Source organism: Henckelia pumila, chromosome 1 (assembly GCF_033568475.1).
Source record: "Henckelia pumila isolate YLH828 chromosome 1, ASM3356847v2, whole genome shotgun sequence".
Taxonomy (NCBI): domain Eukaryota; kingdom Viridiplantae; phylum Streptophyta; class Magnoliopsida; order Lamiales; family Gesneriaceae; genus Henckelia; species Henckelia pumila.
Genome location: NC_133120.1, coordinates 59,536,666 through 59,608,754, shown reverse-complemented (window position 1 = coordinate 59,608,754; position 72,089 = coordinate 59,536,666). Strand labels below are relative to the sequence as shown.

Sequence of the window (72,089 nt, the reverse complement as noted above, 5' to 3'; positions counted from 1 at the left end):
GTTAAATAGCCACGATTTTTTAAAAACCATGGCTAACACTAACCACAGTTTTGAACACCGTGATTAACTCAAAACCGTGGCTAAATAACCACGATTTTGTAAACCGTGGCTAAATTTAACCACGGTTTTTAATAAACCGTTGCAAACTAACCACGGTTTTATTTAGCCACGGTTTATCATAAACTGTGCCTAAATTTAGCCACGGTTGTAAAACGTGGCTAAATTTCATACTCACTACTGTTTTAAAACCAAGACTATATCTACGTCCATCGTCAGTCCTTTATTATCGAAAAATCCAAAAATCAAGCACAACTTTGCTACAACCTCGAAGCGCTTAGCTATTGTCCGTCCCTCGATTATACGGCTAAAAATTCTCAATTTTTTATAGACTAAATTCGAGAGGAGAACACACAAATTCCCATTGAAAATGAAATATGCATGACTATTTATAGGTGATGATTGGAAGATCTGGTCTTGCGTTCGGAAGAACCGATCTGCTACGTGTTCTTGTACTTTTGACACCTCATTAATCTGACTGGACATGCAACTTCAGAAGGTCCGATACGAGTTTAGATGATCCGATCTTTTCGGTGTTTTCGAACTCTCTTCGGTGGTTCTGAACATGTTGAATTGTTGATTACCTAATTACTTTGATTTACTTCATTAATGACCCATTTAATCATATACTAATATTAAAAAGAAACTTGGGTCACTACACAATTATATATGTGCTATCTTTCCTTATCTTTTTATTGTTTTTCATTCTATTTCAACCGAGCTATTTGTCCAGTCCGCATTTATTTTTAGTTCACTAGCGTTCAATGCACTTGTTTATCACTTCTTTTAGTCTTTACTTTCTATTTGTTTATTGAACCCAACCTACGAAGAAAATAGCTCGAGTTGCGTGAGAAGAAATTCCCCAGCATTGTGGGTTTGATATTCGTGTAGAGCATATTCCCTGCTGAAATATTGTGGGGTATGCTTTGGGGGTTGACCATGTTGCTCTCCCCCTCAGGTCTCTGCCGCTCGTGCATATCCCTTGATTTAACCCCCGCATGAGCCAATGAGCCTCTGACTCATGTGAAAAATGGGTCCCCTTTGGGGTCAATCCTTTTAAAAGAAAGTAGCTCGAGTTGACTGCTTCAAATCTAGTAACTTTTTCTTGAAAAAAATCGAGAAAATCTACAATGTTTATTCATTTCCTCTGAAGACATTTCTGAGGTGACGTGGGAAAAAATTTTCCACGGGTTCGATCATCGTGTGGAGCATATTTCCTAATGAAATATTGTGGGGCATGCTTTGGAGGCTGGCCATGTTACTCCCTCCCTCAGATCCCTGCCGCTCATGTACATCCCTCGATTTAACCCCCGCATGAACCAATGAGTCTCTGACTCATATGAAAAATGGGTCTCCTTCGGGTTCAACCCTTTTAAAAAAAAAATAGCTCGAGTTGTGTAGTAACCCAGATTCCATTTTAAGATAATAATATGTTAAACATGATTAAGGGTTGGTGATTAACCAATTCCGAGGTTTAATCAGACTTCAGAATCAAGAATTGAATTTTCATTTTTCTGAGCCAGTTCGGATGGTCCAAAGAGAACTTCGGACGGCCCGAACTCAGCAACTCGGGGGCTCCGAAGATGGCTTGTTGACTTCGGAGTTAAGGCAAGTTTGGACGATCCGAACTAAGGATCGGACGGCCCGAACTCCCTCATGCCATGCAAGCAGGATTACTCAGCCATGGATTTTGACAAGTGTCGGACGAAGAGAAGTTCGGATGATCCGAACCTGAGTTCGAAGGCTCTGAACCCGACGTGGCTTGCATGCATGCATTAAGCTGGAACGGATGATCCGAACCCCAGTTCGGAGGGCCCGAACTCGACCAAAAATTTTCCTATAAATAGGACTCATTCGATTTCAATTTAAATTACAAATTTTTGAGTTTCCTTCCCCAGTTATATAGTGTGAGTTATACACTTGAGGGCCCTATCGGTTATAATCGAGGTTCTGGAATAACCAAGGTGTGGTTATAGTCATCTGGGACCAGCGACTCCAAAGGGCTATCTACGGACGAAGGTATAGTCCGGGAATCTATTTAAGTTTTGGGATTACTTATTAGCTTAGTTAAGGCTTATAGAACTTGTGTAGTGATACGGTGAACTTTTGAATATAGGTTTGGAACCTAGGATCTATTATACTTGAACTAGCCTAGAGGTACGTACATATTGACTGAGATTGCCAGCGAGTATACATGTTTATATGTTGCATTTATTTGGAATTATTATATGGAATGATATATGATTTACCGTTTTCCATATTCATATGTCATGTGCATATACACATTGAGCCTATACCTTGTTATACCTGATTATAGAGCCGCTCAGCTCTATACTCGATAGTCTGTCACTGAGAGTACCGCGACGGTGGGGACATGTATGTCTGACTACTCTGGTGTACTAGACGAGTGTGGTTGCACCCAGAGGTTGATCCGTGCGATGGCAGCACTCATGTGGCGCCGGTACTGAGCATGACGTTTCAGATGACCTTTTACCAGTCATCATGTTGCATGCATTATATACATATGTTTACTCATGTTTATGTACTGAGCGTTAGCGCTCACGTCCTAGTTGTTATCTTGGACACCCTATTCCACGGGGTAGGTCGCAGGATGGACGGAGCTGGTAGTTCAAGGCAGGACTAGGGAGCAGGAGCCTTGAGGAGATAATTATACAGCAGGATTCGATATAGTTGTATAATGTTTAATTTTAAGTTTTTCGATATGGTTGTATCATTACAGTATTAAGCCTGGATATATTTTATTAAGCTGATATGTAATTTATGGATTATGTTTCCGCACGTTTTACTCTGTTAAATATTTTGCTGTATTAAGTTTAATGCATGCTATTAGTTGTCATTTAGTAGGTGATTCCATGCAGGGTCACTACATTTTTGGTATCAGAGCATGCATAGATTTTGGGAATTAGTACTTGGGATTTAGTTTAGTCTTGAGTAATTCTTGCGCATTTGGGATTTTAATGTGCAATTCTTTTCAGGATATGGCTGACGAGAGTCACGGTAGTGTTGGCCAGGGAGGTGGTCATCATCGTCATCATCGCCATCATGATGATCGATATCGTCCTCATGAGGGTAGACGTCGTTACTCTATCAATAAGTTCATGCAAGTAGGACCGAAACCCTTGGTGGGAGGCGAGAATCCTGAACAGGCAAGAGGTTGGATGTCTAAACTCGAGAGTGCGTTTCGAGCTTTCAATTGCACTGAGGAGCAGAAACTGGAAGTTCTAGAATTTGTTCTAGAGGATCGAGCACGCTTATGGTGGGATGCCAAAGCTACTCAAGCACGTACGGAGAAAGGACATGTGACTTGGGGGGATTTCTGTCTGCAGTTTCAGAAACTGTATTTTCCTCCAGCAGTTCGACAGGCACGATCTATGGTGTTGCTGACTCTGAGGCAAGGATCAATGACTATTGATCAATATCAGCAACGATTTCTTGATCTGCTACCTTTTAGTCCTCATATCAATGACAGTGATACGTCCAAGTATGATATCTTTCTGCGAGGCCTAAATCAAGATATCTACTCACAAGTTGTCTTATGTGATAATCCGACATCTTATGAGACTTTGGTGAACCGTTGCCGTCAAGTGGAGAACAGCAATAGGCAGGCACTGTTGATGATGCCAGAACAGCCTAGTGGATCTCTTGGGCCTAGGGCTCAATCTGTTGTGCAATCTAGACCTATGTCTTCTTCTACTCCTACTTTATCTGGTTCTCGTGGCTCACGAGGTACATTCCACTTTGGGAAGAAGAAGAAGGAGGAGGAATTTTGAAGCCACTGTGGTGGGAAGCATCCTGCAGCTTCGTGTCGGAAGGCTACTGGTGCTTGTTATATTTGTGGTGAGCAGGGACATCTGCGAAGAGATTGTCCTCAGTGCATGGGTTCTGCTAGTGGATTGGGATCACAGGTTGGATCTCAAGCTTCTACTTTTCCACGTCAGCAGCCCACACCACAGAGTTCTTCTGGTTACCGTCCACAGACTCAAGGGCAGATGTTTGCTCTGTCTCAGGAGCAGGCTACTGAGGGAAGCGATCGCATGTTGGTAGGTACCTTTTTGTTATGTGGTATTCCTGCATTTGTCCTAATTGCATCGCATTCCTTTATTTCTAGTAGCTTTGTTAAGAGACATAGATTACCTTATGTATCATTAGATATGGATTTAGTTGTATCTACTCCGCTGGAGCAGGAGGTAGTAACTAAGCGTCTAGTGATGGGTTGCCTTCTAGAGTTTGAGGGTCATGTGTTATCGGCTAATTTGATGATATTAGCGATGACAGATTTTGATTGTATTTTGGGAATAAATATGCTGACTTTGTATTACGCTACTGTGGATTGTTATCAACGTCTGGTACAGTTTCATCCGGATGAGGGTGATAGCTGGTACTTTTATGGTGAAGGTGCACGACCTCCAATGCCACTTGTATCGGCTCTGAAGGCATGTCATGTCTTGGAGTCAGGTGGGGAGGGCTACCTCATTTATGCAGTTGATATGTCCACGAGTAGTTCGAGTATTGATCAGCTACCAATTATCAGCGAGTTTCCTGATATATTCCCTGATGAGATTCCTGGTTTTCCTCCGGTTCGAGAGGTTGAATTTGGTATTGTTTCTAGTACCAGGAACGATGCCTATATCCCAAGCACCTTATCGTCTAGCACCGTCAGAGATGAGGGAATTGAAACAGCAGTTGCAGGATCTGCTTGATAAAGGATATATTCGTACGAGTTCTTCTCCGTGGGGAGCACCTTTTTTATTTGTCAAGAAGAAGGATGGATCGATGCGATTATGTATTGACTACAGGCAGTTGAATCGTGTCACCATAAAAAATAAGTATCCTTTGCCGCGGATTGATGATATGTTCGATCAATTACAGGGTACTTCTGTTTACTCGAAGATAGATCTGAGATCTGGATACCACCAGATGCGGGTACGAGTATAATGCCCGGAAATTCGTTTACGTAAACCCGCATGCATAATTAGGACAATTAATTATTTTAAAATTTATAAAATAGGTTTAATGACTTTATGTGAAATATGTGAATTTATTTGCATGATTTAAATATTATTTTTATCATTTAACCTGCATTTATGCTATTTATGAGATTTTTAGAATTTGTGTTTTTCAATCGCGTAGGCGGGACCGTGGATGAACGAGATATATGAATTTTATTCCAAATATTTTTATGATAATTTTATGAGCCTTAAAATATTTTTTTTAAAGTATCATTTTCAAAAAAATAATAGTTTTTATATATATAGATATATATGGAATCAATTTTCACTAAAATAAGTTATTTTAAAGGCTTTTGAGGGACTTTTAAATCTATATAAATATATATTAAAAAATATATCATAATTTACTTAACTTTTAAGAGTTATATATTTTTCTTTATTAAATATGATATATTATCTTCCCAAAATTCTAAATAATTGTGATAATCACCAAATAATATTTTAGCCTATATTTTCATTCCTTCTTCACGTTGAATACCCTAGCCGCCATCTATCCCCCTCCCCTCACACTCATCAGATTTCATACACTATCACACACGATTTTTTAAGATTATATCCAAGGGTTTGTAGCCGTTCGTCCCGTGTTCGTCGTACGCGTTGCGATCACGTTTTTGGCTTCGAAAATCAACCAAGGCACATTTGAATTCTCTTTCTGGCCACCATTTAAGTTTTATATTCTGATTCTTGCATGAAAACCATTGATATTGCATGTGTGCTAGATTTTTATAAAGAATATGCAACCATGTTGAACCGTATATGTTCTTTTCCCATATTTTCTCACGTTTTTCTTTGCTTTTCTGATATGGTTCGGATCAGGCTGTTGGAAGGGGGTTAGGGACGTGTCTTAGGGTCCTTATGGTTGAGTGGTGTAGTCGGTTTGGGGCTGGAATGGTCAGACATGAAGCTGTTGGTTTCTGGTGCATGGTTCATGCAGGTTCAGGGTTATGAGGAAAGGGGGTTCGTTCTCCTTCCGCAGACCATGGATTTGTGCGTGGTTTGTTGGGTTAGAACCGTATGGATGTTATCTAGGTATAGGAAGTGGTTTCATGGTCATTGGTGGTCTGAGCAAGCCGCACGATGGAAAATGCCGCAACTGCTCGCATCTGCGCGTGAGCTGTAGATGGGCAAGATTCCAGAGCTTCGTTCTCACTCCATAGTCAATGGTTTGGTCTGGTTTTTGGCTTGTTTGAAACATCTGGGAGTGGGCTAGACTTGGGTGGTGGTACTCCGGTCATTGGTGGCCGGAGTTGGCTGGCCGAACGCCGGAATTAGGTGCTGCACGCAGCAGCAGCTTGGGAAGAAAGGGGGGATCGGGTTCTAGGTTTTAGGGCAGATCTGGGTCGGGTCGGGTCTGTGTCCTGGGTTGGGTCAGTAGGGTCATGGGTCATGTCTGGTTGGTCCGGGTCCGGGTTAGGTGGTCCGGGCTTGGGTATTTTTATTTTTAAGTATTTAATGATTTATTGTGTTTTTTTGGCTAAATTAATTAGTTATAAAATTATTTGGGCCTCAAAATAATTTTATTTGGGACTCAAATATTTTATTTAATTTAGCCCAATGATTTTTATGTGCTCGTGGGCCCATAGGAATTTTTGGGTCAGTCTGTGAATTTTTGGGTCAGTCTAAAAGTTAATGGGCTTAAGTCTAAGGAGTCAACAGCCTGAACGAATCCATGAAAATTATGCATGGTCCGTAAATATATATTTAATTATTGCATGAATATTTTAAGTATGAAAAAATATTTTTTTTACATTTATTATTAAATAATTAAATATATATTTACGGACAATATTTTATGAAAATAAGATCATGAAAAATTTTATGTATGTGCATGATGCTATATGTATATGTGTGATGCTGAGCAATGAAAAATATTTTAAGGGATTTGAAGTGGGTGTGTGACAACCTACGGGATTGGAGATGAGATGCCTAGGTCTGGAGACCTTTCCATATGACACGGGACTGTGGGTCGGGATACTGGGGCCCAATTGCCTTTTCATACGATTATGATTATGTTGCCTACAGATCCGGGGTCATCCTGGTGATGGGGCCAAGAGATGGGGATCCCACCGCCACGTACGCTGGTTTTAGATTGATCAATCGACATGACACGTCACACAGCATTGATATAACCTTCAGATTTTTAAATGATGATATGCCCTTATTATGATGCATGATGATTATGTATGAGTATGTATGTTATGTTATGTGATGATTATGATACATTTCTTAATAAGACATGCATGAATATATATGTATTATTTATTATGTATCTTGCATGTATTATATGGTGCATCACTTTTATTCATGTTGTTATTATGAGATAGAGCGTACTGAGCCTCTAGGCTCACTAGACTTAAATGGTGCAGGTGAGCAGGTAGACACTGATGTAGAGCATTTTGCCCCGACTGGCGGTGAGGACGTATGAGATCCCGACAGTTGGCTAGCCCGTGACCATCGCTCTAGTCATGTTTTCAGTGAATTGAATATTATTATGTTTTTCGCACATGTTTTATGATTTGATTATGGGTTTATGGATTTTAGGTGAGAATTTTTAATGAGAGGTTGATGATGATTTTATTGCATGGGTTATACTTATTTTATTTGCATGCAAATTCTTATTATGGTTTAGTTGGAATATTTTTATGGAAAATTGTTTATATTTATAATTATTTTAGAAAATAATTATTTAATATATATATTTACACGTTTCAAGTATATATATATTATATTAAGTATTAGTTATTTATTTATGCATTTATTGATGCATAGTTTTTAAATATATTTTATATTAAATATTTAGTTATTTATTTGTAAAAAAAAAATTAGTAGTAGTAGGATCGAGTCGTTTTATTTGGTATCAGAGCGCGGTCCTTGGAGGGTACTAGCCTGTTACGTGGAGCTCAAAAGTCGCACTACCAGTCAGTAAGTTTTAATGTTTTTTTAAAAATAATTATGTTTATGGGGCTTATGATTTATGCTTTAATGATTTATGTTATGGAAAATTTTAAATTAAAATACTTAGCTATGCATAACGGTTACCTAAGGAATTTATAAAAATTACAGTATGCCTCGAGTCGTGTTACAAGCGAGGATGACCTTAACATTATATTTTTGGAAACTAAGTTTGATAAATTATGAGATGTAAGTTTGACATATGGACTTTTGTAGTAACTTATTGATTTTAAGTTAGAATGATTTAATTAGTGAATCATTGGTTAAATCGATTGTGAGATTAGCACTTATAATATATTATAATGTAATTATTTAACTCGTGAATTTGGGATTTATGAGAAATTATCTGAGAACTATGGTTTGCACGTATAACATTAGAATTGTTGCTTGAGGCGAGAGTAGGATTCCTCGCAAGAAAGATTAATCGAGGGTTGTACCATTTTTCTGCTTTGATGAATTTAAAAACGTTCCTTTATAGAGGCTAGTATATATTTTTGGGAATTAAGTCCACATTGTGTCAAATTATTAGTTGGGTTCAAAGATATCTTATTGTCATTCATTTAACTATTAAGGTTTTTCCTTTGACGAAGAAGTCATGATTTTCTTGGAGATGACACCTGTACCATAAGGTTATAGTATGATGATTTGTGGTTTTAAGTGTGTACTTTTAATTATATGAGTCATAAATTGATGATATGTATGTCTTGCGTTAGGTTTTTGAATCTCTAGGAATAAGAATAATTGTGGAATTAGTTTGATAAAGACTTGGATAATATTTGATAATATTTAAGGGTTAGTATGGTTGGTGTTACCAAGAAGGTTGTATTGGGTTTGACGTTCAAGTCACTACGTTTAAAAAAAATGATTTGGGAACTTGTCAGCCTGACTCATAAATGTTGTGATGACTGAATGATGAATGTGTAAATTTTTATAGGCTTGTGTAATTGGTCAGATTTGGCATAACACAATTGTTATAAATTTAGATTTCGATGTCAAGTATAATATAAGCTTTAGATATGACCTAAGAGTTGACTATATATATATATATATATATATATTTGGAGTGATTTTTTTTTTTTTTTGTTAAGAGTTGAATCGTTTGAGAATTTGGGTTGTTGGTTCTACGCACGTATTGGTATTTGAGGCACTTGGGAATAATCACGAGTCAGCGTAATGACTTGATATTATAATCGTTATCACGATACTTTCGTTTTACGTTGGGGTTAATTGTATGTAAGTATTTGTATTGATGTTCTTTAAGTATCCTTGGGTTGTATAAATTTGAATTACGGGGTCATGATATAGGAGTGTCTTCACCAAGATTTTTTGATGCATGAGCAAAAAGGTACTAGTTGTGTTTTGACTGTATATGAGACCAACATGTGTTACTTGTGAGCGAATTATTCAGTTTATTAGGTAATTGATTTTGTATTTTGATTTTGAGGAGTTTGGATTCCATGGACTATAAGTAGAGGCAACTAGGAAATGATATGGAATTAACTACTGGATGCTATATGATTACGATGACAACGATGACATGTAAATACTGTTCGGTGAATTTCACTCTTTCAATGGGAGAATCTAAGTGTCTTAAGCCTACACTAATCACAAAATTAGAATTTATATATTTTAAGCATATTCCTGACGTTAGAAGAATTTATGTTGTATGTGAAGTTTGAAACTAAATTCACTTTTTGGATTTTATGGGTTTATAGCACTTGAGATTTAAGACTTTCAAGTGTTCAATAGTTGGAAATGTAGTTGTAAATGAATAAGTTGATGAAAATTGCGATGAATGGCAGATTTTCGACTCAAAGATGTTAAACTTGTTATAGAAGGCTAGTATGTGGATAAGCTTTACAAGTTGAATTTATTGGAGTTGATATTGTAATTCTATGCTTTAATAAGTAAATTTGGGAACAAAAGTTCGGCTCACGAATGTTGGTGGATTGATAAATTGAGTGTATAAGCATATGTAATCAGTCAAGTTTTGGCATAGTGCGATTGTTGTGTTTAGTAGAGTTAATATTTGAGTTTTACGTATAAGTTGAGGTAAGTATGTGGTTGTACTTTCATTATAGTACTAAGATTTGTATAAAATGTCAAATTTTGTTTACAGTGAAATTTAAGTAAATTGTAATGATTCTCTTTACGAGGTGTTTCAGCAGCGGAAGTTTATAAATAGGTTTGATGGGAATGAAGAGGACACCTAGGAAGGATAAAATATTTTGTTTATCAGAGTGCGCAGCGGAAGCATGACTTTTGGGATACTGAAACTCGGGAACTAGATAGGTAATCGTGGATTTAGTAAATTGGATTTTTGAGAGACTCCATTATTATATTTTGATCAGTCGAATTTCGAGGACGAAATTCATCTGGGGGGGGGGGGGGGAGAGAAAATTGTAACGCCCAAAAATTCGTTTACGTAAATCCGCATGCATAATTAGGACAATTAATTATTTTAAAATTTATAAAATGGGTTAAATGAATTTATGTGAAATATGTGAATTTATTTGCATGATTTAAATATTATTTTTATCATTTAACTTTATGCTATTTATGAGATTTTTAGAATTTGTGTTTTTCGATCGCGTAGGCGGGACCGTGGATGAACGAGATATATGAATTTTATTTCAAATATTTTTATGATAATTTTATGAGCCTTAAAATATTTTTTTAAAGTATCATTTTCAAAAAAATAATAGTTTTTATATATATAGATATATTTGGAATCAATTTTCACTAAAATAAGTTATTTTAAAGGCTTTTGAGTGACTTTTAAAATTATATAAATATATATTACGAAAATATATCATAATTTATTTAACTTTTAAGAGTTATATATTTTTCTTTATTAAATATGATATATTATCTTCCCAAAATTCTAGATAATTGTGATAATCACCAAATAATATTTTAGCCTATATTTTCATTCCTTCTTCACGTTGAATACCCTAGCCGCCATCTATCCCCCTCCCCTCACACTCATCAGATTTCATACACTATCACACACGATTTTTGAATATTATATTCAAGGGTTTGTAGTCGTTCGTCCCGTGTTCGTCGTACGCGTTGTGATCACATTTTTGGCTTCGAAAATCAACCAAGGCACGTTTGAATTCTCTTTTTGGCCACCATTTAAGTTTTATATTCTGATTCTTGCATGAAAACCATTGATATTGCATGTGTGCTAGATTTTTATAAAGAATATGCAACCATGTTGAACCGTATATGTTCTTTTCCCATATTTTCTCACGTTTTTCTTTGCTTTTCTGATATGGTTAGGATCAGGCTGTTGGCAGGGGGTTAGGGACGTGTCTTAGGGTCCTTAGGGTTGAGTGGTGTAGTCGGTTTGGGGCTGGAATGGTCAGACATGAAGCTGTTGGTTTCTGGTGCATGGTTCGCGTAGGTTCAGGGTTATGAGGAAAGGGGGTTCGTTCTCCTTCCGCAGACCATGGATTTGTGCGTGGTTTGTTGGGTTAGAACCGTATGGATGTTAGCTAGGTCTAGGAAGTTGTTTCATGGTCATTGGTGGTCTGAGAAAGCCGCACGATGGAAAACGCCGCAACTGCTCGCATCTGCGCGTGAGCTGCAGATGGGCAAGATTCCAGAGCTTCGTTCTCACTCCATAGTCGATGGTTTGGTCTGGTTTTTGGCTTGTTAGAAACATCTAGGAGTTGGCTAGACTTGGGTGGTGGTACTCCGGTCATTGGTGGCCGGAGTTGGCCGACCGAACGCCGGAATTAGGTGCTGCACATGGCAGCAACTTGGGAAGAAAGGGGGATCGGGTTCTAGGTTTTAGGGAAGATCCGGGTCGGGTCTGGGTCCTGGGTCGGGTCAGTAGGGTCATGGGTCATGTCAGGTTGGTCCGAGTCCGGGTTAGGTGGTCCGGGCTCGGGTATTTTTATTTTTAAGTATTTAATGATTTATTGTGTTTTTTGGCTAAATTAATTAGTTATAAAATTATTTGGGCCTCCAAATAATTTTATTTGGGCCTCAAATATTTTATTTAAGTTAGCTCAATGATTTTTATGGGCTCGTGGGCCCATAGGAATTTTTGGGTCAGTCTGTGAATTTTTGGGTCAGTCTAAAAGTTAATGGGCTTAAGTCTAAAGAGTCAGCAGCCTGAACGAATCCATGAAAATTATGCATGGTCCGTAAATATATATTTAATTATTGCATGAATATTTTAAGTATGAAAAAATATTGTTTTTATATTTATTATTAAATAATTAAATATATATTTACGGACAATATTTTATGAAAATAAGATCATGAAAAATTTTATGTATGTGCATGATGCTATATGTATATGTGTGATGCTGAGCAATGAAAAATATTTTAAGGGAGTTGAAGTGGGTGTGTGACAACCTACGGGATTGGAGATGGGATGCCTAGGTCTGGAGACCTTTCCATATGACACGGGACTATGGGTCGGGATACTGGGGCCCGATTGCCTTTCCATACGATTATGATTATGTTGCCTACAGATCCGGGGTCAGCCTGGTAAAGGGGCCAAGAGGTGGGGATCTCACCGCCACGTACGCTGGTTTTATATTGATCAATCGACATGACACGTCACACAGCATGGATATAACCTTCATATTTTTAAATGATGATATGCCCTTATTATGATGCATAATGATTATGTATGAGTATGTATGTTATGTTATGTGATGATTATGATACATGTCTTAATAAGACATGCATGAATATATATGTATTATTTATTATTTATCTTCCATGTATTATATGGTGCATCACTTTTATTCATGTTGTTATTATGAGATAGAGCGTGCTGAGCCTCTAGGCTCACTAGAATTAAATGGTGCAGGTGAGCAGGTAGACACTGATGTAGAGCATTTTGCCCCGACTGGCGGTGAGGACGTATGAGATCCCGACAGTTGGCTAGCCCGTGACCATCGCTCTAGTCATGTTTTCAGTGAATTGAATATTATATGTTTTCCGCACATGTTTTATGATTTGATTATGAGTTTATGGATTTTAGGTGAGAATTTTTAATGAGAGGTTGATGATGATTTTATTGCATGAGTTATACTTATTTTATTTGCATGCAAATTCTTATTATGGTTTTTTTTAGTTGGAATATTTTTATGGAAAATTGTTTATATTTATAATTATTTTAGAAAGTAATTATTTAATATATATATTTACACGTTTCAAGTATATATATATATATTATATTAAGAATTAGTTATTTATTTATTCATTTATGGATGCATAGTTTTTAAATATATTTTATATTAAATATTTAGTTATTTATTTGTAAAAAAAAAAATTAGTAGTAGTAGGATCGAGTCGTTTCAACGAGACTCAGATATTTCTATGACTGCTTTCAGGACCAGATACAGGCATTATGAATTTCTGGTGATGCCATTCGGTTTGACGAATGCACCGGCAGTTTTTATTAATCTGATGAATCAGGTATTTCGAGAATATCTGGATAGATTTGTCATCGTATTCATTGATGATATTCTTGTCTATTCTCATGACAAGGATGAGCATGCACAGCATCTGAGAATTGTTTTAGAGACGTTACGAGATAAGCAGTTGTATGCGAAATTGAGCAAGTGTGAATTCTGGCTTGATCGGGTAGTGTTTCTCGGTCATGTGATTTCCAGTGAAGGAATATCTGTTGATCCAAGTAAGATAGAGGCAGTGCTGAACTGGTCTCGTCCGACAACGGTTGCTGAGATTCGAAGTTTCTTGGGTCTAGCGGGTTATTACCGTCGGTTCATCGAGAATTTTGCACAGTTGGCCAGGACTTTGACACAGTTTACACGGAAAGATGTTGCCTTCATATGGTCCTCGGATTGTGAGGAGTCGTTTCACGAGCTGCGTAGACGTCTTACTACTGCACCTGTGTTAGCTCTACCTTCTGGTTCAGGAGGTTATGTTGTCTATACTGATGCCCTGGTCAGGGGTTAGGATGTGTTCTTACACAACATGTACATGTTATTGCCTATGCTTCTCGACAGTTGAAGGCGCATGAGAATAATTATCCAGTACATGATCTCGAGTTAGCCGCCATTGTATTTGCACTCAAGATTTGGAGGCATTATCTTTATGGCGAGAAATTTGAGATATTCACAGATCACAAGAGTTTGAAGTATTTATTCACTCAGGCGGAGTTGAATATGCGACATAGACGCTGAATGGATCTTTTGAAGGATTATGATTGTGAAATCAAATATCATCCAGGTTCTGCTAATCTTACTGATGATGCCTTGAGTCGGAAGGTGAGACTTTCTGCACTTCAGACTAGGGAAATATCTCATTTGGTTCAAGAGTGTTGTTCATTGAGTTTTACACTCAAGCACAAGAAAGGAAGAAATGGAATTCGTTTGTATACTATATTATCTGAGCCAGCATTGTATTCTCGGATCAGAAATGCTCAGATATCTGCTGTTAAGACTCAGCGTTTGGCACGTCTAGCCAATGGCGGTAATACATCTGGATTCCATTTTTAGGCAGATGGTTTATTGTGCTTATCGAATAGAGTGGTTGTACCTGATGTTACGGAGCTCAGGAATGATATTCTATCTCAAGCTCACAGGAGTCGATTGTCTGTTCATCCTGGAAGCATAAAAATGTATAAGGACTTGCGAACTAGATTCTGGTGGAAAGGGATGAAGCGGAGTGTATATCAGTTTGTTTCAAGATGTTTGGTTTGTCAACAGGTCAAGGCTGAACACCGACGACCAGGTGGATTACTGCAGAATCTTGAGATTCCCAAATGGAAGTGGGAGCACGTGACTATGGATTTTGTCACACACTTGCCTATGACTTCTCGTCAGTGTGATGCTATCTGGGTCATTGTTGACCGTTTGACGAAATCAGCATACTTTATTCCTTACAACCGAGAGTATTCTTATGATCGCATGACACGCTTATATATCCAGGAGATAGTGCGATTACATGGAATTCTAGTGAGCATAGTTAGTGATAGAGATCCGCGATTTACCTCACGTTTTTGGGGTAGTTTTTAGCAGACGTTGGGTACCACTCTGAGTTTGAGCACTGCATATAATCCGGAGACTGACGGGCAGTCATAGCGAACTATTCGTACGCTGGAGGATATGCTACGTTCTTCTGTCATGAATTTTCTTATCTTGGTAGGATCAGTTACCTTTGATCGAATTTGCCTACAATAACAGTTATCATCGTAGTATTGATATGGCACCTTTCGAGGCATTGTATGGTCGACGGTGTCGTACTCCGTTATTCTGGGATGAAGTCAGGGAACGACAAGTCGAGGGTCCTGTGTTGGAAAAACTGGCGTTCAGATCAATCACGATTGATACCCGGTGCAGCGGAAGTTTAAAAATTTTATTATGGAACAATTCCATATTGTGGGTATCAACCGTTCAACGATTAAATTATAAGTGTGTGTAAAATTTAAATAACAATTATTAAATTTTACCTTCAATCTCGAATCGAGATTATTGGACTCCAACAGATTTCTCTGCTCTTGTTGTCTCTCCCTGGAACCGATGAACTCCTTCAATCAGGTCCACGAATGGAGGTTTAATCCCTCTGATAGATTGCACTAGAAAATCTATCAGAAGTTTTCTGCGAAGAGAATAACGAATTTGATTCGCTTATTCCAGACTGCAATTCAAAATCACAGACCGGAATTTCTCTGACAGAGAGAGGGAGGGGTCGGCCGAAATATTCTTGAGAGGAGGCTAGGGTTTCGAAATTTTGCTCTCAAAATTATGACCAGTTGTGTCTAATTTCTGTACTGCAATAACTTATTTATAATGCAGGCCACTAACACCTTAGGGCCCATTAGTCATAAGTTGAGGCCCGACAAGCAAAGCCCGCATGTTCAGAAATTAATATAAAATTTATCGTGACTCCGATTGATAAACCGATTTTACCAATGTGCACATAAACCATTTATGCACATTTTAAAGTCAAGATAAATTTTCCTGAATCCGAATTCAGTGTTTTCCAAAAATGTACATCCCTATGTCATTTTAGGAAATCCTACTCCCTTACTCTTATTTAAGAAGTCCAACTTCTTTATTCATTAAATTTAACTCTTTAAATTTAACTATCTCAACGGGGATTAAAAAACTCCATTACACTGTGTGACCCTCAATGGTTCAGGGATACAGCTAGCCGTGGGCTCACAACTCCTTGTGACTCGGAACAACGATTTCCGACTTGCCCAACGAATCATGGTAAAGCGCCTAGCAACATCGCCCCATGATTCCCTAGGTATCACTGATAGTGCCTACAAGAACCAGTAGATTTTGGTTCGCGTACAGTACGGTCCCTTCATCCATATATCCCGATCGAATCAACAACCATTGGTATATCGAGAGTCGCTCAAGATTCGATAACTATGCAATACATCTTGAAGATCAAATTAGTGACATCGCATGTGCTACTAAGAAACCATTTCTTAAATCACATCAAGTACTCTGGCCAGAGATTCGTCACACTAATATCTCCTCAGATCGCATAGGATATCCACACTCGCAAGTATGTGGTGAATCCTTGACAACAATGCATCGACTCCTATATGTGTTGTAACTGTACCCAATCCCGACACCTGATGACCCCCATAGAGTCGGTAAACGAGTCAAAGCACAGTACTAGCATATAGAGTCTCCATGATGTTTCAAGTAGTAAGGACTAATGGTGTACAACCAAAACCGTGGAATTTATCCACTCAATAAGTGATAACCACTTGGAAAGTTCGGATAGGGTAGTTCGATTATTCATCCTATGAATATCCATTTGCATGCTTCGAACATCTCCATGTTCCCTACCAATGAAACGTGGTACTCCGCATCGCAAATGCTAGTCTCAAACTCGAGCGATCCTTATCCTTATTATCGGACGGCTCAATTGACTAGGAACAGTTTAGAATATACAGTGACTATAAGATGTATTTCATGATAGACATCCCCATGTTCTACCACATCTTACATACACTATAGTATATTCAAGGTCTTTATCAAAACAACAATAGTATATCACAATATAACAATATGAAGAAAGATAAAGTCATTGCCATTAATAAAAGTGTAAATTACATTAAACAAAAGATCGTTTGTACAAAGAGTCATCAAAGCCCATAGCCACAAGTTGGCTCACTGGGCACCCACTCTTTCAATCTCCCACTTGCCCTATAGCCAACTAGTCATACTACGTAGACCCATTGCTTCGCGATGTTTGTCAAACAATGGTCCTGGCAAGGGCTTAGTAAGCGGATCAGCGATATTGTCTGCAGAGGCCACTAGTTCGACAGTGATGTCTCCTCTTTCCACAATCTCCCGGATGATGTGGTATTTCCTCAGTACGTGTTTGGATCTTTGATGAGACCTTGGTTCCTTTGCTTGAGCAACGGCACCCGTGTTGTCACAGTACACCGGGACTGGACCAACAAATTCAGGAATGACGCCCAACTCTTGGACGAACTTCCTCATCCAAACGGCCTCTTTAGCAGCAGCTGATGCTGCAATGTATTCAGCCTCAGTGGTGGAATCCGCTGTGGTGTCCTGCTTGGAACTCTTCCAAGAGACAGCACCGCCATTGAGCATGAACACAAATCCAGAGGTTGACTTCGAGTCATCCACGTCACTTTGGAAGCTAGAGTCGGTATAGCCTTCCAATTTCAGATCTCGTCCTCCATATACCATGAACATATTCTTAGTCCTTCGTAAGTACTTAAGAATGTCCTTCACGGCTTTCCAATGCATTTGACCGGGATTAGCTTGATATCTGCTCGTGACACTCAGAGCAAATGCTACATCCGGTCTGGTAGATATCATCCCATACATGATACTACCTATAGCTGACGCATATGGTACATGTGTCATATTCTCTATCTCTTCATCAGTCTTGGGACACATAGACTTGGATAGAGAAACTCCATGACACATGGGTAGATGTCCTCTCTTGGACCCATCCATTGAAAACCGTTTCAATATGGTGTCGATGTAGGTTGATTGAGTGAGTCCTATCATTCTCTTAGATCTATCTCTATAGATCTGTATCCCAAGAATGTAGGATGCCTCACCCAAATCCTTCATCGAGAATCTACCTGATAACCATATCTTTGTTGACTGTAACATCCCTACATCATTCCCAATGAGTAGGATGTCATCAACATAAAGTACTAAGAATGTCACAGCATCCTTAACTACTTTCTTGTACACGCACGGTTCCTCCGGGTTCTTGATGAAACCAAAATCTTTTATTGTTTCATCAAATTTCTGGTTCCAACTTCTTGATGCTTGTTTTAGACCATAAATTGATCTCTGAAGCTTGCATACCTTATGCTCGCTTCCCATGGATGTGAACCCCTCTGGCTGCTTCATATAGATTTCTTCCTTAATGTCTCCATTAAGAAAAGCAGTCTTCACATCCATTTGCCATATCTCATAGTCATACCATGCAGCTATGGCAATAAGGATTCTTATGGACTTGAACAATGCAACTGGTGAAAAGGTTTCATCATAGTCAACTCCTTGTCTTTGAGTGTAACCTTTCGCCACCAATCGCGCCTTGTAGGTCAATACCTTGCCATCAGGCCCAAGCTTTCTCTTGTAGATCCATTTACACCCTATTGGAACAATTCCATCAGGAGAATCTACTAAAGACCAAACTTGGTTTGTATGCATTGAATCCAATTCAGACTGCATAGCTTCAAGCCATAAATTTGATCCGCATCAGAAATTGCTTCCTTGAAGTTTCTTGGATCACATCCAATGTCGGGTTCATCTTGATCCCCTTCAAGAAGAAGACCATATCGAACAGGAGGTCTAGAAGTCCTCTCGGATCTTCTAGGTTCAGGCGTGTCCAGTAATGGTTCCTGAGGCGTAGGATCGTTATTTTGTATTTCGGGTTCTTCTCGAACTTCTTCGAGTTCCATCATCTCGCCTTTCTTATCCAATAAGAACTCCTTCTCCAAGAAGGTGGCATTCCTAGAAACAAACACCTTTGTTTCAGCAGGATAATAGAAATAATATCCGATTGAATTCTTCGGATACCCTACAAAATAACATAAGCTGGATCGACTATCCAACTTATCTCCCACTGTCCGCTTCACGTAAGCAGGACATCCCCAAATCCTCAAGTACGAATACTTAGGAGCTTTGCCATTCCATAACTCGTATGGTGTTTTGTCCACTGCTTTAGTGTGGACGTTGTTCAACAACAATACCGCCGTTTCAAGCGCATAGCCCCAAAACGAAGGTGGAAGCTCAGTGAAGCTCATCATAGATCGAACCATGTCCAACAAAGTTCGATTACGACGCTCCGATACACCATTCAGCTGTGGTGTCATAGGAGGAGTCCACTGAGAGAGAATCCCATTCTCTTTTAGATAGTCCAAAAACTCGGTACTTAAGTATTCTCCACCTCGATCCGATCGAAGTGCTTTAATACTTTTACCTAGCTTGTTTTCTACTTCAGCCTTGAATTCTTTGAACTTTTCAAATGCTTCAGACTTATATTTCATTAAATAAATACCCATACCTTGAATAATCGTCAGTAAAGGTAATGAAGTAGGTGTGGCCATATTGAGTCCCAACTCTAAATGGTCCACAAACATCTGTATGGATCAAATCCAACAGATTTTGACTACGCTCAGGCTTCCCCTTAAAAGGAGATTTAGTCATTTTCCCTTTTAGACAGGATTCACAAGTAGGTAGAGAGTTAATATCAGACATATCAAACATGCCCTCTCCCACTAGCTTGTTCATCCTCCTTGAGGAAATATGACCTAGCCTAGCATGCCAAAGGTTCGCCGGGTTTTGACTATTGATTTTTCTTTTGTTTGTTGTTGCCGGTTTATCAATATAATTTATTGGAACGTCTTTCAGTTTTAAGTTGTATAGATCGTTTTCAAGTTGTCCATTTCCAATCAAACATTCATTCTTGTAAATATTGCAAATCCCATTCACAAAATTGCAAGAATAACCATCTCTATCTAGCATAGAAATAGAAATAATGTTTTTAATTAAATCCGGAACAAATAAAACATCTCTTAAAAATAACTTAAAACCGTTCTGCAAAATTAAACAAACATCTCCAATGGCTGTAGCTTCAACTCTGGAACCATTCCCGAGCCTCAGCTGGGTCTCACCCATTCTAAGCCTGCGACTTCTTGTCATCACCTGCAAATCATTGCAAATGTGAGATCCACATCCGGTATCCAATACCCAAGAAGTAGTATTAAGTGAAATGTTTATTTCAATATAGAACATACCCTTTGCAGTTCCCAACTGCTCTAGATATTCCTTGCAGTTGCGCTTCCAATGACCGGGCTTCTTGCAGTAATGGCAAACATCCTTGGATTTTCCATTGTTTGAAGCCTTTGTCTTGTGCTTCTTCTCGGGCTCGACTTTCTTGGGTGGGGCAGAACGTTTCTTGCCCTTCATACTTGGCACCTTCTTAGCAGAAGATGAGGAGCCCACCAAGAAAGCTGGCTTATCCTTCTTAAGTGTGGATTCATATGTCACAAGCATATTGACCATCTCTTCAAGGGTGGCCTCTATCTTGTTCATATTAAAATTTACCACAAATCCGTCAAACGAAGAAGGAAGAGACAGAAGCAGTAAATCCACGTTGAGTTCATGCTCCAACACCAAATCAAGGGTCGCTAACTTTTGTATGAGCCAAATCAATCGTACCCCATGATCACGGACCGAAGTCCCTTCACGCATGCGACACGTCATCAGCTCCTTAACAGTAGCGAACCTTTCAGCCCTCGATTGAGCCCCAAAAAGTTCCTTGAGTTGAGCGTGAATGTCAGCAGCATTCACGGTGTCCTCAAATCGCCTCTGGAGTTCATCAGACATCGAGGCTTGCATATAGCATTTGGTCTTGATGTCATGGTCCCACCATGCATCAAGTTTGGCCAATTCCTCCGGACTTACATCAGCTGGTGCTTCCTTCGGAGGTGATTTCTCTAACACGTAGAGCATCTTCTCCGAAGTCAAGACAATCTTCAACTTCCGGAACCATTCCGTATAGTTTGCGCCAGTTAACTTGTTTTGTTCGAGGATCGAGAATAAAGGATTACGCGAATTCATCGTATGAAATACTGAAAAGAAAAACAGACATATATCAATGATTGTTTAGGCGAATTTAATTTTATGAATCTCACTCCCACTATTTTAACGATTTCACTACCCTCTAGTGAAAACGAGAAACTTTTTCCTTAGTGAGAACATGGAGTCCAATTGACAAACTTATGGTCCCGAATAATATCAGCCAACCATAATTCTCAAAAGGTAGAGTCCAATTGCTTCCAAAGCAACCCCCATGTGTTTACCTCATGTCCAATAAGGGCCCAATAATATGGCGCCGTTTAAAGTGACATGTCAAGATGACCCATCAATATTAAGTTGTGATGGACGGTCGCCATGTGGATCCCCCAATAATATGAGCCGATCCCATGGGAGTTTCACCCAACTTACAACATTTGTCGATCCAATGTACATCTTTCCGACGAACGGGCCCCCCCCCCCCCCCCCAATAATATGAGCCGGACCGTATCCGCGGGTAGCATCTCATACATTGACCGTTGATGGAAGGTAGGAATATTTAAACAAATTTAAATTTCCTTTATTTATCTTGATATCAATTTTAAATCATATTTAAAATGAGGGATTTTTAATTATAAAAATTTGTCTCATCAATTTCAAATTATTGTATGCTTGCCGGATTCACGCAATTATGTCTAAAACATGCATACAATCATAATATCATATATTATATAGGATGATCGATTCCATTTCTAATTGACCCGTGGTTGCCAATCACGAGTCTTAGTCCAATCCTAAGTAATATGCAGTATGCAATGCAATCCTATTACATGTGCTTCCAATTTACATTTCTTCTGTCTTTATTGTCTGCTGGGCCCACCATCTTCAAATCTTGATCTCCCACTAAATCTAATGTATTTACAATAAATAACAATGACAAGTAGGGGATACATTTTTAGGGGTGGGAACGGGCCATAAACCAAGCCCACTTTTATTACATATGACATTCATACTGGGCCATAAACCAGGCCCATTAATAAAACCAACAACAATAAAAACAAATGTAAATTCCTAACATACACCTACAAAATTGGTCATGGCAATCGATCATCCTTATCCAATAACATTTAATTCAAAATTAATTTATCGGATAACATGCAGTGGCAATTCAAATTTAAACAGGATAAAATCATATTTTATATATAAAATCTCATTTTACATATAAAATCATATTTTATCTCTTCATCAAATAAAATCATATTTTATCTACAAAATCCAATTTTATGGATAAAATCATATTTTACTCAATATATTCATAAGATCAAATCTTATCATCAATTGTACCAAAAATAATTGATTTCAAAATTCAATTTAAGGATAAAATATTAAAATTTTCCAAAAATTCAAATTTATCCAAAAATCAATTTTAAAGTTTACGGACTCGAACAATTCGATCCGAAATCTCGTGAACCAATCAAAAACAATTTTTGACCGGACCAAAAATAAAATTTTAACACATTAAAATTAATTTTAAATAAAAATTTAATTTTTCCCGCGGGCCGCCCGGGACACTCCCGGGCCGGCCCGCACCCGTGGGCGCGGGCCGGGGCAGCCCGGCTGCCCCTTTAGGGCAGCAACAGTTGCTGCCCTGGCGGCGCCCAGCGCTGCCCTGCGCAGCGCCGAGCGCTGCGCTGGGCAGCGCCGAGCGCTGCCCTGGCGGCGCTGAGAGCCGCCCCTGGGCGACGCCGTGCGCCGCCCGGGGCAGCAACAATTGCTGCCCCACCGGGCAGCGATCCAATCGCTGCCCGGGCTTTGCCCCGAAATTTTTTTTATTTTTATTTTTATTTAAAAATATTTATTTTGTTTCAAAAACCGAGACTCAAAAATTTTTGTACAATCGATTAATTTAATCGTTTGATCTGAGCAACCTGGCTCTAATACCACTGTTGGAAAAACTGGCGTTCAGATCAATCACGATTGATACCCGGTGCAGCGGAAGTTTAAAAATTTTATTATGGAACAATTCCATATTGTGGGTATCAACCGTTCAACGATTAAATTATAAGTGTGTGTAAAATTTAAATAACAATTATTAAATTTTACCTTCAATCTCGAATCGAGATTATTGGACTCCAACAGATTTCTCTGCTCTTGTTGTCTCTCCCTGGAACCGATGAACTCCTTCAATCAGGTCCACGAATGGAGGTTTAATCCCTCTGATAGATTGCACTAGAAAATCTATCAGAAGTTTTCTGCGAAGAGAATAACGAATTTGATTCGCTTATTCCAGACTGCAATTCAAAATCACAGACCGGAATTTCTCTGACAGAGAGAGGGAGGGGTCGGCCGAAATATTCTTGAGAGGAGGCTAGGGTTTCGAAATTTTGCTCTCAAAATTATGACCAGTTGTGTCTAATTTCTGTACTGCAATAACTTATTTATAATGCAGGCCACTAACACCTTAGGGCCCATTAGTCATAAGTTGAGGCCCGACAAGCAAAGCCCGCATGTTCAAAAATTAATATAAAATTCATCGTGACTCCGATTGATAAACCGATTTTACCAATGTGCACATAAACCATTTATGCACATTTTAAAGTCAAGATAAATTTTCCTGAATCCGAATTCAGTGGTTTCCAAAAATGTACATCCCTATGTCATTTTAGAAAATCCTACTCCCTTACTCTTATTTAAGAAGTCCAACTTCTTTATTCATTAAATTTAACTCTTTAAATTTAACTATCTCAACGGGGATTAAAAAACTCCATTACACTGTGTGACCCTCAATGGTTCAGGGATACAGCTAGCCGTGGGCTCACAACTCCTTGTGACTCGGAACAACGATTTCCGACTTGCCCAACGAATCATGGTAAAGCGCCTAGCAACATCGCCCCATGATTCCCTAGGTATCACTGATAGTGCCTACAAGAACCAGTAGATTTTGGTTCGCGTACAGTACGGTCCCTTCATCCATATATCCCGATCGAATCAACAACCATTGGTATATCGAGAGTCGCTCAAGATTCGATAACTATGCAATACATCTTGAAGATCAAATTAGTGACATCGCATGTGCTACTAAGAAACCATTTCTTAAATCACATCAAGTACTCTGGCCAGAGATTCGTCACACTAATATCTCCTTAGATCGCATAGGATATCCACACTCGCAAGTATGTGGTGAATCCTTGACAACAATGCATCGACTCCTATATGTGTTGTAACTGTACCCAATCCCGACATCTGATGACCCCCATAGAGTCGGTAAACGAGTCAAAGCACAGTACTAGCATATAGAGTCTCCATGATGTTTCAAGTAGTAAGGACTAATGGTGTACAACCAAAACCGCGGACTTTATCCACTTGATAAGTGATAACCACTTGGAAAGTCCGGATAGGGTAGTTCGATTATTCATCCTATGAATATCCATTTGCATGCTTCGAACATCTCCATGTTCCCTACCAATGAAACGTGGTACTCCGCATCGCAAATGCTAGTCTCAAACTCGAGCGATCCTTATCCTTATTATCGGACGGCTCAATTGACTAGGAACAGTTTAGAATATACAGTGACTATAAGATGTATTTCATGATAGACATCCCCATGTTCTACCACATCTTACATACACTATAGTATATTCAAGGTCTTTATCAAAACAACAATAGTATATCACAATATAACAATATGAAGAAAGATAAAGTCATTGCCATTAATAAAAGTGTAAATTACATTAAACAAAAGATCGTTTGTACAAAGAGTCATCAAAGCCCATAGCCACAAGTTGGCTCACTGGGCACCCACTCTTTCATCCTGAATTGGTGCAACAGATTGTAGACAAGGTAAATTTGATCAAGTAGAGGATCAAAGCTGCTCAAGATCGACAAGCCAGTTATGCTAATATTTACCGCAGGCCACTTCAGTTTGAGCTTGGTGAATATGTGTTCCTAAGAGTGTCACCTTTTAGGAAGGTGATGAGGTTTGGTGTGAAAGGCAAGTTTTCACCTCGTTTCATTGGGCCTTTCCAGATACTGGAGAAAATTGGAGATGTTACATATCATTTGGCGTTACCGCCATCTCTTTCCAGTATACATAATATTTTTCATGTGTCGTTACTTCGACAGTACATAGCTGATGAATATCATATTATCCAGCATACTGATATTCAGCTAGAACCAAATCTGTCTTTTGTTGAACGACCACTCCGTATCCTAGACAGGAAGGAGAAAATTCTTCGGAACAAGACTATACCACTTGTGATGGTACAGTGGCAGCGCCGAGGTATTGAAGAAGCAATTTGGGAAACCGAGAGCTATATGCGGGCTGAATATCCTGAGTTGTTTGCTTTGTACTTTTGATTACTATGTAAAGATGTAATTATAGTTGTTGTAATAAAACATGGTTTGATGTTTCATATTGTTATCTTGATTTGTCTTTAGATTTTATTTCGCGGACAAAATATCTAAAGGTGGGGAGAATGTAGTAACCCAGATTCCATTTTAAGATAATAATATATTAAACATGATTAAGGGTTGGTGATTAACCAATTTCGGGGTTTAATCAGACTTCAGAATCAAGAATTGGATTTTCATTTTTCTGAGCCAGTTCGGATGGTCCGAAGAGAACTTCGGACGGCCCGAACTCAGCAACTCGGGGGCTCCGAAGATGGCTTGTTGACTTCGGAGTTAAGGCAAGTTCGGACGATCCAAACTAAGGATCGGACGGCCCGAACTCCCTCATGGCATGCAAGCAGGATTACCCAGCCATGGATTTTGACAAGTGTCGGACGAAGAGAAGTTCGGACGATCCGAACCTGACGTGTCTTGCATGCATGCATTAAGCTGGAATGGACGATCCGAACCCCAGTTCGGAGGGCCCGAACTCGACCAGAAATTTTCCTATAAATAGGACTCATTCGATTTCAATTTGAATTACAAATTTTCGAGTTTTCTTCTCCAGTTATATAGTGTGAGTTATACACTTAGTTCTGGAATAACCAAGGTGTGGTTATAGTCATCCGGGACCAGCGACTCCAAAGGGCTATCTACGGATGAAGGTATGGTCCGGGAATCTATTTAAGTTTTGGGAGTACTTATTAGCTTAGTTAAGGCTTATAGAACTTGTGTAGTGATACGGTGAACTTTTGAATATAGGCTTGGAACCTAGGATCTATTATACTTGAACTAGCCTAGAGGTACGTACACATTGACTGAGATTGCCAGCGAGTATACATGTTTATATGTTGCATTTATTTGGCATTATTATATGGCATGATATATGATTTATCGTTTTCCATATTCATATGTCATGTGCATATACACGTTGAGCCTATACCTTGTTATATCTGATTATAGAGCCGCTCAGCTCTATACTCGATAGCCTATCACTGAGAGTACCGCGACGACGGAGACATGTATGTCTGACTACTCTTGTGTACTAGACGAGTGTGGTTGCACCCAGAGGTTGAACCGTGCGGTGGCAGCACTCATGTGGCGCCGGTACTGAGCATGACTTTTCAGATGACCTTTTACCAGTCATCATGTTGCATGCATTATATACATATGTTTACTCATGTTTATGTACTGAGCGTTAGCGCTCACGTCCTAGTTGTTATCTTGGACACCCTATTCCACGGGGCAGGTCGCAGGATGGACGGAGCTGGTAGTTCAAGGCAGGACTAGGGAGCAGGAGCCTTGAGGAGTTAATTATACAGCAGGATTCGATATAGCTGTATAATGTTTACTTTTAAGTTTTTCGATATGGTTGTATCACTACAATATTAAGTCTGGATATATTTTATTCTGATATGTAATTTATGGATTATGTTTCCGCACGTTTTACTCTGTTAAGTATTTTGTTGTATTAAGTTTAATGTATGCTATCAGTTGCCAGTTAGTAGGTGATTCCATGCAGGGTCACTACAAGTTGACTGCTTCAACTCCAATAACTTTTGCTTGAAAAAAATGGAGAAAATCTACAGTGTTTATTCATTTCCTCTGAAGACATTTCTAATTAAAGCAACATATATTAATAAAGTATGAACACAATTAAAATATATTTTAATATATTGATGAAAATATAACAAAATAAATATATTTTTTACTACATATTTTGAAAATAAAATAAAATGTCTTGAAACTACGAAATTTATGAGAAATTTCTAAATCAAGTATAGAAACTTTTGCTCATCGAAATCATATAAAGTGAGACGATGAGTGAGTTTTTTCATGCGCAACCGTATTGGTTCTTTAACAGCCATACACTGTTGTTTTTAGGAGATACAATTTTTTTATAATCTACAACCGCAATATTGAATATTTTTTTGGAATTCTCAACAAATCAATCATATTTTGAAATAATGAAATGATGATTATGATTGAAAATAATATCTTCGGAGTACGGGACATATATATATATATATTATATCTTTATCAATGTAAAAATATTTTTTAATTGTATATATTATTTATTGAGTTTTTATTTTATTAACATATAATTATAATATATACCGAGAGAAAATTATTATTTCATTATATATTTAGAATAATTTGTAATTATTAACATATAATTATAATATATACCGAGAAAAAATTATTATTTCATTATATATTTAGAATAATTTGTAATATATTATATTTGAGCATATATTTTATCTATTCAATATATTTTTATTAATGAATAAGTATAATTTAACACAAAGAATATAATATGATATTTATCAAGCATAATAATTTTTTTTTTTAAAATACAATTTTTCCAAAAACATTTAATCAATAAAATAATATTTAAATAAAAATATATATGTAATTGAATTTAATAAGAGTAACAAGGAAAAAAAACAGTGTAAGTTAGGTAAACATATTGTTTAGTTGAATTATCAATTGAGTAGTTGACAGTAATTTATGCACCAATGACCAATTTATGGCTTTCTAGATACTTTTGTATCAAATCCTATTTTACTCTATATTTCATTTCGCTATCACTGAATTCTGTAAAAGAATGGCTTTCTAGATACTTTTGTATCAAATCCTATTTTACTCTATATTTCATTTCGCTATCACTGAATTCTGTAAAAGAACCGAACAGTATTCAACCGAATCAAAAGCTCCGGAAATTTCAATGTTTCCATTGTTCCTACCAATGAAGATTACAAGCTCTATTGTGTTTTCAGATTTCCAGTTATTTGTACTCTTGCACTGAAAATTCTTGATTTCGCGCTCGCTAATATACTTGTTCTATGTAAAAATAGTTAAAACCCCTTTCTCAATTCTCACGTCTGACCATATCATGATGATGAATCTGAATTCTAGCTTAATCTGGAGACCACGTGATCCAACGCATGGTTTGAAGCCGTTGTTGTGCGAGCAGACCACATTGATCAACTACAAGTTACCCCACAGAAGATTTTCATTTGTTCTTACAAGAAATCGAAATTTCCGAGTTTACTGCGAAGCGGAGGTCTTTCTTGAGCGCCCGCTTAATGTTTTTCTGTGTTGGCTTGGAAATTCTTTTTCGTGAAATGCTCATCTGTGATTAACTGCATTGTTTGTGAATTTAGTGTTTTTTGCATTTGGAAATTTTATCTCCGTCTTGAGTGGCTGCTGGAGGTGATAACTCACTGGGATTGTTTTTTTGCTTTTTAACTAATGAGTATTCTCAACTGTCCATTTGTTGGAAGGTTTTGGGCGTGTGTGTGAATATTTTTTCGTTTGTTTTTCGTTTGATCAATGATAGTTTGGTGAACCTCGTTTGCGATTTCGGTTTATTTTTTTGAATTTTCAAATCATAAGTAAATCTGAAAATTTGGAAGAAGTTTGTCACTGAATGTTGATACTGTGTGAAAACCTTGCGTTTGAATCTATTAGTTGTTCTTGGAAAGTTTAAATGTACCTCTTTTCGATTTGAAAATTGATGATATTCATGACTCAAATGTAGATTTGCTGCTTGATGTGTGTAACTTGTCGGAGTTAAAAACTAGGTAGTCTCTAGAAGACGAAGTTGAGAGGGTAGTTATAGCCATGAATCAGAAAACTGTCTCAGCGAGTTTCATGATAACAGGCCTGAAGGAATACTCATGTAGAAAAGCTCGTCTGGTTACCGTGTTACATGACATAAAATTTTATGAATTATATCCTTTTTAAACTGATTTTTAAACCGCAAAAGCAGAAGAAATTTTACACTTGAGTGGTGCAAAATTGAATTTCGTTATTATATTTCAAAAGGAAGATGAGACAGAAGAATAAAAGCTGTATTTTCTGGTTTATAACTTTTTAGGCTCTTATTTTTAAAGACGTTGTTTATCAAAGCTTTCTTTCTTTCCTTTTTCGTTATAATGCGTTGGCATCATCAAATTTGTGAAGGAATTGATGTTGAATTATGAACTTGAAAACTGGAGATAATTGTAAAAATATATTATAGGCAGTGATTGTTTTCTCTCGGTATGCACGATGACATTGGTTTCTGTTTTTTTTAGTTCATAATTATTTCTGGAAAAATATAACTTTGTTTTTATTCCTTCTTCTCTTGGTTATCTCATTATGGATGATATCGTGATGTAGAAATTATGATGAAAAGGTATTAAAGATAGAAGGGTTAAAAAATCTGTTTCTTTTTATTTTTCAGACAAAGGAAATTCAAGTTAGAAAGTTCTCTCCCATTTTAGAAAGTAAGTTGATATCTGGAAACGGGGTATTACCCTCTAAAGAATGGACAACAGTTCCTGATATTTGGAGAATTTGTGCTGAAAAATTTGCTGAACGTGTGGCACTAAATGATCCATACCACGACCCACCTACAAATATGACTTATGGACAGGTCAGTTTTGTTGTTTCTTTGCTGCATGTTCTATCAAATTTTAAGGCTTATAATGACTTGGTTCAAATTTGATTTCAGATATTATGTAATATATGTTGATGCTTTGTAGTTCAAATTAGGTGTTTTAATGTGTGAAATGGTTATAATTTTTCCCCATAAAATGCACAACTCATTTGATCAAACCTAATACATCAGCTATTTAAAGAATGATTATAGGTGCAAAATTATTTGGTTCAAATTGATCTATCAACAATCTTTCTGCCAAAATATCAAAATCGCTCGTAACAATCCAATGTTGTTGACATCCTTTAGTGCAGACTTTGACCTCCTAGAATGGGAAATGGCTCAAATTTTACTAGTCAACAGGGCCAAAATATTTACTTTGGCATGCATGCATACCTCGCATGGCTATTTAAACTCAGTGGGTAATACGGGAGCCGGAGTTAACTAATTGCCTTGCCAATATCCCATTTTGGTGAGAGGAACAACGCAAGGTCTTACATTGCAGACAGGCAACTCTTGTGTACCTGATGTGCAGTGGGAATTCCATTCACGAGTTAAGAAATCATTTTTACCACTTCCATGGAACTTCGAACATGGATAGGAATCACAAAGGAATGCACGGGATAAAAATCAGATTGCACGACTCAAAAAAAAATTTATTTTATGTTTGGACATGTCGAAAATATATACTAATAGATGTTATGGTGGAACATGCACAATGCAGCCAAATATATTTGCTTTATTGGTTTTTATATTGTTATTCACATGCTTTCTATTTGGTTAGAAGTTCTAGAAAAATAATTGATTGCCATATAATTTTTTTACCTCTGTTCTCTCTATTCTCTTGACGGTCAGAAATTTGACCTCCGAAATTTCAGCTAGAGCAAGAAATTTTGAATTTCTGTGAAGGCGTAAGAGTTATAGGATTAAAGCCAGATGAAAAGATTGCCCTTTTTGCCGATAATTCATGCAGGTGGCTTATTGCGGACCAAGGTATGGTAGTTCTCCTTTTCTTTTAGGATTTGAAAATAATGTGGTATTTTTAGCTTACATGCATACCTATGCGATGAGTGGAAAAATAAAATCCTCGCAAAAGCTGCAAAACCGGGTCTGCTGTCTATATCTGTTCCTAGAATGCAAATCCAACTCTAATATTATAGTTAAGATCATTTTAGCATCTGGAATTATATGTAAACTCTAACCGTGCGCGTTCATTTGCTGGTACTTCTGCTATTGCAAATATCTAGATCTGCAATGTGAGGCTTATGTTCCTTTCCAAGTCAGCACTGTTCCACGTATAATTACTGCAACTTCATGATATCTTCTTCTCCCTTGGATTAACAATAACTATTTACTTTATGAATCATGTATGATGTATTACTATGCATCTAATTGAAAGGCTATAATGAACTACTTCTTCCCTTCTTGGACAATACTTTGATGCCATCTTGGAAGATTGACTGATGTTAGACATCTGTCTTAGAGCCAGCTTGTTGCCAAAAAAATTTCGTCAAACATTGATGTAGTGAAGGGTACTGGAATAATACTTCTGCAAGGTTCGTTGCGTGTTTCTTTTCATTCATAAGATATCACTCCACTATTCTTATTAGTTTATAAGGGCACATGAATGAAATTTCTTGATATTGTGATGATCTTTTAGATGTCTGCCGTCAGAAATTATGATCTTCTTTCATTCGAAACTGGATATGTGAATGTCTATTTTGTTGTCTGTTAAATAGCTGCATGACCTCATATTTATTTGGTATGTTGTCCTTAGGAATTATGGCCACCGGAGCAATCAATGTTGTGCGAGGTACAAGGTCATCTGCCGAAGAGCTATTGCAGATTTACCACCACTCCGAAAGGTTAGATGAAATGTTGAATTTCAGATTTGCATTTATCTTATTGGAATTGGAGGTAAAAAGAGTTTTGCATAACATATGTCTTACGAAGATCTATCATAGTCTGCCATTGATTGTGATCTATGAACCACACAGTTAAATCAAACGCGAGTGGAATCATTACACTTGTATCTATCAAATTTTAAACAATAGGAATATGCTGGGATATAATTTTTTAAAAAATAATTATGTTAGGATTTGCGTTGTTTGGTCATGAAGGGTACATCTACAGTACTTACTATGTGAGCTATTATTTTGTTAATCCTATTATTATATTAATTGGACATAACCTAACAAACTACACAGGTACATGAATATCCAATCTGTAGAACTTACAAATCACCTTACAATATAAGAAAATTGGATATGTAGTGTAACATATGCTCTCACAATGCCATTTCCAGCGTTGAAATTTTAGCTTGTGCAACCAACGAGATAGATCCCTACTTCTCTATGAACTCGGATAAATGGTATCCATAATCTTGCAAGCTGGACTTGTTTTAGTTCATTACTTGTATTTTTTGCTACATAATTGATGAAGTAAACTTAGATGGTTAACAGTTCTCTGTTCTGCATTTAAATGTACATTGAGGTTTCTATTTGAAGTGTATACATGAACATGTGATCTTTGTCAAAGTGAATATTGCTATTTAAATGTTTGAACTGATGATTTTTGGATCTGGAATGGTGTTGGCTTATTGGACATTAGATAAGCTAGTTGAATAATAAACTTATTACCTAAGATTTATAAAATTATTGGTTTATCCCATTGGAATGTCCCACGTTCCCCACGACTAATTCATACAGGGATTTTGGTCTGTATCAGAAGTAAGCAGCCATATATACAGATTATTGATGAACAAATAAAGTTTGCATTAGCGGAAGCATTCTTGGATGACCTATGAATCAAACCCTACTGTTTAACTAATAACACACAACCAACTCGAAATTACACAACTATTTGACCCGAAGTGTCAATATAGCATAAAATTAAGTCTGTCACCTTGGTATGAGTATGGCAGTTACAGTATTTTGCTTCCTAATCCAATCTTGTAATCTCACTCCTGAAAATTACTTCGATGGAAGAAAATAAAAGATTGACTTCTTAAGGACCTGGCGAGGATTTAGACATACGAGTTGGTTAAGTTTCAAATAAATGAATGAAATCTATGAGCATAAAAATTGAGTAAAATAGAGTAGTGATACATTCATTTGGTAATATGGAACAATATATTATAAGGATGACAAGTATAGACTCCCTATTAGCATAAGAACAGTATTAAATTTGGTATTGTGTCCACCTGGATACAATTCTATGCAAAATTTATTTTGAATCAATCATATAGGGATTCCAATGCCAAATGCCAAAAGCCCATTAGAAATCCGGCAGCATTTCCTCACATACTAGACTTAAAGTATCAATTTCTATTGGCAAACCAGTTAGAGACTCTATTAGCATGATAACAGTATTATTCTATGACTTACCAAGAGCAAATTGTGTTTTTCGTATAGAATTGTATCCAGGTGGACACAATACCAAATTTAAAATTCAGAATAAATAAGAAAAAATGTCCAAATATCAGGAAACTTTACAAACAGTCTGGAAACATTGGACATTTGTCAGAAAATTAGAAACTGGCATTTCGGACACACGCATCCATGGAGGCGCGTCGGCTGCTTCTAGCCACCACACATGGTTGACCTTCTTCCGTTATATGCTTTTTTTTATGATACATGACTTTTATATTGAACACTTCTTAAAATTCCAAGACGGAAAGCACCGGATTTGAGAATTTTAAAACGGTTCTTAAAGTAAATTTGCTTCCGGAAAATGTTATTGCTGATGACATTTCAAACCGCATGTTAGGATCCCAAATGATTAGCTGAAATTATAATGCAATTAAGAAATGTTCCCAGAGATATACTCTGTTACAAACCCTAGCTAAAAGCTAGTATTTCCTTAGCATAAAGCTAGTTACAGAATGAGAATAATGATCGAATGTGTAACTGCCATTTCCTCCCACACGTTTTAACACCTCTCTTCGTAACTTCTCGATTCTTCTAAGGTCTTGGGACTATTGGGCCTAGTACAAGTACAATACATTAAAGCCCATGACAATATTAAAGTTCCTAACAATACCGCCCTCTTGAAATCAGCCTTGTCCTCAAAGCTGGGAATTGAAGTTTGGTCAAGGTTGGGAATTGAAGTTTGATCTTCTATGAGTTCTGCATCCTTCCAACCAGTGTCGAAGACAATTAACTCAAACTCGAGGTCGCACTATGCATCTCCAAAATAAAGAAAACCAAGTGTATACTCTTCAATCAATAACCCTATCGATTGAATTTCTTCATCTTCTGCCCTTTTAGCCCCCAAATGATTAGCTGAAATTATAATGCAATTAAGAAATGTTCCCAGAGATATACTCTGTTACAAACCCTAGCTAAAAGATAGTATTTCCCTAGCACAAAGCTAGTTACAGAATGAGAATAATGATCGAATGAACAACTGCCATTTCCTCCCTCACGTTTTAACACCTCGCTTCCTAACTTCTCGATTCTTCTAAGGCCTTGGGACTATTGGGCCTAGTACAAGTCAATACATTAAAGCCCATGAGAATATTAAAGTCCCTAATACCGCTGGTTGACATATACTATGCTAGTGTACTAAAAATTGATAGGCAGCCGCCTAGACGGCACCTATGCCGCTAGGCGGTTTTTTCTTTAGCATATATATGTCTGATCCTTTTTCTTGTTCATCTCCATATTTCTTCAACATTTCTTCTGTATAGGATTCAAATTCAAAACCCATTACATGCTCCTCTTCATCCGATACAAATTCTTCTTCTTGAAGTTCACTTCCATCTTCAACATTTATCTCAGCAATTTTGTCACCAACATCAACAATCCATCCTCGTGTCATACTTGTTTCACTAGCAAGTGTCACATCCATTATTTTCTCTTTTTGTCTTTGTTCTTTTTGAATATCTTGACATTAAATTGAATATGGACTAAACTGTTTAATTTTTCTTTTATTTTTGAATCCGATTTTAATATGTATGTGCATGTGTGTGTGTATATATATATATATAGACTAATCCTCCCGCGCGAATCTCAAGCCGCCTAGGCGGCCCATTTATGCGGCAGCACCCAGAGGGACGCGCCTTTGAAAAAATCAGGGTGGTGGGTGACCACCCACGGTCTGGGCTGTCTCTACGCTGCGCCTTTTAGAACATTGTACTATACTACAGTACCTTTTTTAGAAAATGTCTGGTAACCATGGCTGAAAATATTAAGTTCAAAAACAGTACCTGAATACTGATTTTCCGGCAATGCCCTTTCACGGCTTTGGCTCCAAAATAAGTTTTTGGCATGATCGTTTTTTAGAATCTCCTTTTGTAAATATTCTCTGGGTAAAAGGAGAATATTCTACAAATTTCAAGAATTCCAAATTTTATCTATTTTCCCCTAATTTTCCTCCCTTTCCCCCCTTATTTTCTCTCTACTTTTCCCTACTTTTCTCACCCTCCAAACCCACGAGTTTGGCACTTCAAACCTGTTGAAACATCTCAAGTCAAGGGTATGTAGGGGCAAAAATATATAGCTTAAGGTCTATGCGTGGTGGATGCTTATCCAAGTTGGAAGGTCTGGTGAAAGGGTTGGGTGTTTAAGAAGGTGCCTATATTACGTGCACGCACACACATATGCTATAATATTAAATTGTATTATTTCTCTTGTTGTTGTTATTATCTTATTAATCATATTTAATATATATATAGAGAAATTTTCAGCTGCCCAACCATGTTTTCCCACTTGATCTGCGACCACTAAAACCTGATGCGAAAAAAAAACAAAAACCACTAAAACCCACTACCGGGTTTTAGTGGTCGCGGACCAAGTGGGGAAACATGGTTGGGCAGCTGAAAATTTCTATATATCTGCCCAACCAATGATGCCCAACTCGTCCCTGACAACTAAAACCCGGTACGTGTTTTAGTTTATGCGAAAAATTTAAAAAAAACAACTATAACCCGGTATCGGGTTTTAGTTGTCGGGAACGAGGTGGACAGGAATGGTTGGGCAGATGAAAATTACTCTATATATATATATATATGAATCTCCAACCAGGAATAATTTTCATACTACTTATTTGTTTACTCTCATTCTTTATATTTGCATATATATTATGTGTTTATTTATTTAATTATCCATTTTTAAACTTTATTTTGATGTAATAGCATTGGAAAATGTTTCTTATGATTTTAATGATAGTTATTTATTTTCACTATTATTTGTGGCATCACGTGTTTTCTTCTTTGTGTTTTGAATGTCACAGAGTGAAGAAATTGAATTGTGTTTGCCAAATGAAAATGAGGTCCCTTGTCTTTCAACTGTCACTTATTTGAGACTAGTCAAAGTCATCATAAAATTCTAGTCGCCATGCATATGGTTCCCAGCATCTCCTTTGAGATTCCTTGATGATGTAGTAGGAATTCTCCAAATTAAGTAGGGCAGCCTTGGAAACAATATCAGTTGTATTTTGACCAATTAGGAAAAAATACCTAATTTTGCTTGAATTGTTTCTTGAACTAATTATATCTTTTGTTGTTATAACTGCAGTGTTGCACTTGTTGTGGATGATCCTGCTATGCTAAACAAGGTTTCGGGAATCTTCCACTCTCAAGTCACCATCAGGTTTGTCATTGTGCTATGGGGGGACAAATCGAGCATCACAAATGCAGAAGCGTTAAAAATGCCTATTTATGGTTATAAGGAAATAATAGATTTGGGTCTTGAGAGTTGTACGGCTTTACTTTGTTCAGAAGATGATAGTAAGTCTTTCTTCTGTTTCTACTCAATTGTGTCGATTAGTGATAGCCATCCATGATTACATAATGACTAAGATAGGAAATTGGATTGTACATTGCACTTAAAGTTGACATTTTTGTAGCTTCACTTCGATTTTCACATAAAATAGCATTTGATTTGTTTGACATTTTCAGAAGTCAGCTCTGTTTCTTAAACAACAAACCATGGTGTTTCATGTCTTCTACAATAATCCTATGCTGAGCGCAGCTGAACATGTTGATTGAGACTAAATTCTAAGCATAGTAGCTCTTGGACTGGATGCATGCTAGTTAAATTGTTTTGAAATTATTATGGAATTCAGTGTCCCATTATAATGTTGTGGCTGCATGTTCACTTCTATTTTAGGATTTGTAGCAATATACCTAGCATCTAATTAGGCACAAAAAAATTCAGTTTATGAAAGTTTGGTGTATGCATTTAGGAATAATAAACAAATTTTAAACCGGATGATATCATTGATTAAGTGATTATTGATTAATGGTATTTATTCCAGGAAAACAATATACTTATAAAACAATCAACTCTGATGATGTCGCGACACTTATGTATACAAGTGGTACAACAGGGAATCCTAAAGGAGTTATGCTTACGCACAAGAATCTACTGCACCAGGTTGGCTGTTTCTTTCTTGTATTTTCTGGTAAACTAATCTATCTTTTAGTCAGTAGAATTAGGATATGAGTCCACGGTCACAATGGACAGCTGAGAAAGTAGCACCAACACTTCCCTATTTATTTTTGTAGATGTCTTTACTTTAAGAGTGATAACCTAAAGTAATTCTAGATAGACTAACTAGATATGTTGTGCAACTTTTGTTCGATATATTACCATTTGGCATATGTATCCAAATGATGTTTGTATATACTTGCGTCGTGCAACACTCTCCAAAATACTAATATTCCAAATTTTGTTGTGAGATTTTTGTATCCTCGATGCCCTGACCTGCTCAAATCCCCGAATGGAGGGATCGGGTTATCCACCGTGACTGTCTCCGATCAACAGGATCTTATATTATTTAATTTATGTATGCAAATGAAGCATAAACTGGGATTTTCTCATTTCTAATTTTCCAAATATATTTGTCAAGTGTTGTCCTTAACTTTAAGCACAAAATACTAGACTAAAACAATAAAATAATAACTTTTGAATACTGAGTACCCTCAGCCAGCTCCTTGGCCGATATAAGATCAAAACAAACTGCAAGTAAATTTTGAGTTGTGTTACATCTCGGAGAAAAATAAACACTGACTTAAAAGTATTTATAGTAGTTTCTCTAAGTCTTTGTCAAGTTTTGACTTTGGACTTCGTATTGTTTATTGACTCCCTGCACTTTCTGTCAAGCTATGCAGTGCATCTGCCAATTTCTCAATTTCCTGACTAGTTCTGATCACCTGTCTAATCTAAATTTCACAACAATTTGAGGCACGGTAACATATATATGACTACAGTTGGTTATTTAACATAAGAATATGTACAACAGATTAGTTACACTTGGATACATGCAACTTTGTCGTTCGGCAACACCATATTCACTATGATTTATAATGAATATTCATTCCAGAATTTATCCATGGTGATGATAAATACCAAATATACACTCAGTTGCCACTTGCCACTTGCCACAAATCTCTCTCATGCCCTTCTCAACCTCTTTGTTAACAAGTCACATATGGACGGCATGGTCAATTCTCGGGATTTAAATGTACCAATCTGGCTCGATAAAAAGCTCGTTTGAATTCGTTCAATAAGCTTATCGAGCCGAGCCCGAGATTTATTTTGAGCTCGACAATTTTAACGAGCCGAGCTTCAGTTTAAGGATATTGTGCTCGTTAGCTCGCGAACATGTTCGTTAATTGGCTCGCGATCTCGGGCTCGAGCTCAGCTCGTTAAGGTGGCTCAGAAGTTCGAGCTCGGCTCGTTTAGGTGGCTCGCAAGCTCGAGATTGAGCTCGGCTCGTTTAGGTGGCTGTCGAATATGTTCATTTATATGGTTTGCAAGCTCGAGTTCGGTTTGTTCATCTGGTTTGAGTTTTGTTATTCTATATATTCGTGAAAATGCTATATGGCTTGTGAGCAATCTCAAACTCGACTCATATGTTGAGTTGGCAAATAAAAATATTAGAACTAATGCGAATGACATGATTTGAACCCAAGACTTTGTTGAAAAAAAGATGAATTTACACCACATAGTCCATAACCAAATTTACATTTTTTTTTTATTTTAACTTACAGATCATTGTACAAAAAAATGCTCTTAAAAACACAATAAATGAATTATATTTCTGTGCAATATTACTAATAATGATAATTCAATCAATAAATTTTCTAACGAAATGAAATAACAATTCAATTTAAAATATCTAACAAGATGAATGATATTTAAAACTTTTAGTTAAAGGAAATTATGAAATTATCTAAATTAAATTTGGTGATGTATTAAAACTTAACTGCTAGATTAAAAAAAATTAACTACTAGGATCATACTTTTATTTGATTGAAATAGCAATTCAATTTAATATATAAAAATAAATTAACTCAATATATGTATAGGCATATCATTTTAATTAAGCTGTAGATATCATTTGAGAAACTATTCTATACACTGGTGGAATATGTCACAAGCAATGCGTGTATTTTGTAAAGAAAAAAGAATGTAGTGGTTTTTTTTTTATAAAAAAAGTAATTTTTTTTAAATTTAAAAATAATATATATTATAATAATTAAGCCACACAATTAATTTTTTTTTTATACTTGTGAGCTCAAACATGGGCACTGCTGATTTTCTTCAAGGGTAAGCGCTCAAAACTATTGGAATACATTCTATATCTTGGAATATATTCTATATTATCTTCTTTATGTTTTCTATTTTGTATTTTTCTTTTATCTTTAGGTTTTCTAGTTGTATATATATGTCTTGTATTCTTTCTTGGGAATATGCCAAAGTAATATTATTCCATCAGTTTCTACATGGTATCATGAGCCTCTGGCATACGCCACTAAAAATCCCTAACCCTAATACACGAAGCAGCCGCCGCCGCCGCCACCCTCTTTCTTCGCCGAGCTGCCACCGCGGTTTCCCATGGCCGCCGCCACCACTCTAGCTGCTGCCCCTGTCACTCCGATCTCCTTCAATGCTGCTGCTCATGCGCCTTTGAAGCTCACCTCCTCCAACTTTCTCTCATGGCGTCTGCAGTTCACGACCCTCCTTACTGGTCATGATTTGTTTGGATTTGTTGATGGTTCTCATCTCTGTCCGGCCAAATTCGTCACAACCGATACCACTACAACGCTGAATCCTGCGTACACCTCCTGGATCCGCCAGGATCAACTGATACTGAATATTATCATTGGATCACTATCTCCATCATTGATTCCGTTTATTGCTACTGCCACCACATCCGCAGACGCTTGGAACACCCTTGCCCTCACTTATGGCAAGCCCTCCCGTGGTCGCATAACCCAGTTAAAGACGCAACTTCGCAATCCAATCAAGGGCTCTCAGTCCATCACCGAATACATGCAGTTCATCAAATCCAAAGCTGATGAACTGGCTCTCATGAATGCACCTGTTGACATCGAGGATCTCACCATCAAAGTTCTTCATGGTCTGGATGATGATTATAAAGAACTTGCCTATGCTATTCAAACCCGCGATTCTGCAATCTCGTTTGAGGAGTTGCATGATAAACTCCTAAATCATGAAGCTCATCTAGCTGCTCGCAGGGACAACCAGATCACACTTCCGGTCACCGCCAACCCGTCTGCCAGATCGGCTGGGGGCTTCCGCCGTCCGTCGCGAACAACCCCCCCGTCGCGCACCACCAACCAATCCGCCACCCTGACGGCTGGTCTTCACGGCAGCCGCCGCAATCGTCCCTGTCAGCAAACGGGCAGCGTGTCCCACTGCCCTATCTTGGGCGCTGTCAGTTCTGCGGTCGTCAGGGGCATTCTGCCAAACGCTGCCCGGATTTTCAGTATATGTCAGCTCCTGCGGCACCTTCTGGGCAGTCTTATTCCGCCTCTGGTCCTTCTGCTTCCCTTGCGGCTTACTCGCTTGCACCGTCTTCTCCGTCTGACTGGATTCTTGACTCCGGCGCCACTCATCACGTGGCATCTGATCTTGCCAATTTCTCACTTTATGACCCTTATGTGGGTTCTGATGGTGTAATTGTTGGTGACGGCACTGGTCTTCCCATCACTCACACAGGTTGTCTCTCACCATCCATTAATCCTGCTTCTCTTCAATTTCCTCATGCCTTGTGTGTGCCTTCAATTCAGAAGAATTTTTTATCAGTTTCACAACTGTGTAAATCTAATGACGTCCTGGTTGTTTTCTCCTCCTCTGCTTTTCAGGTGAGGGACCGTCGCACCGGGGCAATTCTCCATCAGGGTCCACTTAAAGACGGTGTCTACTCCTGGTCTGCGCCGACACCGTCTTCACCACTGACATTTACTTCTTTTTTCGTGTCCCTGCCCGTCTGACATCATCGTCTAGGTCATCCATCTGATCGAGTCCTACGTCAATTAGTAGTGCCTAAGTCGTTGTCGTCCTTTAATTCTCCGTTGCGTCGTTTTAATTGTAACTCTTGCCAATGCAATAAAAGTCATAAATTACCTTTTCATTATTCTTCATTATCCTCCCAATTTCCTCTTGAACTTATTTTTTCTGATGTCTGGACCTCCACTGTTCTCTCTTGTGATGACTATAAATATTATGTTATTTTTGTTGATCACTACAACAAATATATTTGGCTTTATCCTTTAAAACATAAGTCGGACGTTCTCCCTGTTTTTCGGTGTTTTAAGTCACTTGTGGAAAAACGTTTTGGTCGTCCCATTCTCACCCTATACACTGATAATGGTGGTGAATTCCTTGCTCTCAAAAACTTTCTTAGTTTGCATGGGATTTCTCAGCTGTCCAACCCCCCCCCCCCCCCCATACTCCTAAACACAATGGCTTCGCTGAACGTCGTCATCGTCATGTTGTTGAGACTGGTCTAGCACTTCTCCATCATGCGTCTGTCTCTACCAAGTTTTGGCCTTTTGCCTTTGCCACAACAGTTTACCTCATCAATAGACTGCCTAAACGCAATTTGTCCTACCAATCGTCCTTCGAACCCGTGTCCCCCCAATCTCTCTAAACTTCGTATCTTTGGTTGTCTTTGCTACCCCTGGCTTCACCCATATACTTCCCACAAGCTTACCCAACGCTCATCACCTTGTGTCTTCCTTGGTTACTCCCTCGCACAGAGTGCCTACCTGTCTTTTGAGTTCTCATCTGGCAAAATCTTCGTCTCGCGTCATGTTGTCTTTGTCGAGTCTGAATTTCCCTTTGCCAGTGTTGGTTCTGGTGCTGGTTCATCTTTGGGAGTGCCGTCTGATGTGCCGATGGAGGATTCCCTGGCTGCTGATCCTTCACTAACTTGTCCACTTGAGCCGTGCCCTGTGCCAAACACCTGCACCCCTGCTATAGCACCCCCGAACCCGCCACCTATCGCGACAGAACCACCACCTCCACCCAACCAAACGGCCGAGCCCCCTACCCAACCATCCAGCACCCATCCTATGGTTAGCCGCTCCAGAAACAATATATTCAAACCCAACCCTCGCTTTGGCCTCACCGTCGTTCCTGACTCCACTACATCTGAACCAACCACACATACTTCCGCTCTCAAGGATCTCGCTGGCGTGCAGCCATGTCTGAGGAGTTTGATGCTCTTTTTCGTAATCACACATGGGATCTTGTTCCCTCTAACGTCTCTCAGAATGTGGTTGGCTGCAAATGGGTGTTTCGGCTTAAACGGAAACCGGATGGCTCTGTTGATCGCTACAAGGCTCGCCTTGTTGCGAAGGGCATTCATTAGCGTCCAGGTCATGATTACTCTGATACTTTAGTCCTGTGGCGAAGCCCACTACTGTTCGCATTTTGTTGTCTCTGGCTGTCTCTAATGGGTGGTCTCTTCGTCAAATGGATGTGAATAATGCTTTCCTGCAAGGTCAATTGGACGATTGTGTCTATATGGCTCAACCGCCCGGTTTTGTTGATGATTCGCTACCCTCCTATGTCTGTAAACTGAACAAGGAAATCTATGGTCTCAAACAGGCACCGCGCGCTTGGTACACAGCACTTCGTCAGTTTGTCATCAGTGTTGGCTTTACTTGCTCTCTCGCTGACACGTCTCTATTTATTTATCGTTCTCGCGAAATTACTATGTATCTTCTTGTGTTGATGATCTCATTCTCACAGGAAATAATTCTGGTGCTCTCCAGGGCTTCATCGATCGCCTAAGCAGTCGTTTTTCTGTCAAGGATCTGGGTTCCTTATCATATTTTTTAGGTGTGGAGGTTGCTTCATATGCAGGGGGCCTTTGTCTATCGCAGAAAAAATATCTTCTTGATGTTCTCACCCGGACGAACATGACTGACTCCAAACCAGTTCAATCTCCGCTTGCCACGTCCGCGACTCTGCACCTGCTGGACGGCTCTTCCCCTGCTGATGCCACCCTGTATCGTCAAACAGTGGGGATTCTGCAGTATTTGTCTTTTACTCGGCCTGACATTGCCTTTGCTATTAACAAATTATCAGTGTTCTAAATGGCGGTCAAGGCGGCCGCCTAGGTGGTAGGCGGTCCTCGACCGCCACGCCTTGGCATGAGGCGGCCTTTCCAGGCGGCCCAAGCTGTCCGACGGGCGAGGCGGCGGTGGCGGGCGCTCGGGCGGGTGAGGCGGCCAAGGCGGTCAACACATTTTTAAATTCAGTCAAAGGTCAAGAGTCAACTAATTTTAAGATTCTAGTCAAAAGTCAATAAATTTTAAAAACCTTGTCAAAGTCTACCCATTTTAAAACCCTAGTTATTGACTTATTTCAAAAACACTAGCCACTTTCTTTTTGTTTTTCATTTTTGCTCCCTACCCTCCACCACACACCTCAAGCTGCCCGCCATCGCTGCCGCCAGCCGCCACCAGCAAGCATTTTAGGTTAGTTTTTGCATATTTCACCTACTTTTACATACTTTTTTTTATTACATTGCATGACTATATATGATTACCCATAAAAAATGCTTAAAAAAAATTCAATCGCCTAAGCGGCCGAGGGTCCGGGACCGCCTTCCGCCATTTACAACACTGCAAATTATCTCAGTTCATGCACTCTCCTTCTTCCCTGCACTGGGGTGCAGTCAAACGTCTCCTGCGCTACTTAAATGGTACACGCTCCTATGGTCTTCTTCTTAGGCCGCATTCTTCTCCGTCCTTGCATGCCTACTGTGATGCGGATTGGGCTGGTGATCCTGATGATCGCACCTCCACTGGTGCCTATATTGTGTTCTTGGGTTCGAATCCTATTTCGTGGAGCTCCAAAAAGCAGGGGACTGTTGCTCGCTCGTTTACTGAGGCAGAATATCGTGCCATTGCATCTACAGCTGCTGAAATACAATGGGTTCGATCACTTCTTGAAGAACTTTGGGTTGCTGTTGGGCTCTCCCCAGTCTCCATCTACTGCGATAACATTGGGGCCACTTATCTCTGTGTTAATCCAGTTTTTCATTCTCGCATGAAACATATTGCCCAGGATTATCAGTTTGTTCGTGAGCTGGTTCAGAGTAAACAAATTCGAGTTTCTCATGTATCGTCATCTGATCAGCTGGCTGATGCTCTCACAAAGCCGCTTCCCAGTGCTCGTCTGCGTCTCCTTTGTTCTAAGATTGGTGTCTCTATGAGCTCACCATCTTAAGGGGGCCTATTGGAATATATTCTGTATCTTGGAATATATTTTATATTATCTTCTGTATATTTTGTATTTTGTATTTTCCTTTTATCTCTTAGGTTTTCTAGTTGTATATAAATATGTCTTGTATTCATTCTTGGGAATATATCAAAGTAATATTATTCCATCAGTTTCTACAAAAATTTGGGTTTAACAATTTTAGTTGGGATCTTTAGATTTTATTTGAAAGATATAAAGAGAACCGAAGTTTGTGTTTTAAGTTTATCAATTATTCGATGGTGTGCTGAAATTTTTGTAGTGTTGAATACAATTGTGCACTATATAGACAAGAGTGTACCTTGAACTTGTACAACTTGGAACGAGTCGAAAGGTTTGGGGCTGAAACTTACATCTAAAATTTGATTTGCGAAAAATTCGGATTCGAGATATTATGACTTGAGGAGTTAGTAATGATGTTGTAAATTCAATAAAGATCAAAATTTTGATGAGTGAAATTGGTGAATTTTTTTGAAAATGGGCTGGGTTGGAGGTTGAGACTTTGGATCATGGTAAGGTTGTAAATCAACCTATATTAAATTTAACGAGAAATAAAATCGAATAAAACTCAAACTTGAGCTCAGTTGTATGCTTAACAAACCCAAAAACGAATTTGCTTAACGAGCCCGAAGACGAGCTTGTATAAGGATATCGCTTAACGAGTTGAACTCGAGTCAGACTTGTTTAATATGATAAACTAGCTATTAATGAACCGAGCTCGAGCTTTTATAATATATTTGAAACAAGAATTAGAAAGAAAACTTTCTTGCTTACCTCTCATTAACAACGATACACAATATATACATGCTTGTCTACATCCAATTTAAGGAAGTAAATAATAAAAAATATATATTATAGATACTTTCCTATTCTATCTAAGGAAAAAATATAACAGAATATATTTTTAATATTCTCCAACACTCCCCCTCAAGCTTAGGAATAGATATTGCGCATTCCAAGCTTGCTCAGTAGATCTTCATGACTTGGCTTAGGGAGACTCTTTGTTAGGATATCCGCCTCTTGTGCTTGAGAGGAAATATAACATAAATTGATGCCTCCTTCCTCAATTTCGTTCTTGATGAAGCTTCGATCAATTCTTACATGTTTCATTCGATCATGCTGAATAGGATTTTTTACAATGCTAATGGCAGATTTGCTGTCACTGTACAACTTTGTAGGATGACGAATAGGAATTTGCAAGTCCTGCATTATTCTCTCAAGCCATATAACTTCACACGTTCCTTGAGCAATAGCCCTATACTCTGCTTCTGCACTACTCCTTGCCACGACGGACTGTTTTTTACTCCTCCAAGTAACCAAGTTTCCCCATAGCTTAGTGCAATATCCTGAAGTTGATTTGCAATCCTCACTCCCTGCCCAGTCAGCATCAACATAACCTTCAATACTTCTGTTCTCATTTTTAAGAAGCATCAGCCCTCTACCTGGTGTACCTTTAAGATATCTCAGGATGTGATTCACTGCCTCTAGATGTCTTTGGGTCGGTGAATGCATGAATTGACTTACAACACTCACAGCATATGCAATGTCTGGTCGTGTAAGGGAGAGGTAAATCAACCTACCAACTAGGCGCTGGTATCTCCCTGTGTCCACAGAAGGATCATCATCTTTAATCTTGCTTCTCCAATTTCTTTCCAGTGGAGTTCCCACTGGATTGCATCCCAACTTCCCAGTTTCTTTCAGTAGTTCAAGGGTGTATTTTCTCTGAGAAATGAAAATACCTTCCTTACTTCTAGCCACTTCCATCCCAAGGAAATATTTCAAGGGTCCTAAATCCTTCACTTGGAATTCTTCCTTCAGCTGATTCTTGAGCTTCTGGATTTCGGTAATATCATCTCCTGTGATGATGATATCATCCACGTACACAATTAGAATGACTTTTTTTCCATCTTCTCCCCTTTTTATGAACATAGTGTGTTCTGCCTTTCCTTGAACATATCCAAATCGGAGAAGAGTCGAACTGAATTTAGTAAACCATGCACGTGGAGACTGTTTCAGACCATACAGTGACTTTCTAAGCTTGCAGATTTTACCTTGTTCTTGTTCTAACTCAAACCCCGGTGGAATCTTCATATACACTTCTTCCTCAAGATTTCCATTCAAAAAAGCATTTTTTACATCAAGTTGATGCAATTCCCAATCTAGATTTGCTGCCAAAGATAGGAGAACACGAATAGAATTGAGCTTTGCCACGGGAGCAAACGTTTCTTCATAATCAATTCCATATGTCTGTGTAAAGCCTTGTGCCACTAACCGAGCCTTGTACCTTTCAACTTCTCCATCTTCCTTGTATTTTACAGTAAAGACCCATCTACTCCCAACAACTTTCTTATCCTTTGGTAAGTCTACCACTTCCCAAGTTTTGTTTTCATGTAATGCCCTAATCTCTTCCTGCACGGCAGCATTCCACTTTGGGTCTTTTAGAGCTTCATAAATATCTTTTGGCACTTTTACATCATCAATCTTTGCTGTAAAGGCTTTAAAAGAGGGAGACAATTTGCTGCAAGTTAGAAAATTTGAGATAGGATGTTTAGTGCATGATCTTACCCCTTTCCGTATTGCAATGGGCACCTCCAAGTCATTGTTCGTACCAGAAACCGATTCTTGGTTCGATGATTGATTGTGCTGAGGAGCTCTAGGCCTGCGAGAATAGGTTTGAAGAGGTTTCATGGAATTCTGTTTTTCCCATTGAACTTGATGTGAAACTGAACTTGGTGTACTTTCGTGGTCATGCAGTGGTTCAGTAGGTGCAGGTGGTTCAGTAGGTGCAAAAGAAGAGACATCTTGTGAGATAGGCAATGACACGGTGGGATCCCAATGACTGTTTTCATCAAAATTCTCCCCCTGAAAACTGTCCTTGGAATAGAAAAACTTATTTTCAAAAAAAGTGACATCACAAGAGACAAACCAACGCTTAAGGAAGGGAGAATAGCATTTGTATCCTTTTTGGGTTGGAGAATACCCAACGAAGACACATTTAAATGCTTTGGGATCGAGTTTACTTCGATTTGGTTGTGTATTATAGACATATGCAGTGCAACCAAAAACCTTTGGAGACAATGAACTGAACAGATTAATTGTTGGGAAGTAATCAACAAGAAGATTCAAAGGAGTTCTGAATTTAAGTGTCTTTGAAGGTAGACGATTAATTAAATAAGTAGACGTAAGAATAGCCTCTCCCCAAAAAGAATTAGGAACAGAACTAGTGAACATAAGTGATCGAGCTACTTCCAACAAATGACGGTTTTTTCGTTCAGCAACCCCGTTTTGCTTAGGTGTGTCAACACACGAACTTTGGTGGTGTATCCCATTATCCCCCATATATTGACAAAAATCACGAGAAAAATATTCCCGACCATTATCTGTTCGAAGAACCTGGATAGTGGATTGGAAAACATTTTGGACAAATTTGTGAAATTGTTTAAACCAGTGAAACGCCTCTGATTTATCTTTCATCAAATAGACCCAGCAAACCCGAGTATGGTCATCAATGAAAGTAATAAACCAGTGAGTTCGATTCAGATTAGATATGCGAGATGGACCCCAAATATCACTATGAATCAAGTGAAATGGTTTTGTGGGTTTATATGTATGGGGCAGATAAGTACTTCTGGGTTGTTTTGCAAGAACACAATGCTCACACTGAAACAAAACTTTCTTTTTATTGATGAAAAGATGAGGATACAAAATTTTCATATAAGAGAAACTAGGATGTCCTAAACGTTGATGCCATATCAAAATATCAGAATTGGAAACAACAGATAATGACCTTCTATTGTTTGACTCAATACTACTGGAATTTTCAACTCTCGAAAGGTAGTACAGGCCATTTTTCTTCTCAGCACTGCCAATCATCTTCCCCGAAGAACGATCCTGAAATTCACAATGAGAGGAGAAAAAAGTCACTACACAATCCATATCATGTGTCAACTTACTAACAGACAACAAATTGTATGTCAAACTAGGCACAAAAAGAACAGATTTCAATATCATATTGGGTAAGCAAACCGTCCCCTGGCCCACGGCAGGTGAGGTTTTTCCATCTGCTACCCACACATTTATTCTGTCATGACAGTTGGTATAATCATCAAAGACTTTTATGGACCCTGTCATATGATCTGAAGCCCCGGTATCTACAATCCAACAATTAGGCTGCTGCGACGTGGACAGAAAAGTTTGGCTGTTTGTACCTGTTTGTGCCATAGCAACAGTAGGAGATTTAGAGTTGTGACCATCAGTACTTGTTGAAAGTTTGGTCTGATGAAGGAATTGCCGTAGCATGTCTTCAAGTCCAGCGCTGGTAGTGGTCTGTGATTCAGCCAAGTGAGCAGATTTTTGGTTCCTTTGTAGTTTTCGTGGCTTCCAATCAGCAGGTTTGCCATGTAAATCCCAACAAGTTTCACGTGTGTGATATGGTTTATTACAATAATCACACACAGGTTTGTCAAAAGACGAAGTGTGTCGACCATTGTTATGTTTGTTTGTCACAAGGGCAGAACCTCGAGTTTCCAAAGGTTGTGAGTCTTGCTGTGAGGAAGTGAGCATCACACGTTTCCTGCTTTCTTCTCTCCTCACTTCAGCAAACGATTCACGCAGACTTGGGAAGGGCTTCATCCCCAGTAACCTCCCACGCACTTCATCTAAGTCTGGATTCAGCCCATGCAAGAAATCAAATATGCGTTCCTTTTCAAGCATTTTTTTGTACTTCTCTGCATCAGTAGGACATGCCCATCCACTTTCATAAAAAAGATCAATTTCTTGCCATAATTCCATGAGGGAATTGTAATATTGAGTAACAGTAAGACCACCTTGTTTGGTGTTACGGATTTTTGAGCGAATCTCGAAACATTGAGATGTATTTTCGAGATCAGAATAAATTTCTTGGACTGCATCCCAAATCTCCATAGCAGTCTGGTAAAAAAGATAAGTTCGACCGATGCTTGGTTCCATAGAGTTGATGAGCCACGCCATGACAATCGAATTTTCAGCTTCCCAAGTGCTATACCCAGCTGTTGTTTTTCCAGGAGCCTTGATATCCCCAGTTAAGTAGCCAATTTTTCCTCTTCCCTTGATGACAAGCATCACTGACTGAAACCATTCTCGAAAATTTACACCATTGAGTTTGTGCTGAGTAATTTGTAGTGACTGGTTGTCGAACGAGGGAGTAGGAGAGGATTTGGATGCGGGTACTGGAATTTCCAGAGTTGACTCGTCTTTGGAGGTCATTTTGTAACAGTGAAACAAGACAAAAGTGAACAAAGACAAGGCGGCAGAATCGCCGGCTTTGATACCATGAAACAAGAATTAGAAAGAAAACTTTCTTGCTTACCTCTCATTAACAACGATACACAATATATACATGCTTGTCTACATCCAATTTAAGGAAGTAAATAATAAGAAATATATATTATAGATACTTTCCTATTCTATCTAAGGAAAAAATATAACAGAATATATTTTCAATATTCTCCAACAATATTAAACAAACTGAGCTCGAGCATTTATAGGTATCAAATGAACCGAGCTCGAGCCTGATAATGTTCCGCTTAGCTCATTTACATCCCTAGTCAATTCCCTCCATATGTGACTTGTTGGGTTTGGTAATGACTTCTTGACTTTGTACTGAGTTACACATATTTATGCTTAGTTGAGTTCCCGCAGGGCTCAGTTACCGAATGTTTGTCTCCGGATAAACAATATCTCCTCGAGTATCTTTCCGAGCTGCCGACTGCTGGATTATCATGTCCAGACTTATAAACTAGTCGAGTTCTTGGATGACCTTTAGCTCCCAAATGTCTCTCTCCTGAGAATTCGATTTTCTTTAGAGTTCCTTTGTCGTTTGTCCTACTTTTCTACCCCGGACAGTCTTCATCTCAAGTAGTCCATATATATATTTTAAAATGTGTGCTAAACGGTTGACGGTTCAACTATCGAATTATTGAGTTATAGTTTGCTACTGCGTCGAGTTGTAATTAATTTATTGTTGGTAAACTAATGGTGGTATGAAATAAATAAGGAATATAGAAAATATAGAATGAATATAGTGATGATACACAGTATGTAGCATTTGAAAGTACATACAGTTGAAAGTGGTCCTCCCTTTCATTTTTGGATGCAGAGTTGGGTTTGTGGTTGAAATTTGGCGAGGAAAAATGAGGCTTGGATTTAATAGCTATAAGAATGATGGTTTAGCATTGGATAAGTTTGAAGCTAGTGCAGTTGAATTAGGAGTAAACGTATGGTTTTCAGACGAATATGAGATGGTACATTTGAACTTTCTATTTTGTATTATTTTATTAAAATAATAAAGTTCACGCTCTCAGTTTCATACGCGGTGGTCAATCATTTACTGGCACAAGAACAATTATTGAAGACTCTCTGACACTATTCTCATTTCTTTTGGGCCTAGATTATGAATTTATGGGAAATTGTGCCTGCTGTTCCTGGGGTTAGATTTCTTAGCATGCTTCCACCGTGGCATGCATATGAGCGAGCTTGCGAGTATTTCACATTTACCCATGGGATCGAGAACGTATACACAACAGTGAAAAATCTTAAGGTACATACTTCTTCCTGATTGGACTTGAGTTGTTTGTCTTTTTGACTTGAAATGCCAATTCCCCCATCTTTTTCTTTGAAGATTTTAAGTTGTCTGGATTATTTTGAAAATTTCTACTGTAAAAGTACAATCAGTTTTTTGCTTTGATTGCAGGATGACTTGCGTCGTTATCAGCCTCATTATGTTGTATCTGTTCCTTTAGTATATGAGACATTGTACAGGTAATCTTAGTTTTCCAAATTCATATTATTAAATACACTTGTTAATTGATGCTATATGATCAAACTAGTGAATCGTTAGCAATGAACATATGAAAATTTATGCAGTGTCTATTTATTTCGTGAAACAATTTTATCATAATGATGGGATTGAATCAATAGTGAGGTATTGAGTAGTGACATAAGTTTCTATCCCAATGCTGTTATTTTTACCAGTGCGACAGTCGAATTTTTATTTCCGAAGAGTAGATTCCATATTATTACAGTTGTGCTTATTAGGCAATACTTATATCCTTCTATGTCATTTAACATTTTTTGTTACACCTGTGGCAGTCGGGCCCATTGACCTTCATACACGACTACTCAGAATGGTTCTGTTAGCAACTACTTTATATCCATGTTTGCTGTATGAAACCTATATCTAGTTCGTAGGTGTACATTTCGTATTTTCATGCCCTTCCAACGATCCAATGTGGGATGTTGTATTATATTTATTTAGTTATCTTATGGCAGATTCAAGCATGTATGGTTTCCAAGTCGAAATTAGTAGGTTGTTTTCACCACTTGCAGTTTGATTGATTTCAACTTAATATATGATTTCCCTTTAGTTCTTGTCTAATGGTATTGATTTTATTTCTGAGAATTTCTTTATCAAACATTGGTGCTGCAGCTTTTTGTACCCATCAATCATTCTATGTAGGAATAATAAGGTCTTTCATGTATATTAGTTTATTGTGCTTAGATTTGCAGCCTATTTGGTCTTTAAAGTCTATGAAATTTCGTTATTGTTGAAATTGGTTTCATGAATTGCAGCGGGATTCAAAAGCAAATTAGTTCAAGTTCTACCGTTCGAAAATTTGTTGCTCTTTTGTTCTTAAGGATCAGTTTAGCATACATGGAGGCCAAACGAATATACGAGGTTGAACTTAATCATCTTACTTTCTGTTGGTGTTGGTTTTTGAGATCATTAGACTAGTGCTTATTTTCCTAAACACCAATCTGCAAATCATTAATCATCAACTCCACAGTTTGTGTACTTCTCTTAGTTCAATATAACATGAGTTTATGGTCATTGATGATCTCAACATGTTCTTGTAAGCAATACATCTGTTTTTGAGGATTTATATATCACAATGACATTCCCCCATAATAGCATGATTTTTGGTTAGAAGTTTTTTACTCCACTAATTTTTTAGTGCTTGATCAATCTCTTCCTCTTTTTTAATAGGGGAAATGCCTGACCACAAATCTGCGGCAACCTTCTTACCTTGTTTCTATCCTTGACTGGGTGTGGGCAAGGATAGTTGCTGCAATGTTGTTGCCATTGCATATGTTGGCAAAAAAAGTTGTCTACAGTAAAATCCATAGTGCTATTGGCGTTTCAAAGGTTTGCAATATTATGTAATGTTATTGTGGTAAAGTATAGAATCTTTATGAGGGAAGAGAATTATTTTGATTTCTTAAGTAAGCGTACAAGTTACACCCTAATATATACAAAGAAATAACAGAATATCTAAATATCAAATCCTATCTAATCCTTATTTAAACTTTGAATAAATATCATATCCAATCTATTTAAATCTTCAACACTCCCCCTCAAGCTTGGCGTAGATGTTTGTCATGCCGAGCTTGGACTTCAATTCTTCAAAGTTTGGTCGATGGAGGGCTTTTGTCAAGATATCGGCCAGCTGCATGTGAGAGGGAACATAGTGGAGATCATCTACCCTTTTCTCAATCTTTTCGGTTATGAAATGTCTGTCTATTTCCACATGCTTGGTTCGGTCGTGGTGGACTGGATTCTTGGCAATTTTTAATGCAGCTTGGTTGTCACACATCAGATCTATTGAATGACTGTCTCCCATCTTCAGTTCATTGAGCAGCATTTTAAGCCACATGCCTTAACAAATTCCATTGGATAAAGCACGGAATTCAGCTTCGACACTACTTCGAGCGACAACTGGTTGTTTCTTGCTTCTCCATGTCACTAGATTACCCCATACAAACGAGCAGTATCGAGATGTAGAGCGTCTATCAACAGGACAACCTGTCCAATCAGCATCACTGTAGACTCTAATATTTCGGAATGTAGTCTTCCTGAAGAGCAACTCTCTACCAGGTGTTCCCTTCAGGTATCTCAGAACTCGATATACAGCTTCCATGTGTTCTTCAGTGGGTTTAGTCATGAATTGACTGACAACACTCAGAGTGTATCCAATGTCAGGTCGGGTGTGTGATAGATAGATCAATTTACCAACCAATCGCTGGTATCTTCCTTTGTCAACAAGTGTTCTATCTCCATTCATCCCTATTTTGATGTTTGGATCCATTGGGGTATCAGCTGGTTTGCAACCTATCATTCCTGTCTCTTTAAGTAGATCCAGAACATACTTTCTTTGCGAAATTGAGATTCCGTGAGATGATCTAGCCACTTCCATACCCAAAAAATATTTAAGATATCCCAGATCTTTCATTTCAAACTCCTTTGAAAGGACACCTTTTATACGGCTCATTTCTGCTTTATGATTTCCTGTGAGAACAATGTCATCCACATAGACAATCAGAGCAGTGGTCATTCCCTCAATGTGTTTTACAAATAGAGTGTGATCTGACTGACACTGTAGGTATCCTTCTTTTGTCAACACATTTGTAAACCGATGAAACCAAGCCCGAGGTGACTGTTTAAGGCCGTACAGAGACTTCTTCAACCTGCATACTTTGTTTCTCACAGCTTCTGTCACAAATCCTGAGGGAATATCCATGTACACCTCTTCCTCCAGCTCCCCATTGAGGAATGCATTTTTAACATCTAGTTGGAATAATGGCCAGTCAAGGTTGACAGCAATTGATAGAAGCACCCTGACTGTGTTGAGTCTTGCAACAGGAGCAAACGTCTCTTGGTAATCAATTCCATACGACTGAGTGTATCCTTTTGCAACTAGCCGTGCTTTGTATCGTTCAATGCTCCCATCAGCCTTATATTTCACTGTGAATATCCATTTGCACCCAACAGTTCGTTTTCCGGCTGGAAGTTCTGTAATCTGCCACGTGTTATTCTTTTCTAGTGCCTTGATCTCATCAAAGGCAGCAGCCTTCCAATTCGGATCTTTGAGGGCATCCTCGATAGTACTTGGAACCTGGACTTGATCTAAATTGGACACAAAAGAACGATATGCAGGTGATAAAGAGTCAAATGAGACAAAATTACATATCGGGTGTTGCGTACATGCCCTAGTTCCCTTTCTTAAAGCAATAGGTCTATCATCAATGTCGCAATGGTCCATTATGGGAGAGTTATTGTCAAGTTCAGTAGTACCTTTGTCTTTTCCATTTGGAACTGGTATCGTAGAAGTGTCTTGGACTGGTTGACTTTGTACTGGTTCTTGTTGTCTCTCCATTTGGATGACTTTTCTTCTTGAATAGACTTTGAGTGGTGTATTTGGAGGAGTTGATTGGGAGTTGGGTTGTGGTACATGATCTGTTTCTGGAGTAATATGGATTGGGTCTACAAATGATGTGAGTTCCCAATTTGGAGATTTGCTGGTGTTACTCTCCCCCTGAATAGAAAAATTGGGGTAAAAAGGTTCATTTTCGAAGAACGTGACATCTAGAGAGTGATAGAATTTGCGGGTGACTGGAGAGTAGCATTTGTAGCCTTTTTGGTTAGGTGAGTACCCTAAAAAAATGCATTTGATAGCCCTTGGATCGAGTTTCCCACGATGATTGGAATGAACATGAATGAAGGCGGAACACCCAAAGATTTTCAGGGGAATAGAGTTAAGCAGGTGTATATTGGGGAAGGATTCCAGGAGAGACTCGATAGGTGTTTTGTAGTTGAGGACGCGAGAGGGCATGCGATTAATGAGATATGTAGCAGTAAGTACTGCTTCACCCCAAAAATGGCTAGGAACTTTGTATGAGAATAGAAGAGAGCGGGTAACCTCAAGGAGGTGACGATTTTTGCGTTCAGATACCCCATTTTGTTGAGGGGTGTCGACACATGAACTTTGGTGTACAATGCCATGAGAGGCCAGATAAGCACCTAACACTGAATTAAAATAATCTCGGGCTCGATCAGCGCGCAGGACTTGGATTTTGGCTGAAAACTGAGTCTGAATCATGGAATGAAAAAGCTGAAACATGGAAGTGGTTTCAGATTTATCCTTCATAAGGAATACCCATGACACTCGAGTATAATCATCTACAAATAAAAGGAACCAACGAGCCCCCGTTACATTTTTTATTTTTGATGGCCCCCAGATGTCATTGTGATTGAGTGAGAAAGGTGTTGATGGTTTGTATGGTTGCGTTTTAAAGGTGCTACGTGTGTGTTTGGAAACTTGACAAATATCACACTGAAGTAAACTTGATGATTTATTATGAAAGAGAAATGAAAACAGTTTGGCAAGGTACAGAAAGTTCGGATGACCTAATCTATAATGCCATAAAAGAATATCACTGTCTTTATTGGAATGGAAAACAGAACAGGAATCAGGAAGAGCTGGGCTTGGAGTATTCTTCGGCCCATTCTTAAAGTTAGGGTCCATATGGATGAGAAACAAGCCAGCACGTAGTTCAGCACTGCCAATCTTCTTCCCCGAATTCAGTTCCTGGAAAAAACAAGAATCCACAGAGAATTTAGTAGTGCAATTGAGATCGGCATTAATTTTGCTAACAAACAGCAAATTGCATGCTAGACCGGGAACAAAGAGCACAGCTTGTAAAGAAATATCATGTGAGATATATACAGAGCCAATACCAAATACCCATGAACTAGATCCATTAGCAATACGCACAGACCGAGAATCTCTACAAGGATTGTATGAACTAAAAAGTGAAAAATTTCCCGTCATATGATCAGAGGCGCCTGAGTCAACAATCCACGTAGAGTTCAAATTCTGTTTGGAGAAAAATGCACGAGAGAAGTCACCTTGAAGGACTGTTGTACCAGTACTAATAAGTGAAGACATTTGGGCAGAATTCTGGGCAGAATTCTGGCTGAACAGCCGCTGAAGAACATCCAACTACGCTTGAGTGAAAGGTTGTTGTGCGGCAGTAGAGACAGAATCTGAAGCAGCAGCATTGGCACGTCTTTCTCTGGCTGGTTTCCAGTCCACTGGCTTGCCATGAATGCGCCAGCAAGTGTCCAACGTGTGATTGGGTTTCTTGCATTTCTCGCACCAAGGCCTACCATTCCGCATATGCTGATTCTGAATAGGGGCAGAAAAGGGCGAATTGCGAGCACCATGGTCGGAAATGGGCGTGAATGAGGGCCGATTGGAAGCAAGGGCAGAACTTTCTCCTGAAGGAGAACGAGAGGAGCCCAACATCAACTTTCGCCGACTTTCCTCATGGCGGACCTCGGAGAAAGCCACGCGAAGGCCCGACAATGGTTTTATGGCCAAGATGCGGGCACGAACTTCATCAAGGGATGGATGGAGGCCTTGAAGGAATTTAAACACTCGTTTGGTTTCCACAATTTTTCTGAATTGTGATTCATCAGCCGTGCACTTCCATTCATGTGTCTCAAATAAATCCAGTTGCTGCCAAAGTTTGGTGAGGGCAGTGAAATATGTCGTGACATTGTCATCACCCTGTCGTATTTCATGAACCAAACTTTCCACACCGAATAATTCAGATGTGTTGTCGCGGGCTGAATATGTATCATGGACTGCATCCCAAATCTCCTTGGCAGAGGGGTATAGTAAGAAATTCTCGCCAATTTCGGGGACCATGGAATTAATTAGCCACGACATAAGCATGTTGTTGTCAGCATTCCAAGCCTTGAATTTTCCATCACCAGAAGCTGGACGCTTGGATGAACCAGATAACAGATCTTCCTTGCCCTTGGCGCATATAAACATCATGACGGACTGGGACCATTGGAGATAATTCTGACCATTGAGCTTGTGGCATGTAATGGAGTGAATTGGTGAAAAATCAGGCGTGCTTGGTGGCTGTTTATCAGATTCAGAGGAGGAAGCCATGTAGCCGTAGCTGTATTTGGTCATGGCTAGGGTTTAGCCTGAATCTCTGATACCATGTGGTAAAGTATAGAATCTTTATGAGGGAAGAGAATTATTCTGATTTCTTAATTAAGCGTACAAGTTACACCCTAATATATACAAAGAAATAACAGAATATCTAAATATCAAATCCTATCTAATCCTTATTTAAACTTTGAATAAATATCATATCCAATCTATTTAAATCTTCAACAGTTATAAATGTTTTGTCATTTTACTAACTGCGTCTAAGATGGTACAACATTAGACCGGTCATAACTGTAGTTTCTATCTCATACAATTTGTACATTATATGTGCACCCTACAGCATTTGTGTGAGAAGGAGACAAAATAAATGATAAAAACTATTCCAGCTGCTACTGTCGCACTAAATGATCCCGTAAGAAAAAGTAAAGAAAACTTTTTCCTTTGACATTCTGCAGGCTGGCATAAGTGGAGGTGGCAGCTTGCCTCCACATGTGGACAAGTTCTTTGAGGTTAAATGTTTTACTCCTTTAATTGAGAATAGAGGGGATTGAGTTGTATTGCTTGTCTTACTCTATCCTAATTGTGCAGGCAATTGGCATAATGGTTCAAAATGGATATGGTTTAACAGAGTCATCCCCTGTTCTTGCGGCTCGACGTCCAAGTTGTAATGTAAGTGTTAAATTTGGACTTGGACCTAACTCCATTCCAAAAGCTAGCTCAAAGAGGGAGGATTGTCTTTGTTTATATATTAAACTCCCGGGATATTTACCCAACCGATGTGGGACACAACTAACACACCAACACACCCCAACTATTGACAGTCCAACACATTACGGTGGGTCTGGGCTCTGATACCATGTTAAATTTGGACTTGGACCAAACTCCACCTCAAAAGCTAGCTTAAGGGGCGAGATTGTCTTTGTCTATATATTAAACTCCCAGGATATTTATCCAACCGATGTGTGACACAACTAACACACCAATAGTAAGAAAATTTTTTGACGCTCTTGTATGCAATCTTATGTCAATTTGACATCATTAGCAGTTTCTGAAATAATGTAATTTCTGAGTTTTAAGTGTCATATTCAGTGAATATTGTTTAAAAAGGCAATGTGGAAGGAGGCCTAAAATGCCATCTACATCGGTCATTCTCTGAAAAATGCATCTCCACACCACTTTTTCTAGGGCAGCAACCATGCATTTATTCTGACACAGAAAATTTGATTCCATATTGTGAAGCGATTTTAAAATGACAACACTATCGTCGTTCTGTGCTTTTATCAGTTGAAGGATGATGTTGTATGAGATGCATTATTTGTTGGCTTTCTCAAATGTTGTGCATATTATCAATGTAACCCGCCTTTACTTCATCAAGACCATGAATATGAGCAATAATTGAATGCCTGAAGGTTCTTGGTTCAATTGGGCATCCTATTCGGTATACGGAAATAAAAGTTGTAGATGCGGAAACGGATGCAGTCCTTCCTTGTGGTTCAAAAGGCATTGTTAAAGCTAGGGGTCCACAAGTGATGAAAGGTTACTACAAGGTTTGTTGTTAAATCTCCTCTTCATATAAATAGCAAATGTCATTTCTATAATGATAGATCGAGCATTTTGTCTGTCAATATGGTATCAAAACACGGTAAAGAAAAACTTTATTATGTACACAGAGGGTGCATTTTGAAAATCGATGTTATAGAAGGAATGCAAATATGGCTACACTTCATTGATTGAACATCTTCACAAACATCGACATCCTATTGATGTTTTCTCATTTTTTATTCAAAATTTCGCCTAAAATTGTACAAATTTTTGCCCAAGTGATTAATTATGCAACTTTTTTATGTTTTCTTTTCTCGACTTGATGAAACTTCTCTGTAGATGAGTTCTTTTAGTGTGAGATATGCTTAAACCATTCTATTTTTACTTCTATCATAAGCCATGAGAAAAATGGCAATTTCTGATGACAAACTAAGACTTGCCTGTGTTTCTTCGGAGTCACAAATGTTGGCATTTATATTACTTGGTAAAGAAACATAAAACCAAAATATATACCAACCTCATAGTCTTAGGTTTCTGTTGTTTAATACTTCGATATTTGATGTTCCTAGTGTCTAAATTTAAATATATTAATTTGATGGTTTAAATGGCCTGCAAAAATTTTGTATTGCTGAAAAACATTCTTCGATAAATAGAATGACGACGAATTCAGAACTATTACGTCTGCTGGACAAAAATGTAATTAGGTTTTCTTTTGGAATTGGACTTGCTATGTCAGAACCCGTTGGCAACAAAACAAGCTATAGATGAGAATGGATGGCTTGATACAGGTGATATTGGTTGGATTTGTCCTCCTCATTCTAGGGGAAGAAGTCGGAAAGCTGCAGGGGTAATTGTTCTAGAAGGACGTGCAAAAGATACAATAGTACTTTCATCAGGTATATTAAAATATTTCTTGCATAGTATTCATGTTTTCAAGATGATTACATTATTTGCCATAAACAAAAAATTATGAAAAATGTAACTGTTCTTGTCGGATGAGTATGAATTTAAAATGACAATGAAATAACCTTGTTGTGAATTTCCCTTCCTAGAAAAATTAAAATCAACAAGTTTCTTTATATGGCTCATTACCAAATTGGTGGAATAGGTGAAAATGTCGAGCCATCAGAGATTGAAGAAGCCGCCTTGAGAAGTAATCTTTTTCAACAGATTGTAGTCTTTGGCCAGGTAAAATTTCCTATAAACTGAATTTTGTCAATGCAATATAAGTAAAAAAATGCACAAAATCATCTATCATATAACATTTGCCTGATATGTATAGGATCGACGACGCCTTGGAGCTCTAATTGTACCAAACAAAGACGAGGTTCTGCTAGAAGCTAAAAGATTATCAATTGATTCTGATACCCCGGAGCTTAGCACGGAAAAAGTAACTAACCTTTTGCACGGAGAATTGAGAAAATGGTAGGACAACATTGATAGAATAAATTCATTGTCATCGATTATCATGCCGTAAAGTCTGAAAAGCTACATGGTCTCATCATCATCGAACTTCATTTTTGGCTCCCTTCTCATTTCTCTTTTTTATTTTTCTTTTTCTTTTTCTCTGAAACTTCTCTTTGTTTCTTCTAGCTCTTTATAAAATAAATTGTGTCATGTTTCTGTGTAAATAAAATATGTTTTGCCCCGAACATATATAAAATGTTGCCATGAACTATCGGTTTACCCAAACCTGATAGCAATTTTAATTGTCTTGATATTATGCAATATCCATATTAAAGCAAATCACAGGGCGTTTCCTTTGAGCAAAATTGCCTTCCAAGGTTTAGATGTTCTTTTAATGTTTTGAAATTAAGTTATTGTTGCGAAGAAGTTCTTGCAGCTAATCGCTCACAGTTATTGTTTCTTTCAAATTGGTAACACTGCAGGACTGCAGACTGTTCATTCCAAGTTGGACCAATACTCGTGATCGACGAACCCTTCACGGTGAAGTCTCAAAAACAATGTCATCAATGTATTATTTACTGCATTTAGTGTAAAAAGAGTCAATAACCATTTATGTTCCACTTGCAGATCGATGGCGGTTTGATGACTCCAACAATGAAAATTCGACGAGACAAGGTTGTATCTTTGTATGAAGAGGAAATAAACAATTTATACAAATGAGTTAATTGCCTAGGATAAGAGTGTTGTATGCTTAAAAATTGTATTGGTTATTGTCTTTATTATATTTATGTTTTTTAGACAATTATGTTGAATATGAACGTACAATGTGCTAAATCTGATAATGTATTTTCTTGTTTAATATATACTAGCGATAAAGTTGTGTGTGATATAATATATGATATTTTATGATTTTTTTATTTATGAAATAATATATTATTTAATAGTTGAAAATTAGTTATTTAGAAGATAATATATTAAAAAAGGTAGAAGAGAAAAAGTGGAGAAAAATGTGGATTAAAAGGGTAAAATTAGAAGATAAAAAAACAGTTATTCAAAGACCCTCAACCTTTATATAATATACTAGTAAAAAATGCACACACCTTGTGTGTGTAAAAGAGAATTTTTTTTAAAAGCATATAAATAAATATATATATATATATATATATATATATATATATATATATGAGTAATTTTCAGCTGCCCAACCATTCCTGCCCAACTTGTCCTCGACCACTAAAATTCGCTATCGGGTTTTAGTTGTTTTTTTTTAAAAAAATTTCGTATCAATAAAACCCACTATCGGGTTTTAGTTGTCGGGGATGAGTTGTGTATCATTGGTTGGGTAGCTGACGATAAAGTTAAAGTAAGTCCAAAAAATTAATATTTTTTAAAATTTATAAAGCAAAAATTAAGGTAGCTTTCAATAATTACTTTTTGTTTTTATGAGTGTCACAATATAGATTTAGAACATGAATTAAATATTAACAATTAATTTACCTTCAATAAATAAATGAACACACAAAATGATATAAATTAAATATTAACAATTAATATAACTTGAATAAATAAATTGACTTATCTATAAAATGACATGAAAAACCTTAAAAACCCTTGAAAATGACAAAAATATTAATTATTAAATGAAATAATGAGGGCAAAATTTTAAATTCATTATCTAAAATGTCAAAATATAGATTTAGGACATGAATTAAATATTAACAATTAATTTACCTTGAATGAATAAATGGACACAAAAAATGATATGAATTAAATATTAAAAATTAATCTACCTTGAATGAATAAATTGACTAATGTATAAAATAAATGCAAGACCTTAAAAAACCTTGAAAATGACAAAAATATTAATTATGAAATGAAAAAATGAGGACAAAATTATAAATTGACAATTAAAACCAAATAATAAATGAAATAATGAGGGTGTTGAAGCAAATTCACAATTCAAACTTGTATATTTAGATAGTTAGTAATTAGTAATAGAATATATATATATATATATATATACATACATACATATCCGTTGCCTTCGTTTTCAACTCCCTTGTTAAATTATTACATAACAAATAGAGTTGAAATGACAATCCAAAATTTAGTTTTTAGCACAACTTAGGAGAGGCCGGGTGCGGATAGGCCCTCTGCAAATCCTAAGAGAGAGTCTACATCATTCTACTTTGATCACTTTTGGATTGACATTTCAACTCTATCTGTTATGTAATAATTTAACAAGGGAGTTGAAAACGAAGGAAGACAAAACGAAGGAAGACAACGAAAGGAAGAGAAATTTGAGAATTTAATCCACTATAATTTATTCCATATGTTTCTGACTATTTATAAGAGAAATAGTTTCACAAATTACAATAACATAATAACAAATTAATGCTAAGAATTATGAACAAATAACTACTAAGTCATTAATAGAACAAATAATTAAAATAAGATCTTTGTTGACTAAATCTCCCATGGTTACCAATTAATTTAGTTGACTTGGTCTTCCTCTTTCTCGACTCACATACGTGTCAAACGCATGACTTGTGGGAAATGACACATAACATTCTCTCCACTTAAACATCCTTGTTCGCAACGAGAAAATCGGGATACGACTTGGCAAAATGTCGTGCGTTCTCCCATGTGGCGTCTTCCAGGGAACTTCGACCCTCCAGAGGGGGTATTACCCCCTCTGCATTTAGATGGTCGTGATTGGCCAATTTTCTTGTGGGGCCCACATGGAAATTGTATGTGGCCCAATCATGGCCATGAAATGTGCAGAGGGCCTCCTCTACAGGTCGAATCGCACCCTCCCTTCCCCCCCAAATTTAACTAAGACTTGAGATTTTGGACTATATTTCCCTTTACAAATGAGATGGTGTTTTAAGATAGCTTCAGGCACTAGAAGAATGGTGGAATCATCTGTAAGAGGAAGCAGTTCGGTGGTGGCAGTTGGAGTGATTGGTCCATTATGCTTTATTAACAAGCTAACGTGGAATATATTATGAATTTGTGATCATGGAGGAAGAGCTAGTCTGTACGCCACAACACTTAATTTCTCAATTATCTATATGATATGGACCAAAGAAGCGAGGAGCAAGCTTCATGTAACATCGAAAAGCCACAGTAGTTTGGCAGTATGGTTGCAGCTTCAAGTACACATAATCCCGATGGAGAAGGAAGCCTCGCGTCGTTGCCGATCAGCTTGACTTTTCATAGAATCTCGAGCCACCAAGAGATTACGTCGTAGGTCTCGGAGAATTGGATCTTGGTCACATGAATACTCATCTACATCTTGAACACGGGATGTTGGAGGAGGAGAGCCATAAAAAGCCTCGAAAGGAGTCATTTTGATGGAATTTGAACTCATGCAGCTGGAAAAGTGTGTGCCAAAATGTGAACTATTAAACACCATGTCCCTATCACTAACAATTGACATTGGAATGCCATGAAGACGAACCCATTTGCAACAAATGCTTTGGCTACAGAGAGTGCAATAAATGGATGCTTTAGGGCTATAAAATGGGCATATTTGGTTAATCTACCAACGATTACCACGATGACGGTAAAACCATTAGATAGCGGTAGTCCTTCAACAAAATCCATCGAAACATCGGTCCAAACACGAGTAGGGGCTGGCAGCGGTTGGAGTAACCCAACAGGTTTCATGCAATCGGTTTTGTGATGCTGACAAATATCGCATTGTTGTAAGAAATTCTTCACTTTTTGACGCATATTAGGATGAAAAAACTATGTTTGATGCGATAAATATTCTTTTGGAACCCAAAATGGCCATCTATGGGGAGGAATGACAATCAACAAGTATCTTAGAAATCAACAAGGAAGTGGGGCTTAACAAAATCTTATCAACTTTAAACCAGACACCATCCCGTAAGAGTAGTTGATGGTTAGAGGAAAAAGGGTTTGCCATTATGAATTTCTCATAAAATGGGTTCTGTTGAACTTCTTTTTGTAGTATTGTCCACCAATCTGCATGTTGTACTAGAATAAATAAAAAATTAAATTCAATTATACACGATAAGAAATCCAGCCCTTGATTTTCTTGTCCCCTCGTATATTGAATTTTATAATCATAACTAAGATGCTTTGGAAGCCAACGAGTTTGTGCCGGAGTAGCAATTCGTTGCTCCAATAAATACTTAAGACTCTTTTGATCCGTACGCACCATGAATGGTTTCTCAATTAAATAGGGACGTCATTTATTGATAGCCTTAACCATAGCCAACATCTCTTTTTTCATAAGTAGATAATGCATGCCAAGGTAGAACCTTTTAAAGCTTCATTGAAATAAGACACCCGAAGGTTGTTTTGGGTAAGAATGACTCCAATTCATATTCCGTTAGCATCGCATTCCACCACACATTTTGAGAAAAATCTGGAAGACATAAGATTGGTGGTGAGGTCAATGCTTTTTTTAATTCGTCGAAGGCCACCTAAGCTGTTTCATTCCACGTGAAACAGTCTTTCTACAGGAGCTCAGTCAAAGGTGCTGCAATACAACCAAAATGATGAATAAATTTTGGGTAGTAGCCTGCTAAATTGAGGAATCCTCGAACCCCTTTAGGTGTAGTTGGTTCCGGCCATTCAATAGTTGCTTGTATTTTGGTTGGATCCACCTCCACTCCATGTTCCGATATTCGATGATCCAAGTAATCAACATGTGAAACATCGAATTTGCATTTGAATTCCTTTGCAAACATGTTGTTAGTCGATAAAACTTGTAAAACAATTCCCAAATGTGTGTGATATGGTCATCCCATGATTTCGAATGCAACAAAATATCGTCAAAAAAAATACCAAAATACATTTCCGAAGGTAGGAATGGAATGGATCATTCATGAAACTTTGGAAGGTAGCAGGTACATTAGTGAGGCCAAATGGCGTGCATCACAATGAACTTGTAATTTCCTTCATGTGTACGAAAATCCATCTTGAGATTTTCATTCTTTGTTACTCTAATCTGATGGTAGCCAAGAGGTAGGTCCTATTTGGATAAAAATTTGGTGCCATGAACTTCATCTAGGAGCTCGTGAATAACAATGATTGGGTATTTATCCTTCACAGTGATGTTATTCAAAGCACGATAATCAACACAAAATCGCCAATTTCCATCTGCCTTTTTCACTAAAAAAACATGTGAAAAGAATGGGCTATTACTGGGTCTGATCAATTCATTTTGGTATTTTGATAGTAATGGTATTGATATGGATGTACACTAACATGTTCGACATTTGGGTGCAAGTAAATATGATGTTCATGCAAATTCCTTGGAGGTAAATGAGTAGGTGATTCAAATATGTGAGAAAAATCAGCTAGAAGTCCAGCGAGACCCAATGAGTGTGAGGGTTCAATGTTGTTGGCAGAAGAAGAGACCATTTGGAATAAAAATCCCATACCTTGCAGGAAACCAAATTACTTTTCCCGTGAAGCTGAAATGGTGGCATGTTGAACAACCCTTGAACATTGATAGTGAGAGCTTGACATTTTTCGGAACATTCTATCCTCTCACGATTCGCTACCATAACTTCAAACTTCTTGTCGTGAACCCGTGGTAATCATACTTAGTGACTATGTCTTGATCAACAAATTTGTGAGTGCTGTCGCTATCGATCACTATAATCTCCTTGTTTTCAGCCTGCCCGTGACACAATTTTTGGGGATGATTAGTCCCTGCAATTTCATGAACAAAAATTTTCGTATATCCTCTAGAGCTTATGGAACATGTCTAGAAATTTCAACGTCCTTGGAACTTGGAACATGTGTATCCTTGATCATGAATAATTTTTGTCATTTGCAACGATGACTTGGAACAAACATTTCATCGCAATAATAGCACAATCCTTTAGAACAACTTTCACGAGCCTCTTGATTGGTGATTTGGAGAAATGTTGGAGGAATAATATACATATTCTGTTTGGGTGAGGGGGCTCCAATATGCCATCGGTTTGGAGTGAAATAGCCGTTGGGGGTACTGACAGACAATTTCGGTTATGAATTAATCTAGCAAGTGGACTAGGTCAAGTTATAGTAAATGGACAATGAGTCCAAGTATCGATCCCACAGAGACTGTAGTCATTTCTCAAGATTTAATTATTTTACTTAATCTAGACAAAAATAATAAAGAGGGATTTGTTTTGTTCAAAGAAAATTTAATTAAAAAAATAAATTGACAAAAAATAAATAGAAAACGAACACAACTAGAACATGGATTATAAATTCAATTAAAACGAGACAACCAAGACACACGAAGGTATCGAACTAATTTATGCATCAATGTGACACAGACTGAAAATTATGTTTATTTCAATCACGGTGAATTTTCTATATTGTTTAACAATCTATGAAACGACTCTGACCTCTACTTTAAATTAATTAATAAAGAAAATATGGATTTTAAAAAAAAATTGTCATGACTTGTTTGAAAATACAAAATCCCACCTGTCTCAACTAAGCAGTTCAAAAATAGAATAGACGCTAAAAAGGAAAGCAAATACAATAATCATAATCTTTCGAAAATACAACATCCAAAAGTTCAACATTCTGTCTTTTACATGCCCACAAACAATTATATAAATCCTTAAGCTTACATTTATCAAATCAACAAAAATGAAATACTTTAAAGCATTAAAGTAAACTTTTGCGGAAATCTAGCATAGGTCGAAGGGATGTGTCGTGCCCGCATCGCAGTCCACTCGATGGTCCTGCCCCTCGATCTCAACGATAATCTAACCGGCACTAAGCAAGCATAGTTAGTCTAATGACTCAACAAGTATAAACTTTGTAATAACAAGGGTTAAAAATACCTGCGGCAATACTTAAAGTACTGTACATATAATACTTTGAAACTTGCACTGAAAAATTGTATGATAAAAGAGAATAAGACTAACTGTATGTAATGAACTCACACAAACTCACACTTTGAAACTTGAGACTTTCTTAGGCTTTACTTGAAACTTTACTTGAACTTGCTTGAAACTTTCTTAACTTAACTTTTCTTTTCTGTGAATTTAGATAATTGATTGTGACGTTTCTTTGTTTTTGATCGATCATAGCTGAAGTATACTATGCCGGAAAGGAAGTCAAGATTTCTTCCGACCCCACATTGCCCCTCTGTTGGTAAGGGAAGCCATAATTTCTCCCAGCCCGTCCCAACCCCTCTGTTGATAAGGGAATCCGAGATTTCTCCCAGCCCGTCCAAACCCCTCTGTTGGTAAGGAAAACCAAGATTTCTCTCACCCCGTCCAAACCCCTCTGTGTCACAAATCAACTCACTTCTGATAAGTGCATTTTATGCACTTAATTTGCATATGATTTGACTTGGATTTTGTGATGTATCGAGTATATTTTATGTATATTTTTTGTTGTTTTTGTGAGATGCAAGGATTGGAGAAAAAGTACCGAGAAGACACGGAAAAATTAATTACGGAGCTGCAAGTTTGTTGGAAAACGTGTTCAGATCAATTAAGAATTGATACTCGGTGCAGCGGAAGTTTAAATTTTTTTTTATTTTTCGATATGGAACGATTCCATATCATGGGTATCAAAACTTTACGATTAAATTATGCAAGTAAAAATAAAATCACAATTAAATTTTTACCTATTCAAGCAACGGCTTGATTATGGACACCAACAGAATTTAATCTGCTCTTCTTGTATATCCCGGGAACCGATGGCTTCACGATCAATCTCCGGAATAAGGTCCACGAACAGAAAATAGAAACCCTCTGATTGATTGCACTAGAAACCAATCAGATGTTTATCGAAGAGAATAAACAGATTTGATCTGTTAAATCGGAATGTAATTTTTCACAAAAAACCACAGACCGAATTTTCTCTGAAGGGACAGAGGAATTTTCGAAAATTCCCCTTTAAAATATATGTGTGATTTCGAAAATTGCAAGAATGAATTGTGTCAATTTTTGAACACTACACATGTATTTATAGATAATTTTTAGACTAGATTAAGTTATAATTGTATTAGGACTCTAACTCCTTAGGGCCCACAATCCATAACTTAAGCCCAACAAGCCAAGCCCGTTGTTATAGAAATTAATATAAAATGCATCATGACTCCGATTGATAAACCGATTTTACCAATGTGCACAGAAACCATTTCTGCACCTTTTAAAGTCAAGATAATTTTTCTGAATCCGAATTCAGTGATTTTCAAAAATGCCCATCCCTATGTCATTTTAGGAAATTTCACTCCCTTTTAGTTAAGAAGTCCAACTTCTCTTTCATTAAATTTAACTCTTTAAATTTAACTATCTCAACGAGGTTTAGTAATCCATTACTTGTGTGACCCTCAATGGTTCAGGGATACAGCTAGCCGTGGGCTCACAACTCCTTGTGACTCGGAACAACAATTTCCGACTTGCCCAACGAATCATGGTAAGAGCGTCTAGCAACATCGCCCCATGATTCCCTAGGTATCACTGATAGTGCCTGCAAGAACCAGTATATTTTGGTTAGCGTACAGTACGGTCCCTTCATCCAAATATCCCGATCGAATCAACAACCATTGGTGCATCGAGAGTCGTTCAAGATTCGATAACTATGCATTACATCTTGGAGATCAAATAGTGACATCGCATGTGTTACTAGGAAAACCGAGTAACCTAAAACACATCATGTACTCTGGCCAGAGATTCGTCACACTAATATCTCCTCAGATCGCATAGGATATCCACACTCGCAAGTATGTGGTGAATCCTTGACAACAAAGCATTGACTCCTATATGTGTCGTAACTGTACCCAATCCCGACACCTGATGACCCCAATAGAGTCGGTAAATGAGTCAAAGTACAGTACTAGCATATAGAGTCTCAATGATGTATCAAGTAGTAAGGACTAATGGTGTACAACCAAAACCGCGGACTTTATCCACTCAATAAGTGATAACCACTTGGAAAGTCCGAATATGGTAGTTCGATCATTCATCTTATGAATATCCATTTGCATGCTTTGAACATCTCCATGTCCATTACCAATGAAACGTGATACTTGGCATCACAAATTCTAGTCTCATTCTCGAGCGATCCTTATCCTTATTAGCGGACGGCTCAATTGACTAGGAACTGTTTAGAATATACAGTGACTGTAAGATGTGTTTCATAATAGTGATCTCTCTTTATTCACTATCTCATCTTACTTACACTATAGTATATTCAAGGTCTTTATCAAAACATCAATAGTATATCACAATATAACAATATGAAGAAAGACAAAGAAAATGCCATTAATGAATGTAAATTATATTAAACAAAGATTGTTTATACATAGAGTCACAAAAGCCCTTAGCCACAACTTGGCTAACCGGGCACCCACTCTTTCAAAGTTTACAAAATTACTGGAGCTGCTAGTGGCCTTCAAATCTAATCACCACCTTTCAAAATGAAGTTTTGGATGTTTTAAAACTGCTGTAAAACTTTTAGCTCGATCAGACGACTAGAACTCAAGTTATGATTTTTGCAAGAATGCTGCGCGAGCTGAATGCGCTGTAGAGGACCCGCGCCTGGAACCGGCACACCTGCGCCCTGGAACCCAAAAACAAGGCGCACCTGCACCCGAGAGTAGCGCACCCGCGCCTGACGTGTTGTATTTTTGGAAACTTTTAGTCTCGACTTTAAAAGGACTCTTTGACATATATCAGAGGAGAATCGAGGGTTTTCATCAGTTTTTGAAGGCTATAGACGACTAGAGACCAAGGAAAAGGGAGAAGAAGCATTCTTGGCACGAAGACGGACGATGCGACTACCGGAGACGGAGAAGCATCATCTACCTTCGTTTTTATTTCATTCTTTCTCTTAATTTTTGAATGATATTCAAGAACATGCTTTGTTTGATTTTTATTTTCGTTATGAACTAATTTCTTTGTCTAGAGGAACGACGTAGCTTGACTTGAAACCATGTTTTTGATATTTTGATTGATATATTAAAATTCTTCATTCGGTGTATTTGTGTTTTCCTGAATTGATTGCGTTCAATTAACTGATCATTAGTTGAATTAGTTGAATTGTTATATTTATGACCTCCAAATACCAACCAAGAAACTCGATCAAAACGGATTTCCGGGCAGCCCTCGAACTTGTCAAAATTCTGCACTAGTCACCCCGATTTGAGAAATTTATAACTTGACCAAAACTAACTTGATTTGCTCCCAAATAAAATCGACAGGACCACAACATCCTAAAATTGACTTAGGACCAGGCCTCACCCATCCATTAGTTGCTCAAAACGTTCAGTTTAAGCAAATATCCAACAGCTCACACATTACTCTTGAAAATTTTGCTCCAACCCTTTGACTTAAATGACCCTTATCCTATTCGAAACTTATCCGAATCGAGCCCAATTTGAACCGACACGACCACAACATCTTAAACTCGACCTAGGAAAACCCCGCAGCTCGACCAGACCTGATATGAAAGCTCCCCTTTCCAAAAATCAGTAGCCCTTACACAAGACCTTAATCACCCAACTTCACCTACACTTTCAAATCTAACTCTACGCCCCTTTTCCCTTGACTCTAGCTCTTTCCAACCCATAATACCATTCTAATATCATCCCTTGGGACTTAATACAAACAACTAGGCAGCCTCTAATCACCCAACCATCAAATTTTTGAAAAAGTCCAAGAACACTCGTCAAAATGCAACAAACACTTGGGAAATCAAAAGACCATTGGCTTTTAGTAAAAACCTCATAACACAAATTCAAACTCCATCAAACACAATGAAATTCTCGAATTTAATCATAACTCACTACTAAAAATTCTGAAATTTATGATATGCATCAAAACCATTCAAGTCTCATGTCACAATTCATCATACAACCCCTTAATCTTCAAAAAAGAATGCAAACCTCGAAATTTAAACATCAACCTTGCTGAAAATTAGTAAAAACCAAACCTAAGCTTGCATAAATCATGACCATTTTGAAATTTATCAAGAACAATAGAACAAGAGATTAAATAGCTAGCTTGGGGCAAAAGGAAGCTATACTTGCCTCACTTGCCCAAAAACATAAAGAAATGAGATGGGATAAATGATGAACTCGTCCAGCAACTAGCTTGAACTTCCAAGGTGACTTCGTGGCGACGGCGGTGGTGGAGGAGAACGGCGGCAGCGGCCGGAATAGAAAGGAAATGGGCGGCCGAATTATGGAGTGAAATGGGGGGAAAAGAAATTGAGAACGAGCGGCTATTGTGTGTGTTGTGTGCTAGGGTTTGAGTTTTGTTTTGTGCTAAAAGTTAAGTGTTAGAACACCCCCAATGGGCGCGGATGCCCACGCGAGGAAGTGGGCTTCCTCGCCCATTGTCCTTTCTCGCCCCTTCAAGTGGCGAGAATCTCGCACGCGGATGTTATCCGCGTGCGAGGATGTAGTGGGACACGCGCAGAGGGTCTCCGCGCGGGGAAGCTACTTCTTTCTTTTATTTTTTTTATTTATTTTTGTGTGGGGCCCACTATATTATTAATTTTTTTTAAAAAAAATTAAAGATCTAACGGCCAGAAAATTCGGGCCGTTAAGATCGAACGGCCAGATTTAATCTGGCCGTTTTAAATTATTAAAAATATTTTAAAAATAAAATTAATAATAATATAATTTTAAATTAAATATAAAAGAGTGGATGAGATTATTTGGCCGTTGTAGATCAATGGTCAATATTATTTTAGCATTAAATATTTTTAAAAAAATAGATAAATTATTTTAAAAAATTGGATAAAATGTCCAACGGATAAAATATTTTTTCTTAATTATGTGTGTGCTTTTTTAAATTATGTTTTTAAATTTATGTATAAGCTTTTAAATTTTAATTATGTGTAAGCTTTTAAATTTTAATGAAATAAAAATTTATTTATGTATTTCTTAATTTTCTGTAGTTTTTAAAATTTAATTATGTGTAGTTTTATTTATTTTT

General features: G+C 37.8%; 1 protein-coding gene across 3 annotated transcripts; it reads left to right on the top strand.

Moving 5' to 3' along the window:
• Nucleotides 1-28,067: 28,067 nt before the first annotated feature.
• Nucleotides 28,068-61,028, top strand: LOC140876397 (probable acyl-activating enzyme 16, chloroplastic). Of its 3 annotated transcripts, none has more exons than XM_073280347.1 (18): nucleotides 28,068-28,526; nucleotides 29,691-29,882; nucleotides 30,764-30,878; nucleotides 31,663-31,750; nucleotides 36,404-36,615; nucleotides 37,146-37,264; nucleotides 50,841-50,990; nucleotides 51,144-51,211; nucleotides 52,022-52,127; nucleotides 52,437-52,595; nucleotides 57,654-57,707; nucleotides 57,787-57,867; nucleotides 58,608-58,745; nucleotides 59,477-59,636; nucleotides 59,849-59,928; nucleotides 60,023-60,165; nucleotides 60,638-60,687; nucleotides 60,775-60,831. In XM_073280347.1, coding segments are annotated over exons 1-17 (2,037 nt in total). In that variant the 5' UTR covers nucleotides 28,068-28,355; the 3' UTR covers nucleotides 60,639-60,687; nucleotides 60,775-60,831. The 3 variants fall into 3 exon arrangements, with proteins under 3 accessions (XP_073136448.1, XP_073136447.1, XP_073136449.1); XM_073280346.1 differs by having other exon boundaries at nucleotides 28,069-28,526; nucleotides 60,630-60,687; nucleotides 60,775-61,028; XM_073280348.1 differs by lacking the exon at nucleotides 28,068-28,526 and having other exon boundaries at nucleotides 29,747-29,882; nucleotides 30,741-30,878; nucleotides 60,630-60,687; nucleotides 60,775-61,028.
• Nucleotides 61,029-72,089: the final 11,061 nt, after the last annotated feature.

What these genes read in the sequence shown, in the direction of transcription:
- LOC140876397 (XM_073280346.1), top strand. Translation starts at nt 28,356, where the DNA reads ATGATGATGAATCTGAATTCTAGCTTAATCTGGAGACCACGTGATCCA. An exon ending in TGATGAAAGGTTACTACAAG is followed by an intron (nt 58,746 to 59,476) that starts GTTTGTTGTTAA and finishes TTGCTATGTCAG; the next exon opens with AACCCGTTGGCAACAAAACA. An exon ending in CACGGAGAATTGAGAAAATG is followed by an intron (nt 60,166 to 60,629) that starts GTAGGACAACAT and finishes GTAACACTGCAG; the next exon opens with GACTGCAGACTGTTCATTCC.